We start from the raw sequence: 69,992 nt of genomic DNA on the forward strand, positions 1-69,992 counted from the left end.
GTTTCTCCTCACAGAGCGGTGACCCTCGGGCTTCCTTGAGTGCTGACGGGCGCCGGCCGCTCCCCGACCCAGAGAGAACTGGGAGACCGACGGCCGGGGAGTCGCGTCGGCAGCGGGCACTTTCAGTCAGAGCGCAGAGCTGAGTCGGCCTGCGCGCCCCGGTGCCCTTCATCAGCGCGTGTGTGTTCACGGCAGCTTTCGTCCTTTCTCCGCCGCAACGGCGTTCTGTGACGCGGTTCCGAGAGGTTCTCCTTGGGGTCGCGCCGGGCAGGGTTAATCTCAGACGCAGCGCACGATGGCCGCAGCCCCGGCACCCGCCGGACGAGGACTGCCAGTACTGAAGGCCGAAGACCGTCGCGGCGGACAGGACTGCGCCTCACACTGCACCCCTCACAGGAGGGAAGTCTTCCGGCAGCACTTCAGGAAGCTCTGCTACCGCGACGCGCCCGGGCCCCGGGAAGCCCTCACCCAGCTCTGGGAGCTCTGCCGCCAGTGGCTGCGGCCCGAGTGCCACACCAAGGAGCAGATTTTAGACCTGCTGGTGCTGGAGCAGTTCCTGAGCATCCTTCCCGGGGACCTGCAGGCCTGGGTGCAGGCGCACCACCCGAGGACGGGCGAGGAGGCCGTGACGGTGCTGGAGGACCTGGAGCGGGAGCTGGACGAGCCGCGGAAGCAGGTGGGCAGGGGACGCTCAGGGCGCGCGCACCGGGCGGGCACGAAGCCGGTGACAGGACACCCGGGGGTACTTCACGGGTCGGCCTAGGGGAGAACAAGGCTTAGGGAGGGCGCCGGGCGCCGGGGTCAGATCACTGGAGCGTGGTTGAGGACAGTCGCGGGAAACGACGCAGAGTCCGGTGCAGGGCTGGGGTCCGTGAGGAGTTACAGGAGGGCGAGTAGGTAACAGGAAAGCAAAGAATTCTCCAGCATTCATAGCTACTAAAAAATGGGCTACCTGGTGTAAAAAAAAAAAAAAAAAAAAAAACTCCCTTTCCATGGGAATAGTCAGGGCGAGTTCAAGTAGATGTCAAGGATATCGCAGAACAGCACTGTCCGAAAGAAACACAATGTGAGCCATATGCGTAGTTAAATTTTCTAGTAGCCACATTTCAGAAAATGAGATTAAATATATTTTGTTATTTTATTTAACCCAAAGTAATCATGTAATCAGTATGAAAAATGAGATACTTTACATTCCTTTTTAGCATTGTTTTTAAAATTCAGTGTATATTTTATGCTCTGCCTGTTTCCATTCCTACCAACCACATTTCAGGTGCCCAGTAAGCACACTGTGCTTGTGGCTATAGCATGGGACAATGCAGTTAGAGAAGAAATACCCCCACTTGGAGGGGGTGGTGGAGGTTGGGCTCGGTAATTTTTAAGGTTTTTACCAAGACTCAAGGCTGTGATCCTGAACCTCTGTCGATCATTGTGAGAAGACACTGAATTTCACTCTCCAGTGGCCTGAAGTGTCGAGATTAATTTCTGCCTCTTCTTTTTTTTAGTCATTATTGCCATTTGCAATTGAATGAGAATTTTTCCCATTTGTGTTCCTGGTCCCTGGTAAATGCTTCTTTTGAGCTTTTCTCTTAAGTTCTTTAAGTTCTTTCAGAAAATCTACCTTACAAACCCAGTCATACTTCATTGTTCCACAGGTCCCAGCCAATTCAGAAAGACAGGACACACTTTTGGACAAGTTGACCCCCTTGGGAAGGCCCCATGACTCACTGACTGCGCAGCTCCATCCCAAGAAGATTCAGCAGGAGCAGGAATCTGGTGAGCCCCAGAGGAATGGTAAGGAGCAGGAGTTTATGTGTGTGAGGGAAGATACGATTCCTTGTGTTAGGGAGGAGCTTTCTCACTGTGATGTTCTCCTTTTCAAGTTTTCTTGCTTATTCTCCACCTCACTGTAGAAGATTTTATTCCCTTACCTACTCTTGCCTTATCATGGAAAGAATTATATTTTAGTTTTTCATTAGACTTAAAAGCTGCTTTTTAGCTTAATGGATGGGGGTTGGGATTTAAATACTGTAGTTAATGATACCTTACATTTCTATTTGTTGATATCTGATGCGTCTAGTTCTAAATTCTCTTAAATTTACATTTTTAAATTCATATGACACCCTGTATTAGTCTGTTAGGGCTGTCAGAACAGACTAACACAAGCCACAACAAAAGTGCCACAAGCCACAACAAAAATTTATTTTCTCACAGTTGTGGAGGCTGGAAAGTCCAAGATCAAGGTATTAGTCGCCTTGGTTTCTGGTGAGGCTTCTCTCCTTGACTCACAGACTCGCTGTGTCTTCACATGGTATTTTTGCTGTGCACACATACTCTTGGGATCTCTTCCTCTTATGTAAGGATGCCAATCCTATTGGGTAAGGGCCCCACTCTTATAACCTCATTTATTCTTCATTACTTCTTAAAAACCCCTTTTCCAAATGCAATCACATTGAAGGTTAGAGCTACAACATAAATGGGCGAGGGGTGGGGAGATACAGGGCACAATTCAGTCCTTAATACAAGCTCACACTGAAAGAAATAGGGAAGAGGGAGCAAGAACTAGTATAGTAGGCTTTTTGTTTCTCCATGTTAGGTTGACTGGGTTTGGGTTGTGGTTTGCTTCACCACCCCAGTAATCAGTTCACTAATTGAAAACCAGGTGTCTAGTGTATTCCCAGGCTTCAGTAAAAAGTAAACAAACTTTAAATTCCAGTTTGCCCAAACACTGCTTTTTTCAGTGCTCCCTGTCCTTTCTCTGCAGGCTCTTGTGTCCATACTGCTTCGCCTGGCCTATTACACAATCCATTCTCACTATTTTAAATTTTACCAGTAGGGTTCCCTCATTCTCTAGGTTCCCTGCCATGTGATTTGTCTAATCTGATAAATGATTTTAAGATATTTGTAGTTCATACTTGGAAAGATGGCATTCAATTATGTATAATTTAAAGGAGTCTTTTCATGCTAAAGCATAGTGTTGGTTACTGGTTACCTTTTGAGGTGAGGTTTAGACCCCCTGTTCTGTTCATTCTTCTTTTATTAAACATTTGTTGAGCAGCAGCTACATGCTAGGCACCATGTTAGATGTCAGGAATACAAAGGAATGACTTCTTCAAAAAACAGAAGTGAGCAGTTGTGCTATGATCCCACACAAACACAGAAAAAGACAGCTATCCCTGTGGCAGGCCCACAAAAGTGTCACAGAGTAGGTTTGCTTGAGCTGAGATGGTCAGACGGGTGGGGACTAGGAAAGGAGAACATCCCAGGGGATAGGTGGGGATGAATGCTTAACACTAAGAACAGTAGTTGCTCTGAGTTGATTTTGATAAAGAGAATTTTGTGGAAGGGAAAAACCAAATGCCAGTGGTGAAGGTTGCTGAAACAGACGGAGGTCTGTTACATTATTTTATTTATTTACTTACTTATTTTTTAGTTAGTTGTGGTTTTTTTTTTAAGTTTTTTTTGGTTTTGTTTTCTTTTCTTTTCTTTTTTACACAGAGAACGGGAGAGGGAACACAGGCAGGGGGAGTGGGAGAGGGAGAAGCAGGCTTCCCGCAGAGCAGGGAGCCCAATGTGGGGCTTGATCCCAGGAGACTAGGATCATGACTTGAGCCGAAGGCAGGCGCTTAATGACTGAGCCATCTAGGTGCCCCGTAAAGTGGGAGTATCTTAATGTGTGAAAACTTAAGTGGGTTCAGTTTTTATACATGTGAATTTGCTGTATCTCAAGCATCCATCCAATGGGCAGTGCAGTTTAAAATATGGTTCTAGGGGCGTCTGCCTTCGGGTCACGATCCCAAGGTCCTGGGATTGAGTCCCACACATCAGGCTCCCTGCTCTGCCAGAAGCCTGCTTCTCCCTCGCCCGCTCCCCCTGCTTATGTTCCCTCTCACTGTGTCTCTCTCTGTCAAATAAATAAATAAAATCTTTAAAAAAAATAAAATAAGGTTCTAGATGTAGGAGAAAGATGTGGGAGGAAATAAGAAATTTGGGAATCATCCCTGGGTAGGTGATAGAAGACATGGCTATAGACGAAGTTGACCAAGAATGTATATAAAGTGAAGAGAGGCACATGCACATTTTGAAGGCATGCCACCATTTGAAGTTTGAGTGGAGGAAGATGATTCTATAAAAAAGACAGATCAGGGACTATCAGAGACGTGAGAAGCAGAAGAGGGTGGTGTCACTGAAGACACCAGGAGCCGCAGCCAGCTATAGCCCCCGCTACCAGTGGCACACACAATCAGAACTGAGAAGCAATCATTTACTGATTTTGGCATTTCGTTAGTGGTAGTCCAGAATAGTTTCAGAAGGTAGAAGCTAAAAGACGCAGGCTATTTGAATAAGCTTTAGTAACCTCGACTATGTGGGGTCTTCACCTTTTTTTTGTGAGCAGGCATATTGTAAGAAATTTCTCTCCCTGCCTTTGGAAGGAGACAAGACAAGCAGTCAGTCATAAAACAGGTCACAATAATATTTTAACATGTCAACATGCTAAATTCTATGGAGAATACAGGATTATGACTAATGGATAGTCGGTGCAAAACTTTTAAGGTCTAGATGGACTTTCCCTTTTTTTAATAGATATTTCTAGACAAGTTCCAGTATTTTGTGTTACAAATTCAGAAAAATACACAGTTCTTATACCTAAAATTGTAGGTTTACACATATGCGGCTATTAAAGTAACTTTTCAAGGAAAAATAGGAATGGTCTTTTCTTAATCTAATCTACTGAAGGGTGCTTCATGAAATCTAGCTATCCTGTGAGGCCTGAGAATTTTTAGGGAATCCCTTCTGTCTACACTTAACAGTGTGAATAGGACTTTTTCCTAAGGTGTGAGCACCAAGGGCCATGCACAGTTTTTACCTGTGTCACCACCACCACCACCATCATACCCCCTCACCAAAATAACAGATAAGCAAAAAACAAAACCCACCAAAACAATACAAAAACAAACTGCAGAAATCACAACACATTTCAGAACGTATCTCTCAACTTTATTAAAAGCATGTGATGTCCAGTCCAAATCCTCATTTTACAGTTGATGAAATATACCCACGGTGCTTGTGACGTGTCTAGGTTTCCAAAGAGTAAGAGGCAATGCTGAGAGTACAGTCAGAACCTGAGGTTCCTGCCTACTGGTCCAGAACAATTATTAAAAGCCATCAGGATAATGTACCAAAAAGTCACTGTTTTTCAAAATATAAATTTATTGTTAAATAGACTTTTATTTTTTGTTTTTAAAAAACTCATTGTGGGGCTTCTGGGTGGCTCAGTTGGTTAAGCATCTGACTTGGGCTCAGGTCATGATCCCAGGGTTCTGGGATCAAGCCCCACATCAGGCTTCCTGCTCAGCGGGGATCCTGGTTCTCCCTTTCCCTCTGCTGCTCCTCTTGCTTGTGCTTTCTTGCTCTGTCAAATAAATAAATAAAATCTTTTTTAAAAAAGCTATTGTATCCATACCAGCAAGGTATTATTATTTGTATTAGTTTTTGGCTAGGATAATAGGACTCTTCTTCATAAACATAACTGGGAATTACAATAGCAATAATCACTTAATAGAAAACTACATTTGTAGATGAAAAAAGAACTCGGAGAGCTGAGTATCTAGAAGTTCTTTGTAGCACATTTTAAAGTATTTCAAAGGGAACTAAGTAACCCACAACACTGTCTCTCCATTAGCAAATAAATGACAGTCTCCTTAACTCCATTCCAGTTTCATTTCACTCAGCATTTAACCTTGTCCTTGCTCCCCTAGATTGCCAAGCAAGTGCATACAGATGATCTTTGTGGACCTGGACTTCTCTCAAATTCTCGCTGATAAGGACTCTTAGTATTATATATGCCAAAATAACATTGGAAGGACAGCCCTGGCAGAAGATGTTAGATCCAAATATTTTTCACTTTGTCTGTTCTAAACAAAGGTCTCTTGGTGCACCTGGGTGGCTCAGTCAGTTAAGCATCTGACTCTTGATTTTGACTCAAGACATGAACTCAGGGTCATGACATCGGGCTCCATACTTAGTGGGGAGTCTGCTTGAGATTCTCCCTCTGCCCCTCCTCCCACCGATGCCCTCACTCTCACTCTCTCTATCTCTCACATAAGTAAATCTTTGAAAGAAGGTCTCTTGGAATCCTGCTGGCCTGGGATTAGCTGGCACTTGGAAGAGATATATAAACAAGGCTCTGAAATTCCAGTTGACCCAGAAATAGACTATAGATCCTTGAGATGAGAAAACTTCCCATTTGACACTTTCCATACAATATTATTCTGTACATTGTTCAATTACAGATCTAAGAGTTATCATTTCAGTTGCTGACCAAGAAAAACCAACTCTGTGTTTAAAAAAAAAAAAAAAAAAGCCTCTTGAAGTCCTGGTGAGATTTTTCTCTAGATTTCTCCTGAAATCATGGTAGAAGAGACTCATCCTGAGGACTAGTAGATCACACTGAAGATGGTGGACTGACCACTCAGATTTGTGTCTTTTTTTTTTTTTTTTTAATATTCATCTTCATCATTAAGCCACAGGAAAGCCAACCAGTGGTGACAGCTGTATATAAAAGAAGCAGTTGAGCCAACCGATATGCTGATGTTTGAGAACACTTTTCTTAATGGTATGAGGGTGTCTCTGATTACCATGATTTGCTTGATCATTATTACCCTACTAACTCAGCAATACTTCTGTCACACATTATACTTTCATAAATGCTTTACTATACATTCCCTCATCTAATCAAACTATAGGAAAAGAGGGCACAGAGGTGATAAGGAAACCAAAACAGCAGTCATCTGCCAAAATTTAAGCAGTTATCAGACAATTCCAAGGCTGGAATTTAGACCTCCTGGCTCTAACTTAGTCCTGTCATTTCTAGCCAAAGATAATACGGCATTTAGGTTCCAGAACAATATTCTCTAAGAGGAAGTATCCAAACTTCCAGAAAGTCTACTGCCTGATTTAAAAAAGAAAAAAGGGGATACCTGGGTGGCTCAGTCATTAAGCATCTGCCTTTGGCTTAGGTTGTGATCCCAGAATCCTGGGATCAAGCCTCGCATCAGGCTCCCTGCTCGGCAGGAAGCCTGCTTCTCCCTCTCCTACTTCCCCTCTCTCTGTGTCTCCCTCTGTCAAATAAATAAATAAAATCTTTTTTTTAAAAATGATCATTAAGGAAGAACCAATTTGAGAAAGACTAGGAGCAAGGGGACATGGTGATGACAGTGCAGAGCGGACTTCATAGAATGGCACTCAGCCATGTGAGCCAGTGTTCCGCCCCCAGCTCAGGCACTGCTTCTGTCATGCCAGGTGACTGACCACTGAAAATCGTAATAAAATGACTGTCACAGTGAAGATTCCTAGGTTTGTTGAGATGGTGGTCACAGCATGACCAAATAGGTGACACTTTCCATTCCCTCCAAATCATCAAAAGAGCTATTGTATTGTCTGATAAAATTCATCTCAACAAATATTGAGTACTTGCTATTGTGTGCTGTTCTGTACTAAGCTTGGGGTTAAGGACATGGGGAGCAGGAAGAAGGAGAGAACACATCCAATTTGTGATATTAGGGAAGACTTCTGGAGGACAGAGCATTTGAGATGGAACTTGAATAATACCTAGGAGAGTGGTTCTCAAAAGTGTGGTTCCTGGACTGTTAGTATCTGTCACACCAGGAAACTTGTTAGAAATGCAAATTCTTAAGCTCTACTCCAGCTTTATCAAATCGTAAGTTCTGGGGTCAGGAAGCATGGCATCTGTTTTAATAAGTCATCCAAGGTGATTCTGATGCACAATCAAGTTTGAGAACCACAGTGCTAGGATCTGACAGCAAGAGATGATAGTTTCAGAAAGAAGGATTCAATCCAGCACATACACCAGATCATCCATTGTCACTTCCTACTAATCTTCCTGGATTTATCTTGACCTACATGCTCTTAAGTCTGCTTTTAATTATTATCCTTCACACATTCCCCTCCTTTGATGGTTCTTATTCACTGCATTCCTCTCAGATCCCTAATCCCACTGTCCTCCACTTTTACTGAATTTTACTAGCACTTAAGCACCTGTGTTTCAGGCCCCTGCATGTTTCTCCCAAACTTACCTCCCTTCCCAGCTCTGTTCCTCGATCCCTGTCTGCTCCTCTTAATTCTCCTCAGCACATCTCCAGTCCCCATTTACCACTCACTCTGCCTTTGCACAGGGTTGCCAGGTAATCCACATCATTGGGATCCACATCACTGCCTTTTCCTCTCTTCTTAATCAGCTCCCAAGAACGTATTCTGCTGCTCTCTTCCCCACTGCCTCTTAATCTCGTCCTTACATTGCCATATATGTTTTGACGGTGCCAGATATCTAGTTTGTGCATTGTATGTGACTTTGTTTTTTATAACACATTTATAACATTTACGTGTCCGTTCTTTCATAGGCTTTGCTTCTCAAACCTAGACTAGGACATGTTTGTGTACTCTTTGTTACAGGTGATCAAACCAAAACTAAGAATCAAGCGTTGTCCCAGAAGGAAGATATGCCCAAGGACACAGAATTCCTTGGGAAGATAAATGACAGACTTAACGAAGACATTCCTCAACATCCTGAATCCAGAAATGCTACTGAAAGTGAGGGCAGATTAGAGTGGCAGCAGAGGGAAAGAAGACGCTATGCATGTGAGGACTGTGGGAAAAGTTTCAGTCACAGCTCAGACCTTAGTAAGCACAGAAGGACTCACACTGGAGAAAAGCCCTACAAATGCGATGAATGTGGAAAAGCCTTCATTCAACGCTCCCACCTCATTGGACACCACAGAGTGCACACTGGAGTGAAACCCTATAAATGTGAAGAATGTGGGAAAGATTTTAGTGGGCGCACAGGTCTTATTCAGCATCAGAGAATCCACACAGGTGAAAAACCCTATGAATGTGATGAGTGTGGGAGGCCCTTCCGTGTAAGTTCAGCCCTGATCAGACATCAAAGAATTCATACAGCACATAAGCTCTACTAAGATGGTGAAGTAACAGAAATTCTTTAACTATTCAGGTCTCCTTAGTTATCAGAGAATCTGCCTTAGGGACTCCGTATCCTGAATGCAGGCAAAGCTTTAGTCATCATGGAACATTTCTCTGGCACCAGAGAATCTATCTGAGAAGATTTCCTTTTCTTTCTAAATTAGTTCAGTTTCTTAGGAATCATTTAAAGTTATTTCAGAAACCCTTGTCTGTTGACAAGACTGCTTACTTGCAGCCCAAAATAACAATGTTTCTTGGTTGAAAGATAGTGAATTCTGCTTCTCAGTTTTCTTTTTTACTTGACTGTTCTGTGTATGACATTAGGCAAAGCATTCACATTTTCCTCTGCCCTCATTTCCCTCTCTGTCGAAGACACAGTAGAGGTCTGTCGTATTAAGTTAAAGGTCTTCTGTATTAAGTTAAAGCTGCTTCTCAAACAGTACTATATATTTGTTTCCCATCACTACTGATATAATAGTCTAACAGGGCGTGTAATCGTTTTGTGGAATTTGTTTGCCAATGCTAAAAAAGAGAAAACCATCAGAAAAGAAGCAGAGTAAGGAAAACATTCAAGTGGAAAGGAAAGCAGTGAGTGATGCGTAGAAGCTGCTGGGAAGGGAGATGACCGTAATGAGGATAAATCACTCCTCTTCTGAGTCTCAGGTCCCTGTAAACTGAGAGACATGGGGAGGGATTCGTCCAAAACTGCACTGTCCAGTTTGGTAGCCAGTGCCCACACATGGCTGTGGGGCAAATTTAAAATTAAATTCACTCAAAGAGAATTCTGTTCCTTATCACAAGCAGGTAGCAGCTACTAAACTGGACAGCACAGACTCAGATCATTTTTATCATTGCAGAGAGTTCTAAAGGACGCTGCTGTCTAACCAATCACCAGTAACATGTCTTCCAGCTTACATATTGTGTGATTCTGAGTTCAGGAAGGTAGTAAAAGAGAAGCCTAAGGAGACTATAGTAGCAACAGGAGATAAAATACACTCTAAAAAAGGACTTAATAATAACTTTATGGCACTTTTCCAGCCTTAAAAAAAGGAGTGTATTATAAGTGAATGACTGAAGATTATTAAAGTAAATATAATAACCAAATAATCTAAATTGAAAGCTTAAGTTACTACCTCATCTCTAAAACAAGAGTGTAACTACCTTTACAAAGTAGCATCCCATCAGATACCTATGCTGATAAGAAACTGAGACTCTCAGGAGTTTAATAAACAATACAATTTTTTTGTTTGGCTTGGAAATGTATTAGCAGTTCATTTACTTGCAACAGTTTTACATCCCTAGTTTGAAAATACTATAAAATGACATAAATTGTGAGCAGAGGCCCAGCACATTCAAATGTACACCACCATGGAACCGTGAATCACTGGTTCTAGGAACAGCCATCCCCAGAACAAGCAGGAAGGGATCTAATCTCTTCCTGAGGACAAGAATTACACACACTTGATTCTGCCCGAGTAGTTAAACCACCACAGTCATTGCTCTGTCTTTACTACTAATGGAAGATGAATCTTAAATCACTTCTTGAGAACCAACACCATAAACTGAACTTTTATGTATTTTGAATGTAATACTGCTTTAAAAGAAAATGTAAGTTTATTCTGAATGTCTAGATCAACTGGTAGAAAATTTTAAAACATCAAGTTTCATACTCCTACTTGTTTTTATGACTTAGAGTTATCTGAGCCATATTTCAAAGCATTTGAAACAAAAGATTTTTTAATGGTCATGAAGACAAAATTATTAAATCTTTAATATTAGAAACATCCTTATTTTAAAAATAAAGCTCGATGCTGAGGGATAGCGTTTCCCCCTTTACTTTTTGTCTTGCTGAGAAGCATAGAAGCTGTTCACAGTCTTTGTAAAAGAAAAGCTCCTATTTATGATATGATCCCTTCTTGAATTTAGAGATGCTTCTGCAATGGTAAGAAAGATCATTTTGGCTACCAAAAGATTAGGTTTCCTAAGATTGATAAAGACATGACCTACTGATTTTCCTTTACCCTCTATATGCTAGAACATTCTACTCAGATAGTTTTGAATACTGTTCTAGTCTTCAAGTTGTATACCTTCAAAGGCTAGTGAAGATTAGTTTGGAGCACTGAGACAGACCGTGCTACCCTTTTTTAGGTTTGGTGTTGATTCCAAATTGCCACCACGGTGTCCACCATCTGATAACAGAGGCAGGAACAGAAATATATGGGGCCAGACACAGCCTGGAGTGCTGCTGGCGAGAGAAACCTGGGATAAAAGCAGGTACAGGCAAGGAAGCATGAGGTTAAAGATCTGAGTTGTTGCCGGTACCAAAAGCAGCAGGTGGTGTCCTGTAAGTGTGTAGAAGCCCAAAGGAAAGACTTGGGGAGGGCGCTCAAACAGCCACGATTACCGGAAGAGAAGCTGCAATACGGTAGACACGGCAGCTACAGCCGTGTGGGTCTAGCAGAGAGCCTTCCTCAGCACACAGCACCTGCTCTAGAAGAACCCAGTTTCTCAAACAGTTGTGTCAGAAGCATATGCGTTGCTCCTTCCATCTTTTTGGAAAGATTAGGGTTTTGTGTTTTGTTTTTTGTTTTTTTTTTGAAGGAGGCAAGAAGTTGTAGTTTGAAGTTTTGTGAACTAACAAGACAGCTGTGATTGTAAGAGGCACCTAAAGGGTGTATGGGGCCCATCTCTTAGACACAGATGGGGATGCTGGTGAAGTGGTGATTCTGAATAAGGAACTAACAGCTCTGAAGGGAGAAAACAGTAAGTGCTGGGGGAGGGGGGGCTACAGGAGGTATTTGTGGGCATTGGTGAATAAGATCAGGGAAAGGGAGAAAATAAAATGAACAAGGATACAGGGAAAAGAACAAAGATAAAACGAGATGGTGATAGGGAGAGAGAAGAGAGTAACAATCTAATACTGGCATCAGTCATACTTGAGCCTAGATCACAGGATACAAGCCATACGAAGGAGAACAGATAAGCTCCTTATCCCAAGGTACACTGAATCTTATGAGCACAGTGCGTATCTATCTTTACAACAGGTCATTCTCATCCTGAGCATGACATTATTTGTTTATAACCAAAAAGTCCATTAACAGTGAAAACACAAGTAGAAATCTTGACATCAACAAAACAAGCTGTTCTCCCCTGACTGACCCCGCAAGTGAGTCATGTTGAGATTCTGAAGGATCAGCTTGCTCAGTCTTTCTTCCTCGAATCATATAAAGCAAGGTTTCTCCATCTTGCTTCTGTTGACATTTTCAGCCAGACATTTCCTTTAGTGCCCTGTCCCCTGCAGGGCAGGGCATTTAGGGGTATTCCCAGCTTCCAGCCTCTGGATGCTGCTACACCTCCTACTTGTGACAAGCATTTTTTAAATGGGAGAGCAAGTGCCCCCTTGAGGGGCAGAATCACTCCCAGTTGAGAACTGGTCTGTAGGAAAATAATCTGATTTCCATAACTGTTCCTCACCATATGCAGTAAGAGTCTATATAGAGATGGTGCTTATAATCAGCACTACTAGACCCTTCTCCTACCGCAAAAAATGATTCCCAGAGTACCTAACCTCTAAATGGTAATCATGCTGAAGAATCAGTCTGCTTTAGGAAGCCACACCTCACTGTTGAAGACCAGAGTTGCTCTTGGGCCCCTCCCCCCCCACCCCCCCGTCCGTAAGCTCTCAGATGAGCTTACACTGCATTTTTTAAGACTTTCCTCTTCCCCCCGCCCCCCATACTTGTGGTGCTACCCACTCCTTTGCCCACAGACCCAACCATGAACAGAGACTTTTTGATCAAGATTTGCACTGTCCAGTACAGTAGTCATCAGGTATATATGGCTTTGCAACTAAGAAACTACTATTTTTTTTTTTAAAGATTTTTATTGGGCGCCTGGGTGGCTCAGTGGGTTAAGCCGCTGCCTTCGGCTCAGGTCATGATCTCGGGGTCCTGGGATCGAGTCCCGCATCGGGCTCTCTGCTCAGCAGGGAACCTGCTTCCTCCTCTCTCTCTCTCTCTGCCTCTCTGCCTACTTGTGATCTCTCTCTGTCAAATAAATAAAAAAAAAAAAAGATTTTTATTTATTTGACAGAGAGAGGGGGAAGCAGGCTCCTCACTGAGCAGAGAGCCAGATGTGGGGCTTGATCCCAGGACCCTGAGATCATGACCTGAACCGAAGGCAGAGGCTTAACCCACTGAGCCACCCAGGTGCCCCATAAGAAACTACATATTTTATTTCATTTAATTTTAATTAAATTTTATAACATAATTCAGTTATTGGAAAACCTTTATGTTTGGTGTAATTTGGGTATGTGAGCCTACTTTTAACATTTTAAATTTTGTATAATCTCAATAATTAAGTATTTTCAATGAAAACTGAATTGAAATTTACAATAACTAGAAAAAAATCCGCTTTTAAAGATTTAGTATAAAAAATGAATATAAGATATTTCATTTTTATATTGATTAGATGTTAATATTTTGGATATACTGTTTTAAATAAAATATGCTATTAAAATTAGTTTCACCTGTCTTTTTACTTTTTTAATGTGGCAATTAGAAAACTTTACATAGGTAGATCACATTATATTCCTATTTATTGGACAGCCTAATCAAGGTCTCACCTCAGGGTACATCCAGTTCTCTGTGTTTCAAACCACTTTTTTTTTTCTTTATCTTTTTTTTGGTCAGAGAGAGTGCACACAAGCAGGGGGTTGTGGGAGGCAGAGGAGAAGCAGGCTCCCTGCCAAACAAGGAGGCCTGAGCAAGGAGACTGATGTTGCAAGACTAGATCCCAAGACCAAGAATCATGACCTGAGCCAAAGGCAGACACTTAACTGAGCCATCCAAGCATCCCTCAAACGACTTTAATTCTGTGAGACTAAGTTCTATAATGCCAAGGACTTTTTCCCTATTTCTTCTTATCTATTTGTTCAACAAGTATTTACTGAGCACAATGCAATGTGCTACAGAGACAAGGGCAGGCTGCCCCAAAATGGACCACGATGGCAGACTGATTATTTTAAATAAAAGTTACTTAAAAGACAGATGGTGCAAGGACACTGAGACCTCCTCTGTGTCCCCCTGAAAGCAGGAAAAAATCTCCCGTGTGAAAGGTACCTTCCCAGTACCAGGAGGTAAGGAGACATCCTTATCACCAGAGATAGGAAATTTAGACCCCATGTTACTGTTTACTAATCTACCACCCCAGCCCAAGTTCTGTTTAGAATTCCTTACTAAATGAAGCTCCCAAAGTTGTTTTCTTTGTCCTGTCAAATCCTCAGATTTATCATCTCTTTGTCTGAAAAGTTTAAAAACTGCCTGCTTTGGTCATTTCCTTAGGTCTTAAGTTCATTATTGGGCTTCCATCTGGTCTTTTCTACTGTTAATCTGTTTCCATTAAATTTATTTCTTAGTCCAACTGGGAGACCACAAAGGGTACAGGAAGAATTTTTTCTTCCCCTTTAGTGCCAAGCCCCTATTCTAGGTACTGAAGACACAGTGCAGAATGAGATAAGATCTCTGCCCTTATAAGCCTATGTTACAGTAAAGGGAGATACCCTCATAGCAGTTAGAATAGCTATTATCAAAAAGACAAGAAATAACAAGTGTTGATGAGGACGTGGAGAAAAGGAAGCCCTCATGCACTCACTGCTGGTGGGAAAGTAAAGTGGTGCCACTCTGGAAATCTGTATGAAGTTCCTCAAAAAACTAAAAATATAAGTATAGGATCCTGCAATTTTATTCGGGGTATTTATTCAAGGAAAAAAAAAAAAAACACTGATAAAGATATATGTGCCCCCATGTTCACTGCAGCATTATTTATGACAGCCAAGACAAGGAAACGACCTAAGTGTCCATGGATGGATGCATGTATAAAGAAATGGAATGTTACTCAGCTCTTTTTAAAAAAATGAAATCTCGCCATTTGTGACAATGAGGCTGAACTTGAGGGCATTATGCTAATAAGCAAAATCAGTCAGAGAAAGACAAATACTATAACATCTCTTTTGGGGTGCCTGGCTGTTTCAAAGGAGCCCGCAAATCTTCATCTCTGGGTCGTGAGTTCCAACCCCTCGTTGGCTGTAAAGATTACTTAAAACACAAGCAAACGAAAAGAACTACATGGTCTCTCTCTTATATGTGGACTCTGAAAAAATAATAATAATAACCATGTAGATGCAGAACACAGAAGAGGGAGGACAGGCATGGGTTGAAGGAGGTCAAAAACCTCAAGAAGCCAACCACACAGGTGTTCACAGAGACACATACATATTGAAGAGATCTCATGAGTCAGTATTTAACAGGAACAGTCACCCAGTAGAGTATGTTCTTCTTTAACTCCAACTAGTAAACCCAAGACACCTGGGCAGGAAACCAGGGCCAGGCTGACCGTTCCACAATCATTTCAGGGACAGAAATACAGATTCCCAGGCGCTGAGGGTGGTGCCTGGAAACGCGTTCAACAACAACAAAGACGACGTCTGTTCTTCCAAGCCCGTCCTACAGTCAAGGAATGGAAAAGAGCAAACAGGAATGGAAAAGACACCGAGGGACCGGTGAGCAGCACTCCCGGCCGTCGGCGCTCCTGGGGAGGGCCATGCCCGCGGCCAGCCCCGGTCCAGCCCGGGTCGCCCCGCAGCACGAGACCCCGCCGGGCACCAGGAACCCCGCCGGGTGGTGTCCCCCAAAGAGACTCAAGAGCCTGTTAGAAGCGTGTCGTGCCCCGCCCCGGCTGAGCGCCCTGTGGGTAACCGGCGCCACCGCGGGGTCCCGGCCCGCACTCTGCGCTCAGAGCCGCGTCCATCAGCTCAGGGGCATCCCATCTCCGCCGCTTCGAGCGCCGTGGCCGCTCTGCGTGCTCCACAGCCGCTCTCCACCCTCGCTGCTCCCCGCACACCTCCGCACGGTCCCCACCAGGCCGCAGCGCCCGCCCAGCGACGGAGACCGCCCCCGCCCCGCCCCTCCACTCACCGCCAGCCCCTCTCCCGCAGCTCCAAACGAGAGACACGCCCACCCGGCGCCCGCCCTTCCAACCAGCTGCTCCGGAACCGATAACGACCCGCAACAGGAAGAGCCTCCAGTCGTGAGAGCGCCTGGCAAGGGGTCCGGTCTTCCGCGAAGCCCGAAACATGGGGTTCCCGCCTGAAAGAGGCCGGGGGCCCCAAGAGCAAGCGGGGGAGGCGGGTTTGGGGGGCCCCCGGAGGTTCTCCCAGGGGGCAGGGCTCCTGTAAAGTCCCTCCACCGCGGGGCTGGGCAAACCTCCAGGAGTCCACAGGACGCCCGAGAGTGACTGTAAGGACAGGCCTCTGGGCCCCGCAACCTCTCATCCGGAAAAAACGTGAAGGGGAGCAAAATATATCGCCCCAAATGCGCCTCTTTGATATAAGGATAGTTTGGGCTGGTTGTTTTGTTTTGTTTTGTTTTTTAACAAACGGGACAGGAGCTCTGAAAACCATGTAAAATTTACCCCTTTTAAGAAACATTTACGTTTGCAAGGAAAATCTCCATTTGTAGCGGTGTCGCCCGGGAAGAGGACGAAGGACTCCACACTTCCAGAAGCTCCTTGTTAGTGAGAGGGTAACAACAAATCTGCATAACAACGTCATCGCCTGACAACCCCCACCCCCGCCGGCCGGGCTCCCCAAACTCAAAGATCTTCATTTGCTGATAGGCTGACATTATATTTCAGGTGGTGGCTTGGGCCATTCAAGGATCTCCCCATGTGTACAGGAGGTACACCTGTCATTAAACTGTTTTTCTCCTGTTAACCTTTTTATTGGGTGTTGGGGGGGGGGTCTCAGCCAAAAACCTAGAAGGGTAGAGGGGAAGTTATTTTGTCTCCCTCATAAGAGTAAAGTGGGGGACTGGGAGACAGACCATGAAGAAAGGAAAAGGTTGTGGTCATTGTGAGCTTCCTACAGGTGCGCATCTCAGCGCTCTCTCGGAACTCGGCACCTGGCGCAGGTAGGCTCTTGAACAGTAGTTACTTGGATGAATAAGGACAGATCTCAGTGGAAAGTATTAATAGAAAAGGAAGGGGAAAGTGAATCAGATCGACTACATTTCGCTAATTGACAAAACAAATCAAACCATTTTTTCCTGTCTGAAATATATGACACGTCTGCATATTTTAAAGGCCACTACATAATGGAAGTGGAAGAGAGATCGCAGAATAAATATTAGATGAAGAAGTTTACACTCTATTTAAAGAGCAAATGCAATAATAGTAGGTAATATAAAACAACGCAGTAGGTAGATTGATAAAATCCTGAGAAGAGAGACAAGTTATTCAAATAACAGACCAGTATCTAAAATGATTAGGAAAGAGTGAGACAAATCCTTGACTTCAGAGTACTGGGGAAATGTTACAGTGATTATGGGGTAGGGACAGGGACATTCTACAGGGCAGTAAACACAGACAGGATTGCTAATGTTAGAAAGGAAAAAATCTGCATATCTATAAATAGGGGAATAATTACATATGCTGTGTCATATTATACCATTCAGAGGTTGCCTGAGTGGCTCAGTCAGTTAATTGTTTGCCTTGAGCTCAAGTCATGAACCAGGGGTCCTGGAGGTCCTGGGGGTCCTGGGATTGAGCCCTGTGTCAGGATCCTTTCCCTGACTCTCCCTCTCCATCTCTTCCTCCCCCTGCTCAAGCTCTCTCGCACTCTCACTGTCTCTCAAATAGGTAAAATCTTTTTTTTAATAAAATAAAACATTACTCAGCATTTAAAATGACAAATTATCATTGGAAAAAAGTGTCAGAACAAAACGTATTCTATATTTCCTGGAAGAAAACTATGTGTGTATATATATGTAATTATGTGCTGTGCTTGTGAACCTAAAAGAAAAGGATGGACTCCAACCTGAACAGTAATTCCCTCATGTTAAGAATTGTAGAAACTCTGCAGTATTTGCAAGCTAACAATTTCATGTGCCAGATTCATGGATCCTGGTAGAAATCACTAGACTCCTGTGACAGAAACAAAGGATTTTATTTAATGACACAAACTCGGGCCCTTCGTGTTTCCCTTGTGCTCAGCCCACAGGGGGGACGTGGAGGGCCCAGGTGCTGCTCACATTGGGTTTGCATCCTGCAGAGGAGCCCCAAGCTTGAGAAAACCCAGTCATTGCCCAATCTTGTCCCAGAATGAGGCATTCTCTTTATTATCCTGGTCGGGAAGTAGGTCTGATCCAAAAGGAGTTACAACTTTGAAAAGATAATCTAAACGAAAATTGGTCAGAAGAATTGGTCAGAAGAATTCCTTGGAGAATTGTCTCCCAACATTCTCAGTAATGACATTTGGGGGTACAGATGTCAGCTTTTTTTTTTTTTTTTTACTTCATATACATGTAGATTCTAATTTTTATCATATTTTGTTACTTAAATATTTCAAAATATAATTTAAAAAAACAAAAGACAAAGAAGTTTAAAGTTGTTTTAGTGAGAGATAAGGAGCCACTCATGGTCAGGGATTGGGGGAATGATAATGATACTGAAGGAACATGAATCTATGACCATATCTGAGATGGACTAGAGGTATGAAGACTATCTCAGGGTTGCAGTCATTTAGATCTGAGAGAACTAGAACTGAGAATGATGATTATGGTCATGGAAAAGAGCAAACTTTCAAAGGAGAAATCTGCTGGCTCTGAAGATTTTTACTTTATACTCTGTATTTCGTCTGGGTAAATCAAGGAAGCCTCTTAAGATGGCATATATTGGGAGCATCTGGGTGGCTCAGTAGGTTAAAGCCTCTGCCTTCGGCTCAGGTCAAGATCCCAGGACTCTCTTTAAAAAAAAATTCTCTTTAAAAAAAAAATTCCCAGTTGTTCAAACTAGCATACCATTTTACATTCACACTAGCCGTGAATAAGAGTTCTGGTTGCTTCATATACTCACCAGCACTTGGTGCTGTCTGTCATTTTAACTTAATTTAATTTATTTTTTAAAAATATTTTATTTACCTATTTGACAGAGATCGCAAGTAGGCAGAGAGGCAGGCAGAGAGAGAGGAGGAAGCAGGCTCCCTGCTGAGCAGAATGCCAGATGTGGGGCTCCATTCCAGGACCCTGGGATCATGACCCAAGCTGAAGGCAGAGGCTTTAATGGAGCCACCATTAAAGTGGTGATGGGGCCACCCAGGGGCACCATCAGTCATTTTAATTTTAGTCATTCTAATGGATATGTAGTGGTTTTAATGTCTTATTGTGATTTTAATGTTATATTTCCTTATATGATATTGAGTACTTTTTCATGTGTTTTTTATGGCCATCAATGGCCATTCAAATATCTTCTTTTGTAAAGTATGTGCTCACATCTTCTGCCTACTTATGTTAGTTTACCTTCTTATGATTGAATTGTGAGTGTTCTTTACATATTCTATATACCTGTAATCAGAAATATGTATTCCATATATTTTCCAGTCTGTAGCTTCTCTTTTCACTTTCTTAAAGGTGTTTTTTATTGAGCAGAAGATTTAAATCTTGATGAAGTCAAATTTAGCAATTTTATATGTTATCATTAGTGCCTTTTGAGAAATCTTTCCTTTGGTCATGCTATTTTACTTTTAAACTACCTATGTGTATAACTTTGTTTTTTTTTTTTTTTTCAAAGATTTTATTTATGTATTTGACAGATAGAGATCACAAGTAGGCAGAGAGGCAGGCAGGCAGAGAGAGAGAGGAGGAAGCAGGCTCCCCGCTGAGCAGAGAACCCAATGCAGGGCTCCATCCCAGGACCCTCCGATCATGACCTGAGCCAAAGGCAGAGGCAGCCACCCAGGCGCCCCTATAACTTTGTTTTTTTTTTTTTTTAATTATTTTTTTAATAAAAAAAAAAGAAAGAAACTGAGGGCAGATTTCTAATCTGTTACCAGCTACATCCAGTTACCATCCCATCTGGGAAGCAAGAATTATAAAATAAGGAGCAAAAATAAGTGTTTTGAGAGAGTCTAGAAACACTGTAACTTCTCAGTGTTTAGTGTTATTTGTTTCATTGTAATGATTGGATTTAAAAACCTAAAAGCAGATCAAAACTACTGAGATTTGGTCCTGATTGGTGAACAAAATATTTTTGAGTTTGGGTTGGGAACTAGATAGAAACACTATTGATGTGAAAATGTTGGGGGTTGGGAATGAAGAGTCAATAAAGAATTCTTGAAATGTCTTTGGTCATGAGGTCATAAGGTCCCGAGGAGTGACCCATTATATACTTTCAAGTTGGAAGGGAACCGATTAGGGATAGCGTAAGTCTCTAAGGAATTTTGTTTTGTTTTGTTTTTTAAGATTTTATTTATTTATTGGAGGGGCGGCTAGGTGGCTCAATCATTAAGCATCTGCCTTCTGCTCAGGTCATGATCCCAGGGTCCTGGGATAGAGCCCCACTTTGGGCTCTCTCCTCAGTGGAAAACCTGCTTCTACCTCTCTCATTCCCCATGCTTGTGTTCCCTCTCTCACTGTCTCTGTCAAATAAATAAAATATTTTTTAAAAAGATTTTATTTAAAAATCTTTAAAAATTTTTTTTAATTTAAAAAATTTTTAAATTTTAAAAAACCTTTTTTCTAAGATTTATTTATTTATTTATTTATTTATTTATTTATTTAAAAGAGAGAGAGAGAGAGAGAGAGCATTTGCAGGGGGAAGGGGAAAAGCAGACTCCCCTGCTGGGCAGGGATCCAGAAGTGGAACTTGATCCCAGGACCCTGGATCACGACCTGAGCCAAAGGCAGACCCTTTACCAATGAGCCACCCAGGTGCCCCTCTGAGGAATTTTGGAAGCAGGGTTTCCAGGACCTGGAGGTGTTTGCTATTGTTAGGGAAGGTCATTCATTACTGTCTATCTAAATCCTTAGTCATGAGACCCTTCAGATGTGTATCAGTGGCCCCTATGCTTGGGGTATGATTGCTGACATATATTTTAGGGGACAGAGAGGAAAGAAGTTTCCAAAGGATTTTTTATAGGCTCCGAGAAGTCAGGCTAATGTCAAGCTAAAGCTGTCTTTTGCTGCTAGCCAAGTATTAACATTGTGGCAGCTAAGCTCCTAGAGGAGGGTCACTCTACCCATCTCAGGCACTTGTCAATGGGCTATAAGTTGTAAGGAAGTTTAATTTTTTTTCTTTTGCTTTTGTTTCCCACATCAGCTATCAGCAGGAACAGATAAAGAGGGGAAATTAAGGTGAAGATTGGAAGGGCATCTGAGAAAATAAGTGGGTGGCTAGGAAAGGTGGTGAAGGAATAAACATGGAGGAGGGGGCGCAAAACAGCACAAATAAGACATTTTCTTCAATCCCCACCACCAAATCCTATTTAGTCTGAAAAGTTAAAACTTTAAACGGATATACGAAGCGTGCACTAACACTGCAGCAGGAACTGTCAGCCTTGTGATCATCTCCAGTGACCTCAAGGAGATCCCCAAACAGGAAGAACGGGAAAACCAGTAACGCACAGGCCTGCAGGCGCTAGTTTTGAACAATCAAATATGCTAGAAGCATCATGCATCGTTAAGGTCGGCGTAGGCTCGGGTCCTGCAAACCCTTAGAGACCTGCCAGTTGCTTGAGGAATTCCTGACGTATACATTAAGATTTATGTCTCTGTGGAAATCAGTAAATCTTAACTTTTACAACCGAACAGATTATACATTGTGAGTCAAGAATTTAGAGTCAAGAATTTCCGGTGTTTGCACAAAATCCCCTGCCAGGGAACCAGCTCGGGAGCAGTCCTCGGAGCAGCCTGCACCACTGTCTCCCTGGCCGTAGTCCCCAGTAAGCTGCTGAGACGGGCTTCTTTCAGGCAACAAAAGAATGAACGCAGGTGTGAACGTAGATCTGTCTCCCTAACTTTGTGGTGTGAAAACTAGGGTCCACTAGCGAAGCGTCCCTCACAAACTGAGCATTTCAAACGCTCAACTGCGAAGCAGGTTTTGGGAGATTTCGGTTCAGCCAGCCAGGAAAGGGCTGAACACCTGTAAACATTCGTGGGGCATTTATACTCAATCACCATGATGTTTTTTAACATGACACTGTAAGCTGTACTCGGTGCCAAAGGGGAACCCAAAGGCTATGAACTGTGGCGGGCAGGAATTCCTCAAGCAACTGGCAGGTCTCTAAGGGTTTGCAGGTCGCGAGCTTACGGCGACCCTCACCCCCGCACCCGCGGACCCAGCGCCGCGCAGGCGCAGGCGAGCCGAAGCCCTCCGCCGGCCGACCATAGAGCTTCCAGACCTCCCGGGTTCCTAGAGAGCTTCCGGAAGTGCCTCGAGACAAGATGCGCGTTGGTCGATGTCGTGCCTCGGCGGGTTTGGAAGTTACGGGCCCGAGGGCCCTGGTCCGGTTGCAGCTTTCTCCCGGGTTCCTCCCCGCCGCTCCTCCGGGTCCGTGGGTCCTCTGCAGCCCGCCTTCCCCACCCCGGGCCGCCCCTGTTGCTCGCGGTGAGTAACGGTTCGGGCTCCAGGTGGAGGAGGGGAGCGCTCTGTGGCCAGACTAGGCCGCCGCTGGGGTCGGACCTGAGGGTCTGGAGAGGGGCCTGGACGCGGGGAGCGCCCGGGGCTGCAGGGGGCTCGGGGTCTGGTACCCCGCGGGCGCAGGCCTCGGCCGCGGCCCCAGACTCTCTGACAGGGACCCTGTCCTGGGGGGTCGCTTTCTTCATGCCGCCCCTCTTTTTGTGATGTTGTCTGTCTTGAAACGGGGAGCCGCCCGCACGTTATCTTTTATCCGGGCGCGTCCACCGTCTGAATTGGTTTTACTTCGCAGTTTCTTGCATTTCCTTCACAGTACGACCCCCACCCCACCCCCTTTTTTTTGCCTCAATATTTTGCTTTTGGAAACCGTAATTATCCTTGGAAACCTATTTTTGCTGTTCCTCTGCTCTTTGTGGTGTATTCAGGAAATGGTGGTGTGTTGCTTGGGTCATTGTACAGAAGACACGTTTTTCACACCTGGAGTTCAGCCTTACTCGAAACACGTAGCTCGTTTGTCGAGGGTCGCTGAAGTAGACGCCCGAGCTCTTCTGGAGGAGCCCCATCGGCTCACGGGTCATTCTGTCAGGCAGCATGAAGACTGCCGCTTCCGTTCTGAGAACAATCCAGATTTCGGTCGTTGGGTTCAGTTAAGAGTATTTATGCAGTAATCATTGACTTAACAGATGCCTAATTGTTTTGAATTAGTGCTGTGGGTGCTGTGAAGTGTGGTCAGTATTAAAACCGGCTTCTGCGGTTGGAGATAACTCTTTTTTTTTTTTTTAATAATTTTTTTTTTTTTTTTTTAGATTTTATTTATTTGACAGAGAGAGATCACAAGTAGGCAGAAAGGCAGGCAGAGAGAGAGGAGGAAGCAGGCTCCCTGCTGAGCAGAGAGCCCGATGTGGGTCTCGGTCCTACATCCCGGGGATCATGACCTGAGCGGAAGGCAGAGGCTTTAACCCACTGAGCCACCCAGGTGCCCCTGGAGATAACTCTTAAGAACAGTTTTTGCCCCACTTATTTTTTCTTGACCTTTAAAGCCTGAAAAATCTCTTTCTTGTTTTGTTTTATTTTATTTTCAGTTCCCATACTTCCCAAAGTAGACTGAGTTAGTCTGAAGGAAGGAAATATTCCTTCTCACCTCTTAAAAGAATAATGCCTTAAAATCTGAGTTCTGGGGCACCTGGGTGGCTCAGTAGGGTAAGCTCCAGACTTTTTTTTTTTTTTTTTAAGATTTAATTAGTTTATTTGTCAGAGAGAGAGAGAGCCCACAAGTAGGGGGAGCAGCAGGCAGAGGGAGAAGCAGGCTCCCCACTGAGCAGGGAGCTGAAGGCAGGTCTGGATCCCAGCATCCTGGGATCATGACCTGAGCTGAAGGCAGACGTTTAACTGACTGAGCCACCCAGGTGTCCCAAGCTTCTGACTCTTGATTTGGGCTCAGGTCATCTCAGGGTCCTGAGATGGAGCCCCACGATTGAGCTCAGCAGGGAGACTGCTTGAGATTCTCTCCCTCTGCCCCTGCTTTCTCTCTCTCTGAAGTAACTAAATCTTCTCCACCCCCCACAAAATGCTGACAAATGTTTAAAAAAATAATAAATAAAATCTGAGTTGTACCTTTGACAGTTGACAGGAGTATAGCATTTGAGATTAGAAGAGTCTTTATAGATTGACTAGTTTAACTTCCTAAATAAACAAACTTGACTAGGTATTTTTAAAAAGAGATTTGCTTATTTATACAGATTTTATTTATTTATTTATTTATTTATTTATTTGAGAGAGAGTGTGCATGTGCTCACATACAAGCAGAGGGGAGGGATGGAGGGAGAGAGAGAAAGGGACTCCTGTGATCACAGGATCCTGGGACCATGACCTGAGCTGAAGGCAAATGTTTAACTGATTGGGCCACCCAGGTGACCTGTTTATTTATTTGAGAGAGAGAGATGGAGCTCAGGGAGGAGGGACAGAGGGAGAGAGTCTCAGGCAGACTCCATTCTGAGTGCAGAGCCCTCCCCAGGCTCCATCTCACCACCCAGAGTTTAAGACCTGAGCCAAAACCAAGAGTCCCATGCTTAACTGATTGAGCCACCCAGGCGCCCCTTGACCCGGTATTCTTAAAAGAGGATGTAAGAGGGGCCCCTGGGTGGCTCAGTGAGTTAAGCCTCTGCCTTCAGCTCGGTCATGATCCCAGGGTCCTGGGATCCAGCCCCGTATTGGGCTCTCTGCTCAGCAGGGAGCCTGCTTCCCCACCCTCCACCCCTGCCTGCTTCTCTGGCTACTTGTGATCTCTCTGTCAAATAAATAAATAAAATCTTAAGAAAAAAAGAAAGCCACATTTGGAAAAACCTATGTGAAGGTAAGCTTATAGTAGATAAAGGTAGGCAGGTATACATACCATAATGGGCCTTGGGTATTGGGCTGAAGAGTTGGGTTCTTTGTTGAAAGATTTTAAAGTCATGAGTTGTATTACATATTTGTTAAAACATTCTCTCTAGCACATTATTAATTTCATAGGGTAACATAACTATAACAAAGTATCACAAGTTGGGTGGCTTAACACAGCAGAAATCTATTCTCTCACAGTTATGGATGCCAAAAGTCCAAAGTCAAGGGGTTGGTAGGGCTATGCTCTTCTAGCTTCTGGTTGTTACTGGCATTCCTTGGCTTGTGGCTGCCTAACTCCTGATCTCTGCCTCTGTAGTCACATAGTTTTCTTCTGTGTCTGTGTTCACATGGCCCTGTCTTCATATGTCTCAATCTCTGTCTCTTCTCTTAAAAGTATACCAGTCATACTGTCTAAAGCCCTTCTCTACTCTAGTATAACCTCATCTTAACCTGATTACATCTGCAAGGACCCTACTTCTTTTATTTTATTTTATTTTATTTATTTGACAGAGAGAGAGCACAAGTAAGCAGAGTGTCAGGAAGAGGGGGAGAGAGAGAAGCAGGCTCTCCGCTGAGCAGGGAGCCTGATGTGGGGCTCGATCCCAGGACCCCGGAATCATGACCCAAGCTGAAGGCAGCTGCTTAACCAACTGAGCCACCTGGGCGCCCCAAGGACCCTACTTCTAAATAAGGTGACATTCACAGGGATCAGGGGTTAGGACCTCAGCATAATCTTTTTGGGAGCACACAGTTCAACTCGCAGCAGGCAGCAGTGTGGAGCACAAATGGGATAAAAGAATAACCAAAAGGCAGGAAGACCACTTACCCACTTTAAGTGCCAGTGAGAGGTGATGTCTGTTACCAAAGATAAAGGCCATAGGACATATCCCACAAAGAAATAGGACCCTATTAGTGAACTCTTTGGACCTCCAGGTTCATATCCAAACCTTGCTTTTCAGCAAATATAGATATATTCTGTGTTAGGTATTATAAATAATAGCTTTTGCATGTTCTTCAATTCGATCAATAAAATAAAAGATATAGATCTGTACTCATTGGGAATATACAATTTCTTGCAACTAATAATATATAACTACAAGAAAAGTAAAAAAAAAAAGTTTAAAAAAAACAGGTTATGGGACACCTGGGTGGCTCAGGGGGTTAAAGCCTCTACCTTTAAAAATAAATAAATAAATAAATAAGCTCTACCTTTGGCTCAGGTCATGATCTCAGGGTCCTGGGATTGAGCCCTGCATTAGGCTCTCTGCTCAGCAGGGAGCCTGCTTCCTCTTCTCTCTCTGCCTGCCTCTCTGCCTACTTGTGATCTCTCTCTGTCAAATAAATAAATAAAACCTTAAAAAAAACAAGTTATGCATCTTTTCTATGAATATGATGAGTGAGAGAATACATTTTCCAATTTTGTATTAGCATATTCCTAAAATAAAAATCACTTGACCGTCACAAATAAAGTAAAATGATAAACATTTATGCAACAAGTATAAGGAAAAGGGCAGTCACTTCCAAATGGAATCATCAAGAAAGGATTTTACTTGATTTTTTTTTTTTTTTTTTTTTTAAAGTAAGCTCTACGCCCAGTGTGGTGCATGAACTCACGGACCTGTCATCAAGAGTCACTGCGGAAGTCAATGCTCTTCCGACTGAGCCAGCCAGGCACTCCAGGAAAGGATTTTAAAGAAGAAAACATTTTATTTTGTCCTTTAAGAATATGTAGTTTGGACACTAACAAAAGCAATCAGGGAAGACTTAAATAAATGGAGAGACAGACTGTGTTTACAGAATGGAGATTAAAATGTCAGTGAGCTATAGATGCAGCGCAAATCCTAGTCCAGGATTTCTTTTTGTAGGAATTTATATCAGAAGTCAATGGAATTAGAAAAATTAAAACAGGGCGCCTGGGTGGCTCAGTCGTTGTGTGGCTGCCTTTAGCTTGGGTCATGACCCCAGGGTCCTGGGATCTAACCTGGAGTTGAGCTCTCTTCTCAGTGAGAGGCCTGCTTCTCTCTCTCCCACTCCCCCTCCTTGTGTTCCGTCTCTAGCCATGTCTCTCTCTGTGTCAAATAAATAAAATCTTAAAATTTTTTTAAACAATTTAAAAGATTCACAATAAAGTTGCAGAACTTTAGTACTTGATTTCAAGATTTTGAAAGCCACAGTAATCAGGACAGCTTGGTTTGGTGAAAGGATAAAGGTGTAGGTCAGTGGAACAGAACAGAGATTCCAGAAATAGATCCACGCATACATGGCCAATTGATTTTAGACAAAGACGAGCAAAGATAATTCAGTGGGTAAGAGTAATCTTTTCTGCAAATGGCGCTGGAACAATTTGGTATCTGTGTGCTGTTCACCCTTCAAACTCTAAGAATTAACTCGGAATTTGGGGCGCCTGCCTGGCTCATACTCTGCGGGTGGAGTGTACAACTCTTGATCTTGGGATCGTGAGTTTGAGCCTCAGGCTGGGTGTAGATTTTACTTAAAAAAGCAAACCTCCCCCAAAACCCTTCAAAATGGATCATAGACCTAAGATAAAACAAACTATAAAACTTTTAGAAGGAAACAGGAGGAAATCTTTGTGACTGTGGGTTAAGCAAAGGTTTCTTAGATGTGACCCCAAAAGGACAATCCCTAAAAGAAAAAAAGTTGACCAGTTTGACTTCAAAAAGTTACGATTTCTTTTCTTCGAAAGACACTGTTGAAGGTATGAAAAGGAGGAAATACTTGCAAATCATATATCTTATAAAGGCCTTGTATCCAGAATATGTAAGGAATCCTCAAACTCAAAAGAGAACTAATTTTGAAAACAGACAAAAGTTTTTGAGCAGACACTTCACCAAAGATCTACGGATGGCAAATAAGCATGTGAAAGGATGCTTGACATTATTGGTCAGAAGGAAAATGCAAATCATAGTGAGATACCATTACACACTCAGATATCTAAAATTAAAAATAAAACAATATCTATTGTTTGTCAGGATATGAAGCAATAGCTGTTCTCACATACTGATGGTGAATTGCAAAGTGTTACAGTCACTTTAGAAAACAGTTTTGCAGTTTCTTATAAAGTTATACATATGCCTACTATATGACCCAGCGGTTTTACTTTTAGATATTTACCCAGGTGAAATGAAAACATGTTCACACAAAAACTCATAGTAGATACTCATAGTGGCTTTGCTTGTAATCATCAAAAATTGAAAATGCCTTGAGATTATCTCTCAATTCAGAATGGATAAACATACATCCATATAAGGAATAAACTGCTGGTACATTCTATAGCATTGATGACCTCATATGTATTATGCTAAGTGAAAGATGTCAGACTCAAAAGACTACCTACTGTGTGCTTTTATTTATAAAAGGTCATTAGTGTGTGGGACTAGACTTGGGTCACAGGTGTGTTAGGGCATTTAGGTTCCTTGGAGAGGCAGGACCAGTGCTCCAAAGAGAGTTGTAGAGGGAGATAAGGTCCCCAGCGGAAGTGGTTAGCCTTGAGACGGGGGAGGATGGAGAGCACAGTAGGATAATGACTCCGGTGGAAAAGAGCCTATGATGTTAGGACGGTTCTAGACAATACCCTGAGCTAGATTATACAGAGATTCATCTACTGAGTGTGAGGGCTAAGTTGAGAGCTGAAATGGGTAGAAATGGTATCGCTGGGGTAGCAAATGCTGAAAGTTCATCAGCATCACTTGAGGACCAGCTGAGGTTAAGTGCAAATCTTCAGTTAGACCCAGTCTGCATGGTTTCCTGACTTTGCTGTATACCACATCCCCAGAGAGAGGAAGCAGAAGGAAGGGAGTATTGCCCCGATGGGTGTTCAGTGTGGCAGAAAGCTAAGGAGGTAAGGAGTTACTTCCGGAACGGTGGAGAGGATCACTTAAATGACTGAGCCACGAGGGACATGCTGTGGTAAGAAGCTGGTTAAGGTGTCTTAGTAAACTTGTCTTGCTTTAATATTGTTTGGCAGTTTCTCTACCCCCAAGTATTGCCCTGACTGAAGAGCTCCTTGAAAGGTTCTTGAGAAGATAAAGAAGGTAGTGGGGACGAGCCTCCGGAGCTGCTCCAGCCCTAAATGGCAGCAGAATCAAGAAAGTTGTTAGCCCCGTCCCCATCTGACCAAGCTCCTGAGGAAGACCTTGTCATCGTCAAGGTAGAGGAAGATCATGGCTGGGACCAGGAATCCAGTCTGCATGAAAATAACCCTCCCGGCCAAGAGCTGTTCCGCCTGCGCTTCAGAAAGTTATGCTACCAGGAGACGTTAGGGCCCCGAGAAGCTCTGATCCAACTTCGCGCACTTTGCCATCAGTGGCTAAGGCCGGATTTGAACACCAAGGAGCAGATCTTGGAGCTGCTGGTGCTGGAGCAGTTCCTGACCATCCTGCCCGAGGAGCTGCAGACGCTGGTGAAGGAACATCAGCTGGAGAACGGAGAGGAGGTGGTGACCCTGCTGGAGGACTTGGAAAGGCAGATTGACATACTAGGGCGACCGGTAAGCAGAAGGAGGTGTGCGCACTGGGACTGGGAGGTCTGGAAGCGGCTTGGAGGGACATGAGCTCCGCAGCAGGAGAATAAATGCCAGTCGTCCCGTTTCTGTTGTAGGAGGATGGACGCGGCTCTAGCGCAGCGTGGCTTGTATCTGTAGAGTTCTTTTTATTTCTGCGAAGGCTGTGTGTACATTTTTTATCCTCATAACATCCTTGCGACTATGATTGTTCCTGTTTGCCAGGTGGGAAACTGCTACGCAGAGAGCTTCAGTTACTTGAATTTCTCTGGGCGCTCATAAAGGGAGATCTTAGACCAGAACTCAGGTTTCGTTGGTGTTACCAAAAGTTTTTTCTGTCTAATAGCCCTGCTTTAAGTTTCCGTTTATCACTCTTCCCAGGTCTTGCAAGTGCAAAAGGCAGGAAGAACGTCAGCAGAAATGATGCCTTTCGGTGCTAATTGATACGTTTGTGTTCTCACTGCCCTTAGGAAGTAGATGAAATTCTTCTTCCTTTTAACAAGCACATAGCCCTATAGTTGTGCTCTTGGTCCTCGTAATGTTGTTCGCTTCCTTGCATGAAGGAATTTCTTGTAATGCAGCTGTCCCGTTGTCCTCAGGTCCCAGCCCGTGCACATGGACATGGACTCTGGGAGGAGGTGGTGCATTCAGAGTCTGCACCAGAGCTTCCAGATGCTCCGCTCCGATCTGTGACAACCCAGCACAAACCTCCAGTGCCCCAAGGGCCGCAAGAGAGAGGTGAGGGGCCAGATTTCATTGACAAGGAGGGAGGAGTAGAAAAGAAAGTGCCTGTTGAGTTCCTAGAAAACCAGGAAGTGGAATTTTTGTTTACAGACCAGTCCTAGGATCTGGGTTTGAATGTTTATCTAGACTTCAAAGACAGACTGTCGGTCCCGTTGGTAAATTCATGAACAAATGAAAGAACTCGGGGATTTTTATATCTTCACACATTTCTTTATCCCAGTGTAGTAACAACAGAGGTGTTTTGGGTTTTTTGCTGGAATCATGCCACTTTCCTTGTAACTGTTTCAGTCTATAACTCCTCACACTAAAACATTGTCTTGGATAGCCACAATAAACGCATCACAGTTAGGAGATGTCATGCTGATCCAGTACTAATCAGGTCCACAGCTCATATTTCTGTTGCCAGTTGTCCCAGTAATGTTCTCTGGAGTCCAGGCCAAGAGTACCCTTTGCAGGCAGTTACCGTGTCTCTTTAGACTCCTTTAATTTGGAGTAGTTCCTCAGCCTTTCTTTGCCTTTCATGACTTTGACATTCTTGATGAATACAGGTCGGTTATTTCACAGAGTGGCTGCAGTTTGGGTTTGTGTGACGTTTCCTTAACACATAAATTCCAGTTATATGTGTGTGGCTGGAGCACCCCGGCAGGGCCGTTGCCTCCTTTGCCACCACACCACAGGAATTTGTCCTGTTACTTGTGTTGGCATCTTTGATGACTTGGTTAAAATTATTCTTGCTAGGTTAATCACTGTAAAGTTACTATTTTTCCCTTTATAATTAGTAAGTAATTTGTGGAGAGATACTCTTGAGTGTGTTTAAGTATCTGGTCCTCATCAAACTTTTGTTGCTAAAACACGAGTTTAATTTTCATTGATGCTGCTTGAATGAATCAGTGATGACTAAGACTTACCAAATGATGATTTTCTGTGTCATGCCTTCTACATTTATGTGTTGTGATAGAGAGTGTTCCCTCTTCCCTATTTTATTTTATTTGTTAATTTGTTAGTATGGACTCATAAGGTCTTATTTTATTCCAGAAATAAAATACCTATATCTGTCTTTATTTAGTCACAGTCTTTATTTTGATGCTTAAATTGTCTCAGATTTGGTCAGAGGAGGCCCCTTCAGTCTGGCTCCTCCAACCTTTTGGATTTCCCCATCATTTTTTGAGAACTTCTTACGTTCTTGCAGAACAAGATGTTCTAGTCTCCTCTCATACTTGCTCCACATTCCTTTTTTTTTTCATTTATGTGATTTATAGTAGTTTGTTCCATGTAAACTGATTTTTAATATTTGAGTTAGTAATATGGTTGTTGTCTAAAGTTCTAAAGCCTATTGCCCAAGATGCAGTGGTCTGTTAATTTTGGTATTGCAATGTGTGACATCTGTAGGAAGCAGATAGTGGCAGTCATGGTAGACATTTCAGAGAGGTAATAGAGTTAACAGAGATAAATTGGTTCTCATATTCCATTTGCCAATGAGATGAGGACTTAAAAGAAACACCATACAGAGGCACAAGGATAGAAAGTAGCTTTGGTGAGAAAGAAGAAACTGTAAAGCAGTTCCTATTAGGAAACCAGTAGTCAGGGTCACCTGGGCGGCTCAGTCATTTAAGCATCTGCCTTCAGCTCAGGTCATGATCTCAGGGTCCTGGGATCGGCTCTCTGTTCAGCAGGGAGTCTGCTTCTCCCTCTTCCCCCTGCTCTTGCTCTCTGCCTCTCACAAATAAAATAAATTTTAAAAATAATAAAAATTTAAAAAAGTAAATCAGTACTCTATTTTTGACATGTAACTTCAGGCTGAGTAGGACATCAAAGTGCTGTCTTGTGTGCAGCCATAGGTATAGACCCAGAGCCCAAGATATAAGCATTCTATTTTATACTTTTTATTTTTTAAAGATTTTTTTTTTAAAGTTTATTTAAGGAACCTCTGTACCTAGCGTGGGATTTCAGCTTACGACCCTGAGATGCAGACCTGCATGCTCCTACTGAGCCAGCCCGGGGTCCTTCAGCATTTTATGTGCAAAATCTGTGGCAAGCACATGTTCTGAAATACAAGCATCTTTGGAATGGGTTAGCGCTGGCTGCTGCAGCTGTGGGACAGCACTGGTCTCACTCAGCTCCTTTCTCCTCTCTTAGCCATCTCTACTTCTCAGAGTCCTACCCCTTCCCAGAAGGGAAGTCCTGGAGACCAGGAGATGACAGCAACACTTCTCACAGCAGGGTTCCAGGTGAGTTGTACCCCTTCTCCCTGAAACCCGGTAGCTCCGCTTGACAGCGTGGGTGGCATCTACCTTCTGTCTGCACTCTGTACCCATACTGACAAGGAATTGCCCCAGATTCTTTTTGCTTGTTTCTTGATTTTCCCTAACCCCAGTAAAGCTGGTGCATTTCTCTCCTCTTCCAAGCTTCTTGAGATCCCTTTACACAGTACGTTCCCACCTCTTGATCCTCTCCAAGCCTGGCGGACCTCCGATGCTCTGGGCTGGGGCTATGGAACAGTGCCAGTCCCACATGGGGATTTTGTTTTCTTTCAGACTTTAGAGAAGATCGAAGACATGGCTGTGTCCCTAATTCGAGAGGAGTGGCTTCTTGATCCATCCCAGAAGGATCCCAGTAGAGATAATAGGCCAGAGAATTACCGAAACATGTTCTCCCTGGGTAAGGAGAGCTCTGGTTATTGTTATCAGTTAAGGTGTTTTGTTTCGTTGTTATGTGATGGTAGCTGTGAACTTTCTGAAAGACATTGTTGAGTTCAAACTCAGGAACTAACAGAGAGAAACGTGCTATAAAGTGGACTTAAGCTCTCCAAGCCAGGACGTACCTTGGCTACTGTTACGTGCTGTGGGACTCATTTTTTCTGCTCCCAGTCCCATGAAATCTTTACCTGGATTTCACCCTGTTAAGCTCGTTGTGCTCCACCCTTTCAGTGACTGTGGCTTTTTTCCATTTCTGCCCCCCCCACCTCACAAACCCCACTTCGTTCCTGGCACTTCTTTGGCCTGTGGTACTTGTGTTTGACCCTGCTTTCTTCTCCTTCTGTATTGTGACAGCATTTGGAGGCAGGTGGCAGCTTTGTGTGTCCTGCCAGTTTTCCATGTATATTTCCCTGATGTTCGATTCCTTTTTTTTTTTTTAAAGATTTTATTTATTTATTTGACAGAGAGAAATTACAAGTAGATGGAGAGGCAGGCAGAGAGAGAGAGAGGAAAGCAGGCTCCCTGCTGAGCAGAGAGCCCGATGCGGGACCCGATCCCAGGACCCTGAGATCATGACCTGAGCCGAAGGCAGCGGCTTAAACCACTGAGCCACCCAGGCGCCCCTCGATTCCTTTTTAACATAGAGAATAGAAAGTGACATTGGCTTGATGTTTCCCCCATTTTAATTTCAGGTGGTGAGACCAGGAATGAGAACAGGGAATTATCTTCGAAACAGGTAATATCTACTGGACTCCAACCACATGGAGAGACAGCTGCCAAATGCAACGGGGATGTTATCGGGGGTCTTGAGCATGGAGAAGCCCGAGATCTTCTGGGCAGATTAGAGAGGCAGCGGGGAAATCCCACCCAGGAGAGACGACATAAATGTGATGAATGTGGGAAGAGCTTTGCTCAGAGCTCGGGCCTTGTTCGCCACTGGAGAATCCACACTGGGGAGAAACCCTATCAGTGTAATGTGTGCGGTAAAGCCTTCAGTTACAGGTCAGCCCTTCTTTCCCATCAGGATATCCACAACAAAGTAAAGCGCTATCACTGTAAGGAGTGTGGTAAAGCCTTCAGTCAAAACACAGGCCTGATCCTGCATCAGAGAATCCATACTGGGGAGAAGCCGTATCAGTGCAATCAGTGTGGGAAGGCTTTCAGTCAGAGTGCGGGCCTTATTCTGCACCAGAGAATCCACAGTGGGGAGAGACCCTATGAATGTAATGAGTGTGGGAAGGCTTTCAGTCATAGCTCTCACCTCATTGGACATCAGAGAATCCACACCGGGGAGAAGCCCTATGAGTGTGATGAGTGTGGGAAAACCTTCAGGCGGAGCTCACATCTTATTGGCCATCAGAGAAGCCACACTGGGGAAAAACCCTACAAATGCAATGAGTGTGGGAGGGCCTTCAGTCAGAAGTCAGGCCTTATTGAACATCAGAGAATCCACACTGGAGAAAGACCCTATAAATGTAAAGAATGTGGGAAAGCTTTCAATGGGAACACGGGCCTCATACAGCATCTGAGAATTCACACAGGGGAGAAGCCCTATCAATGTAATGAGTGTGGGAAAGCCTTTATTCAGAGGTCAAGTCTCATTCGGCATCAGAGAATCCACAGTGGAGAAAAATCTGAATCCATAGGAGTTTAGGAACAAAGCACAGTCGTAGTTTGGGCATTATTCCACATTAGAGAAACCACATGCTGGTGAGGGCTCTTTCAGTGTAGTAAAAAGAAAGTGTGTCATCACTGCAACCTCACCAGAGTCAGAACGGATCGTGGTGGCGGATTAGAGTAGCTCTTCAGTAGTCTGGGCCAGTGCCTTGGTGAGGTGGGTTAGCTTGACTGTCCAGGGAGGTGTCTGAGGGAGTGGAGCTCCTGATGGCCTGATGTATCCTTTAGAAACAAAATAGCATTAGAGCAAGTTGCTTGTCATGGAGGCACTTAATTTTGTCTTTGGAGGAGTAGTTGTAGGTTTTGAGAGAGGCTACTCCTGGTTCCTCCGCTTCCTCCCGTCTCCTGTGATCCCCTTCCCCCGTTTACCTCCCTGAGGTGCACTTGTGCTGCAAATCTGATCTGAGAAGCCACTTTAGAGTTTGAAGCAGCCTCTGTGTGAAATTTATTTTGTACTTAGCTTCCTAAGAACCTAGTTCTAGGGAAAATTTTTACAGACACTTAATGTATTTTTTGCTTAAGTGTGTGTTTTGTTTTATTCTGATGTTCCTGATAGTCAGTGGAAACCCATATTCCCACGCAAACTCAGAATGCTATATTTTTAACAGCACTGCAGCATTTTTCTTCATATCTCACCTTCCCTGACTCCAATGAGTCACTGAGCGTCCATACGTATCCTTCACCACCCCCAGCCCCCGTACGTGTGTCCGCAAAGGAGGTGATGGTTGTGGGAATGAAGCAGAGAAAGAGGTGAGTGGAGACTCAGCCTGGCTGCTCTTGAGCTCGGGTGGTTGTACCTTGTGGTGACTTGTGGCTCTCCTTTCCACCTTCCCACGGTACACTGTGGTGCACAGAGGTGGTGACACTGTCCTAGTTACTGCATCACATGGGAGAAAGGGGAGACAGAGGTGCTTGAAGAAGACCTAAAAATCCTTACAAAGAATGTACACACAGCTCGCCTGGCGCATTACAGCACTGCCCTCTCAGGTTCTTACCAGTCTGCACAAACCCCTGACAGGACGGTCTGTCACTCCTGTCGTCCCCCTGCTCCCACCTCGTCAGATGGCCTTAGCCCCTCACCCTTCATTCTCCATCTGTTTCTTGCCATTAGCTCTGTGTGTCTCCGTGGCAATCTGTCGAATACTTCCCTCACAGCTCCTCATCTTCTAAATTCTGTTGTACTCCATGATGTAATCCAGCAGACACAGTATCTTAACTCATCATCACCAGGCACTATCTTTCTTGGAGGCTTTCAGTGTACCAAAGGATATTCGGTAAAGTGACAAGGTTGGGTTAAATAACATACCAGACTCTCTGCATCCAAACATGGTTTGTCCTTTAAATTTGGCACTTGATCCATCTTTATGACTTGGACCTCTGAGTAACATCTCATTTTTGACCACTGCCCACTTGTTCATCACATTTGGACTGGAGTTACTTTTGTCTCTTTTCCAAAATCAGCTTTCAGAATTGGAATTGATTCCACTAATCCTATTCAGGAGACTAGGACGCACGCCAGGAGAAGTTACACAACTTCACACTGACTGTACTCAACGGGAAGAACACTTACTAACATGTATTGATGTTTTTCAAAAGGTCATAAAATCTTTCATCATAAAGGTCTGCCTTTTGGGTCATGAATTCCTTCTCTATAAAATCCCTTCTCTGACCCACTGTGGCCCACCCTGATCACTAACAACATCACCCCTGTTTCACTGAGTGAGTGATACCCGTCTGTCATTTGTCATCGTGGCTTCCTTGGTTAACTTTCAAGAACAGTGCTTTCCATTATCCTTTGTTTTCTTATCCTATTTTTTTTTTTCTTTTGGCCTATAGGTTCCTTTGCACTTGAAGGGAATTCCATTCCTCATTCCCTTGTACTTGAAAATTCAAGAAACCAGAAATAAATCTGGTAGTTTCTAGATCCTTGCTGTCTGCTTCAGTTGTGCCTTTACCCTCTGTAAGATACCAGTTCTGCCAGTGCTGCCTGTGTGCAGATACCGTTTAGGACGGGTACACCGTCAGAGGGATAATATGTGCACACATCCACACAGTCCTCCCACGTAGTTCCGAGGAGCACTTGTCTTCTATTCTGGTAAAAGCTCTCAGAACAACATACTGAAATGCCTGTAAGAGTACCAGCTAACATCTCTCTACTCACAGTAATGTGTAGTCATGCTACTTAAATCTATAATTACTAAGCATCTGGCAGGAATTCAGAGAAAATAAAATATGCCTAGAAAGATTAGTGTGATGCTGGGAAGAATAAGGAAAGACTGTGACGGGCACCTGGGTGGCTCAGTGGGTTAAGCCTCTGCCTTAGGCTCAGGTCCTGATCTCAGGGTCCTGGGATGGAGCCTCATGTCAGGCGCTCTACTCAGCGGGGAGCCTGCTTCCCCCCCCCCCCCCCCCGCCTGCCTCTCTGCCTACTTGTGATCCCTCTCTCTCTCTCTTTGTCAAATAAATAAATAAAATCTTTAAAAAATAAAAAAAAGGAAAGACTGTGACTTGAAGGAACTATCAAGGTTGGTTTAGCCCACATACAAAAATGGCCGCATAGTGTAAGAAGGTAGAAAAGGCTGTTGTTTCTTTGGGGGCACATGTAGAAGTCCATTCTTGGTCTCCACTTCTCACTCTTTGTACTAGAATGTTGTTGATCCATCTTTATGACCTTATCTTGATCTCCTGACTAAGTGATGTGTGCTAATAAGTTCCTTTATATCCTGCAGATTCTATTTTTATGCTCTTCATCTGAGATGAGCTATTCACCAATACTTTCTTCTCCCATCATGATCTCATTTTAGGGCCTAGCATGATAAAGTGGTTCTTCTGTAACTCTGCGGCCATTCAACTTAGTCCTAGAAGACGTGTCTTAGGTTTCAAAGATTTCTGCCATTGAGCAAGATGGCAGCACTAGAATGTGGTGGGTGATTCCCATACAGAGCAGTTAGCTTTACTCTCAGTCCTGAGCCTCTAAATACTAATAGCTGACATTTATTAAGCACTTACTGTGTGCCAAGCCATATGCTAAGCATTTCTCATGGTTCTTATATCCCACATTTTACAGATGATGAAATAGGCTTTAGAAGGGTGAGTGAAAAAGGCTTACAAGATTATAGAGCTGTGAAGTGACAGAGCAGGGACTCTGCCCTACAGTGCCAGGTTCTCAAGCCTGTGCTGTTGCCCACTGTGCTATAATGAACATGTCTATAATGAACACCCTGACCCTGGCCAGCCATCTGAAAATTTGGTATCCCTGGACATAAGAGCTACTGGGGAAGGGAACCTAGAGTATCGTATAGTACAGATCCATTGCAATTACTGGAAAATTGGTTGAAAAATGTTGTTTTGATAGATACTTTTGACATTTGTAGTACTAGAAAGTTACGTGGTACACATAAAACATGTTTAAAAGAGTAACTTAAAAAAAAAAAAGTAACTCAGAGGATTAAGCAGTAATGTACAGATTCAAGTATATTTCTCCCTAAACTGCCCCAGGGAACTAGAATTGTGGAGGGAAATGTGATATCCATGTGCCATGCCAGGCCAGGCATATGGTCATTTGGGATGACAGTAAAATTTACCTACAGCATGAAGGGTAGAAAACCTTCCACTTCACTGCCATGTCCAACTGCCATTCTCTTTTTCTTCTGTCACTCAACAGTTTTTCAAATGTACCATCCATCACTCAACCCCATTTTCTCATTACTATACTCTTGAAACTTCTTACTGGCATTTGCACTCAGTATTCCACTTAAGTGTCCTGTGGATAAATCTCAATGCCTTTTCTGAGTTCTTGTCCTTCTCGATCTATATTTCACACTCCTGAGTTTACCCTGCAACCCAGGAATTCTCTTCTTTGGCTTGTGGGGTCCTTCTTGATCATTTTCCCCAATTTCTAGCTTTTCTTTATTGGTCTTGTTTCTCCTCTCCACAGGAAATAACCCTCATGTCTTGATTTTATCCAGTACTTTTCTGTATTTACTCGTACTTACTATTTCGATTGTTTACACTTAATCTTGTGTATTTCATTTCAGTAACTTAATATTTCCCACCCTGTGGATCAGATACCTACAGAACTTGGTATTTGAAAACAGACCTCATCGTGCTTATCCCCCAGCTCCCATTTTCCTTTTAAATAGGCATTATTGCTTATCTTCTTTATCCTGAATAGACTTACTGCCCTTCATGTATGTTTGTTTGTTCTTTTTAAGTGGGCTCCATACCCAATGTGGGGCTCAAACTCATGACTGCGATATTGAGTCCTGTGCTCTACTGACTGAGCCAGCCAGGTGCCCTGTCTTTCCTATTTCTTATCGCCATCTCAGTGTTGTCTTTGTCTTTTTCTGCTCTCCACTCTACATTCCATTTCTAAGTTTTCTCCATGAGGCTGGATCTTTCACATTTCTCCCATCCCCTTTTAGCCTTCTGCAGATCCATACATTCTGATGCCCAGGTGATTATAATCTCATTCTTCCAAGATTTCAAGAAATTTCAAGATTTCATTGCTTTCAGGATTCCTCTCCCCATACTTCTAAGGTGATTCTCTTCAGAATCCATTTTTAGTCCAGAACACTTGGCAGATAATTCTTATCAGAGCACTAGTGTTCCAAGTTCTACCATTATTTTGCCCTTCATGCTTAATCTGCCTCTGCCTCATTTTCTGGCATATTCAGCTCAACTCCTCTTGTTCACACTGTTGTCTTACAAGCCCTTGCCTCTGTGCCTTTCTCATGCAGTGTCTTTTGTTGAGATTGTTTTTGGCCCCAGCTCTTGTTCATCACTCCCTTCAAGCCTAGCTTCTTTGTATCTTCTGAGTGAGCGTTCCCTGACTTCTCACACTGAGACCTCCCTTGTTCTGTGCTGCCTCAGCACTTATCCTTTGAGTTTGTACTGTGGTCCATGCACTACTAATATGTTGCTTTGTAATTATTTTCTAGCACTCTGTATTGTAGTTCACATTTGTATTTATTTCCAAAATTAAATTGTAAGCTCCTTGAGGGCAGGAATGATGAATTTTACATTTGTATCTCTGCACCCCCCAGTGCCTAGTACAGTGCTGAGCACACAGTAGGTGTTTAATAAATGCTTGTCAAATCATTGTGTGGATTATTTATGGAGTTCTCTACAGAAATTTTTAAGCTGTTTTCAAGGTTATATGTCTCTCTTACCACTTTGCACATACATCTATAACTGCCTATTCCTCAGACTAAGATTAAAAAATCCAACTTCCGGGGCACCTGGGTGGCTCAGTTGGTTAAATATCTGACTTTGACCAGATCATGATCTCCGCGTCCATGGGATCAAGCTCCACATCCATTGCAGCATCATCAGTGCTCTTCGCTCAGTGGGGAGTCTGCATCTCCCTTTCCCTCTCCCTTTTGCCCCTCCCCTGCCTCAGGCTCTCTCCCACCAATAAATAAAACCTTTAAAAAAAAATCTCAGCTTTAGGAGAATATATGCAAAAACTGAAATATGAAGCTCTCCATTTGTTTAGCCAAACTTATTTGTTCATTGAGGGAGAAAATAATAAGAAACTAGAGATTTCTGTGTTAAAGCTATCATTGCAAAAGTGCCTGAGAATAGGCTTTTATATCTGAGGTTATATCCAGTGGTTCTCAAGTGGAGAAAATTGGCAATGTCTGGAGATATTTTGGGTTGTACCATCAGTGGACAGTTGTGATGCTACTGGCATCCAGCAGATAGAGGCTAGGGATACTGCTTAACATCCTGCATGCCCAAACAGCCCCCACAACAAAAGAAGTGACCTAGCTGTGTATGTTTAATAGTGCCATGAGAAGCCCTGGTCTAGATATATTTAAGATATATAGGAGAAAGAAGAGATGAATACCAGCACTGCAGTTAGAAAAATTAACTATGGCAAGCTTTAAAAGAATCTTATGTAGATACTTCATAGTATGTAAGATTAGAAAAGAAAAAAACTTTAAATGATGGGAGTTCACAGCATTATACATGTTGGGGTGATGGTAAACCATAAAATGATTGAGGATGGTGTTCCAAGGTTGCTTTCAGCATCAGATCTGCATCCATCATTCTACCAAATAGGTGTTCTAGGACTACAAATCTAGTGCTAGCCTTCCCTATCTTGGCTCATTATGTAGAATCAAAGATAAAACTTCGGCAGGGGGCCTCTAACTTATAACCGACTTACCTTTGGGGACAACACATAATCTTCAACGGTCTCTCTGGCAATCCCTCTAAACAGAATTAACTACAAAGAAGCTGCAAGCCAGAATGTTAAAGAGTTTGCCAAGTAAAACACATACCCACTTGTATAAAGTTTTTAACAGACCATCTTACATAGGAAGGCAGATACGAAGGAGAAAATGTGATTTCCTATAGTTAAAAGTGTTTTTTTTTAAATTTTTATTTATTTTTTGACAGAGATCACAAGTAGGCAGAGAGGGGGAAGCAGGCTCTCTGCCTAGAAGAGAGCCTGATGTGGGGCTGGATCCCAGGACCCTGGGTTCATGACCTGAGCAGAAGGCAGAGGCTTTAACCCACTGAGCCACCCAGACACCCCTAAAAAGGTTTTTTAAAGAACATTAATCTTTTGCAGCCCTTTGGCACCTAAACAGATTTGAAAAGGATCAGCTTAAGTTAGACAATTGGTTTCAGTGTGTAAACACACCGAAAAAATGACTGCATTTCTCTGGTGTTTAATTATTCAAAGTCCGTAGAATGCTAGTCTGGGAAGTGATGTTCGAGATCATTTTCTAACCCATTCTGTAAGTGGAGGTCCAGAGGGGCCATGTGGTTTGCATTGGGTCAACCGTTAAAGTTGGTGGTACAGGTAGAAAGAGATCTGCTACTTTGCCCATTTCTTTTCCAGCTGGATATACCCTCAAGTCTGAACCTTGCAGTATGTTCTTAGTTTGTACTCTGCCATGGGATGGATTCATATTTAGTACCTACAACTGTAATGTTTCACTTTAGGAACTCCTTTTATCAGCTTGTATGTCCATACAAGTATACGGACTGGTGTCTTGAGTTAAATTCTTACGGAAATAGTTTGAGGGCGTTTGCTGTATTATCACAGTCAAGTTTTAAAAGCCCTGCTCTCCTGGACCTGGTCCCTAATTTAAAACCACAGAGAATCTGCAGCTCTGGTTTTCCGAGCTCCTACAGTCCCGCGTGTCGGTTTTAGGGATCCTGTAGGGCCCACCTGGAGATGTTTCAAAATTCAAGAGTCGTCCGTGCTATACTTTCAAAATCAGGAGCAGAAGCACCTTCGCGAGAAATGCGGCACAGGCGCTCCGGGTCTCTAGAGGGCCCGCCGGAGTTTTCGGTGGGGGGGCCGGAAGTGCCGGGACTTCCGGTCCGCGTGCGGCGAAATGGCGGACGTTGCTCGGCGGCACCTGCAGGTGTAGCCTACCTCTCCCGGGCGGAGTCAGCTGGGGCCAGAACGTCTGTCCCTCCGGCCGCGAGGCGACGCCCAGGTGCGGCCTGGCCAGAGGGGTTTTCTCGCGTTTCGGGGCTGCTCCCTCTTGGGGTAAGCCTGGGCTTTCCTATGACCTCCCGAGGTTTATTGAGTCCCAACACCGTGCCCTCTTTGTAGACCCTCAGCTCGCCTTTCCAAAGGAAAGGGGGACACGGCGGACGACTCGAAAGTTTTTAAGAGAGGCTTCGCTTGCCACTTCTGCCAGGACGTTTCTCTTGAAAGCAGAGCACACCTCTACTTTGGCTTGGCGGGAGATAATCGCCCGTGCCCGAAAGCAGCCACTTTTCCATCCACTCCCGCGCAGAACCGCCTCGCAGCCACCATGCTGCTGTTCTCTCCGGGCCCGGGAGTGCTCTGCGACGACGGCGGGGGAAGAGTCCGTGGCACAGGCCACGCGGGCTACCCCAGCAGGCGATGTGACAGCCTTTCTTTGCCAATTAGCCTCCTATTTGCGTTCTTTTCTCCCATCCCCTCGGTAGTTAGTGTAGCAGCTATGGCAGTCTTTGCTTTTTCTGTGAGTAAAATAGTGTTTCTTTTACAGAAGAAGGGCCTTAAGAGGAATCTTACCAGGGGCACCTGAGTGGCTGGCTGAGATGGTTAAGCTTCTGCCTTTGGCCCAGGTCATGATCCCATCGTCCTGGGATCGAGCCCACAAGGGAGCTCCCTCTGCCCAGTGGGGAGCCTGCTTCTCCCTCTCCCTCTGCCGCTCCCGCGCCCCGCCCCACTTGTGCTCTCCTATTCTGTCAAATAAATAAAATCTTAAATTAAAAAAAAAAAAAGAGGACTATTACCAAATTGCAGACTCCAAAACTGTGTGGCATAAGTAGAGTTGTTTTTGCTGGTTTCAAGAATTCTGTTACCAGAAAACTCTTGTCTCTGAGCTGGTTCCAGCAGCTTGGTTGACAGTGGCTGAAGCCAGTTTCTGACCGTCCTCAGGACTGAGGAGTGCCAGGCCGGTGTGGGAGAGGAACCAGCAGAAGGGCAAAGGGTGGTTGGGAAAGTGGCTGTGTTGGATGAACCCAGACAGCAGCAGGGGAAGGGAGAGGTATTCGTTAAGTCCTCATAAAACTCTTAGTCTCTGAGGCATGTCTTTTTTATTTTTCTTCTATTTTTGAGCATGTAGGTCTAAACCCGTGTTTGTGGCCAAATCACTTAATCTCTCTGTGCCTCCATTTGCTCAAATGTAAATGAGGATGATAAAAGCACCTGCCTAGAATTGTTATCAAGATTATAGGGACAGAAGTAGTATCTAGATATTGGTTGTCATTATTTTTCTCTGTAACTCCCTGGAATGAGCCTGCTCTCTTTATTCAATTGTTTATACAATGATTCATTCAAATTTCTTGTGTTTAATTTTTTTCCAGGTCCCAGGTCTTGCACACATTTAAGAAGTAATGTTGCAAGAAATACCAGCTCTAGGAGCAAAGGAAGAATCACTGTCTCTTGAGCTCCTTCCCAAGAATACGCCATTGAAATATCAACCATAGGGACCCTTTACCCCACAGGAGAGTTGTAAGTGTTAAAAGTTTGACATTCTGTGGTCTTCTGAAGGCTCTGGAAGTGAGGGACCTGGGGAGATTTTTTTTTAACTTATTTAACAAGATCAGGATAAGTGTATTGTTATGAATTCTCAGCAGAATCTGATTCAAAGTGAGGGTGGAGCGAGAAGTAGGGCATCCAGCTCACAGCTGCCATTTCCACAGTATGTTATTGTTCAAGAGTTCCATGTTTGCTGCCTGTTGTCTGAGCCATAAGTTGTATATATGTTTTCCATTTTTTACTTATTTTTCTTTGAGTCTGCCTTAGGTGGTTTTGTTTCTTTTACCTTGCAGAAATTTTGGTTCTCTGTATGGAAGAGATATATACCAGGTGCCCCATTTTCCTATGGTACTTTTTATAGTTTACGTTTGTAACACAACTTCAATTTATTTGGAATATTTACCTGTGTATAGACCAAGGAAGGAATCCAGTTTAACATATTTCCAGTTGATTACATTGTTCTTACCATACATTTATGGAGGATTCTACTCATTTTTTCTTACTGATTTAGTACCTTTGTTCAGTGCTAAATTTCTGCCTCTGATTCCGTCTATTTCTGGACTTTCTATTCTGTGCCATTTGTCTCACTCGCCAGTATGACACTCTCCCACTGAGGCTTTATCATCTGTTTAAGATAATTTAGAACAAGTGTTCCTTCATTGCCCTTTTTTTTTTTTTTAAGATTTTATTTATTTACTTGACAGACAGAGATCACAAGTCGGCAGAGAGGCAGGCAGAGGGAGAGGAGGAAGCAGGCTCCCCACAGAGCAAAGATCTGGATGTGGGGCTCAATTCCAGGACCGTGGGATCCTGACATGAGGCGAAGGCAGAGGCTTTAACCCACTGAGCCACCCAGGTGCCCCCCATTGCCCTCCTTTTTCACAGTTTCTCCAGGGAGTCTTGCTTGTTTACTTATCTATGTGAATGTTAAAATCTACTTCTAAAAAAGTTGGTATTTTTATCGGAATAGTGTTTATAATTTAAGAAGTAGTTTCTGAGTGCTAAGTAGAAGGATTTGGGACTGCAGTGGATATGGGTTCAAATTTCATCTCTGCTGTTTGACTAGTTGTCCAACCTCGAAAAATCTGTCTGCTTCTAAGTTTTCTTATATATGAGAGAAAGACTGTAACGTCATCTTTGCGGAATTAAAGGAGATAAGAGGTGTGTACTAGGGAGCTGTTACTTAGAGGAACATGATACAACAGTGTCAGTGAGAGATGGTTCAGCTCCTAAGCCATGAAGGGTAGTGTCCACGTGACAACAAACCTGTGTCAGACTTGTGTGGAAACCTCCATAACCCACTGCACAAGAGGAGCAAGGCAGCCAGATACTTTAAAAAATACACATTTGGGGGCACCTGGGTGGCTCAGTTGTTGAGCGTCTGCCTTCACCTCAGGTCATGATCCCAGGGTCCGGGGATGGAGCCCCAAATTGGACTCCCTGCTCAGTAGGGAGCCTGCTTCTCCCTCTCCCGCTCCCCCTTCTTGTGTTCCCTCTCTCTCTGTGTCTCTCTCTGTCAAATAAATAAATAAAATCTTTTTAAAAAATACATGTTTATATAAAGAAACATTCAAAGTCACAACAAACTAATAAAAATGCTTACTTCTTGGGTGGTAAACTGAGGAGGATCGTGGTGGAAACAAGACTTTCTAATTGTCTTTTTAGAGCATTTTGACTTTTCAATGGGTATATTAGCCTATTCAAAAACACTCATTTTTAAAATTTTTATCTTTTTTAATTCCAGCTAGTTAACCTACAGTATTATACTCGTTTCAGGTGTATAAGAGTGAATCCTCGATTCTGTACACCGTCAGGTGCTCATCATGGCAAATGCACTCTTTGATCCCCATCACCTGTTTAACCCATCTCCCCACCCCCTCCTCCGGTAGCCATCATTGTGTTCTCTGTGATAAAGAGTCTGTTTCTCGATTTGTCTCTTTCTCTTATCTTCTCTTTGTTTTATATTTCTTAACTTCCACATATGAGTAAAATCATGCTGTATTTGTCTTTCTCTCCACTTAGAATAGTATACTCTCTAGTTCCATCCATGAAGTTGCAATTGGCGAGGTTTTGTTCATCTTCTGGCTGAGTAATATTCCATTGTGTATATATACAGACCATTTCTTCTTTACCCATTCATCAGTCAGTGGCCATTTGGGCTCCATACTCTGGCTGTTGGAGACGATGCTGCTGTAAACATCGGGGTGCCTGTATCTCTTTGACTCAGTGTTTTTGTATTCTCCAGGTAAATACCCAGCAGTGCGATTGCTGGGTCGTAGGGGAGCTCTGTTTTCTACTTTGTGAGGAACCTCCATACTGTTTTCCAGAGTGGCTGCACCAGCTTGCATTCCCACCAGTAGTGTAGGAGGGTTCCCCTTTCTCTGTTTCCTCACTAACCTTTGTTGTTTCCTGACTTGTTAGTTTTAGCCGTTCTGACTGGTATGAGGTGGTATCTCATTGTGGTTTTGATTTGCATTTCCCTGATGATGAGTGATGTTGAGCATCTTTTTTTTTCTTTTTTAAGATTTATTTGTTTATTTTAGAATGAGAGCACAAGGAGGAGGGGCAGCAGGAGAGAGAATCTCAAGCAAAATCCACACTGAGCCAGGAGCCCAACCCAGGGCTCAATATTATGACACTGAGATCAGGACCTGAATCAAAACCAAGAGTCAGACCCTTAACTGACTGCGCCACCCCAGAGCCCTTGAGCATCTTTTCATGTGTCTGTTGGCCACATATGTATCTTTTTTTTTTCAGTTCTAATTTTTTTTTTTTTTTAAGATTTTATGTTTTCAAGGGAGACAGCAGGAACTGGGCAGGGGAGGCAAAGGGAGAGGGAGAAGGTGACTTCCCACTGAGCAGGGGGCCCGATGCAGGGCTTAACCCCAGGACCCTGAGATCATGACCTGAGCCAAAGGCAGATGCTTAACCCACTGAGCCACCCAAGCACCCCAAGGCCACATGCATATCTTTGGACAAATGTCTGTTCATGTCTTCTGTCCAATTTTTAATTGGATTATTTTGTTGCTGTTGTGTAAGTTCTCTAAAGATTGTGGTTACTAGCTGTTTATCTGATACAGCATTTGCAAATATATTCTCCTATTCCATAGCTTGCCTTTTAGCTTTGTAGATTGCTTCCTTTGCTGTGCAGAAGCTTTTTGTTGTGATGTAGTCCCAATAGTTCATTTTTGCTTTTGTTTCCCTTGCCTCAGGAGACATATCAAGTAAGAAGTTGTTACCGCCAATGTCAAAGAAGTTACTGCCTGTGTTCTCCTGTAGGCTTTTGATGGTTTTCTATCTCACATTTAGGGCTTTCGTCCACTTTGAATTTATTTTTGTGTGCAGTGTAAGAAAGTGGTCCAGTTTCATTCTTTTGCATGTGGCTATCCAATTTTCCCAACATCATTTGTTGAAGAGATTGTCTTTTTCCCACTGGATATTCTTTCCTGCTGTGTCAAAGATTAGTTGTCCATATAGGTATGGGTCCATTTCTGGGTTTTCTGTTCTGTTTCATTGACTTTGTGTCTATTTTCTTGATGACTACAGCTCTGTGATATAACTTGAAGCCTGGAATTATGACGCCTCCCGCTTTGCTTTTCTTTTCAAGATTGCTTTTAATGTTGGGGGTCTTTTGTGCTCCCATACAAACTTAAGAACAGTTTGTTCTATTTCTGTGGAAATGCTGTTGGTTTTTTGATAGGGATTGCATTAAATGTGTAGATTGGGGGCGCCCGGGTGGCTCAGTGGGTTAAGCCTCTGTCTTTGGCTCAGGTCATGATCCCAGGGTTCTGGGATCGAGCCCTATATCGGGCTCTCTGCTCAGCAGGGAGCCTGCTTCCCCCCCATCCCACCCCCTTGCCTGTCTCCCTGCCTACTTGTGAGCTCTCTCTGTCAAATAAATAGATACTTTAAAAAAAAAAAAAAGTGTAGATTGCTTTGGGCAGTATAGACGTGTGTGTGTTTTTTTTTTTAAGATTTTATTTATTTGACAGAAAGAGCCAGAGAACACAAGCTGGGGGTGGGGTGGCAGGGCAGGTAGGTAATGGCAGAGGGAGAGGGAGAAGCAGGCTGCCCTCCAAACAGGGAGCCCGATGTGGGGCTCAGTTCCAGGCCCCTGGTATCATGACCTGAGCCAGAGGCAGATGCTTAACCGACTGAGCTACCCAGGCGCCCCTGTAGTCTAGACATTTTACAATATTTGTTCTTCTAATCCGTGGACAGGGAATATCTTTCCATTTCTTTGTGTTGCATAGACAATTTTTTTAAAAGATTTTATTTATTTATTTGACAGAGAGAAAGAGAGAGGGAGACAGCAAGCACAAACAGGAGGAGCTGCAGGCAGGGGAGAAGCAGTTTCCCTATAGAGCAAGGAGCCTGATAGGGGGCTGAATCCCAGGACTCTGGGATCATGACCTGAGCCAAAGGCAGATACTAGTGACTGGACCCAGGTGCCCCATAGACAAATATTTTTTAAATTTAATTTAATTTTTTTCATTGTTCCAAGATTCATTGTTTATGCACCACACCCAGTGCTCCATGCAATCCGTGCCCTCGTTAATACCCACCACCAGACTCACCCATCCCCCACTCCCCTCCCCTCCAAAACCCTCGGTTTGTTTCTCAGAGTCCACAGTCTCTTGTGGTTCATTTCCACTCTGATTTCCCCTAGTTCACTTATCCTTTCCTTCTCCTGATGTCCTCCGTGTTATTCCTTATGCATAGACAAATTTTTTGAAGTTTATTTTTATTTTTTTAAAGATTTTACTTATTTGAGAGAGATAGAAAGAGAGAGCACAAGCAGGGGGCAGAGGGAGAAGCAGACTCCCCGCTGGGCAGGGACCTGATGCATGAATCAATCCTGGGACCCTGAGATCATGACCCAACCCAAAGGCAGATGCTTAACCCACTTAGACACTCAGGTGCCCCTTAAGGTTATTTATTTATTTTAAGTAATCTCTGCACTCAACATGACCCCAAGATCAAGTCTCATGCTCTTGTGACTGAGCCAGCCAGGCTTCCGGCATAGACAGATTTTTAAATAAAATTTTCAGAATAGTTTCTGGACACTCTAGACATTTTAGACTTACAGAAAGATTGTGAAGATAGTACAGAGGGTTCCTATATACACCACACTCAGTTTCCCCTATTATTAATGCTTTACATTAATAATAGGGGAAATATTGAACCATTGTTGATTATTATTAAAATCCATACTTTATTCACATTTTAGTCATTTTTTACCTACTGTCCTTTTTCTGTTCCAGGATCCCATGTAGGATCTATATTATTTCTTTTTTTTTTTTTTTTAAGATTTTATTTATTTATTTATTTGTCAGAGAGAGAGAGAGGAGCAAGAGTGAGCACAGGCAGACAGAGTGGCAGGTAGAGGCAGAGGGAGAAGCAGGCTCCCTGCCAAGCAAGGAGCCCGATGTGGGACTCGATCCCAGGATGCTGGGATTATGACCTGGGCTGAAGGCAGCTGCTTAACCAACTGAGCCACCCAGGCATCCCAGGATCTATATTATTTCTAATTGTCACACCTCACATCTCCTCAGGCTCTTCTTGGGTGTGACAGTTTCTCAGACTTGACTTGTCTTTGAGGATCTTGACAGTTTTGAGGAGTCCACTTTTTTTGTAGAATGCCACTCATTTGGGATTTGACTGGTGTTTCTCATTATTTTACTGATGTTAGAGGTTTGGGAGAGGAAGACCCCAAAGATGAAGTATCATTCTCATCATATCAAGGGTATCTGCTGTCCACTTATTACTGTTGAGACGTGAAACAATTTGTAAAATGGAAAGGAGCAAAGAGGATATAGTATGTGTAATTTGAGTTTGCAGCAAAACTTCTACCAAGTTTGGAGACAGAATTGGGTTTGGTCCCAGGGGATAAGAGAATGGTGACAATCCACCAGGCTTCTGCACCTTGGTCTGAGCTGTCAAGATGGAAAGGGCTGAAGGAGCCCCATTCTGGGGAGAGATGAGGGGTCTGTTCTGTCACAATTCCATGGGAGACGGAGCGTCCCTGGTGCCAGGTGCTGTCCCAGCAGCAGCAGCCACAGCAGTAGCGTAGCAAGAGGCAGAGCTGCTTTTACCCCATGTTTCTCTTACAGCCCGAATCACGTGGACTTCATGAATGGTAAAAACACAGCTGTCAGTGATGGTACTGTCACTTTCCCAGACTTACTATCAGTTGAATTTCCGTTTCTTTTGCCTTCTCTATTTGAATACTTCTTCATCTGCTCTACTGTCCACAAATCTCTTCAATTCCTGTCCTGTGTCCCAATTTAGTTAAATATGATAGAAAGTCTCTGTAAGTGGGAAGTATGTATTATTTTTATATTCACTTATATTCCAGATTCTGTGCTTTAGGTACCTTTATAAAGAATAGAATTTAAATAGATGTTTGAGTCAGATGTTCATTCTGTTAGTTTTGTGATATGTTACGACGTACAGACTAAATAAAACATCTGACCTGACTGTAATACAAGTAGTGTGTCCTGGGTTTATCAAACATGTTTGAGAGTTCTAGGTAAGTCTATATCCTGTCTTACTGCTTTAGCAGCAGGGAATAAATACAATTTGAAAGTCTGTTTGTTACTATTTCAGGAATCAAGGCCAGTGGTATGAATAAGGTGGCAATTCTGAAGGGAAGATTTTTGTAAGAATGGACCCACACCAGCAGATCGCCAGCATATATAATAGGGATACATTACGGATTCCCGAGTATGAAAAAACTTCCCAGTGTACGAACCAGGTACAAAAGCATGAGGATAGGCCCAGAGAAGGAAGACGGCACACATGTAGTGAATGTGGAAAGAAGTTTGCTCAGAGCTCAGGCCTTGTTCGACATCGGAGAATCCACACTGGAGAGAAACCCTATGAGTGTGATCACTGCGGAAAAGCCTTCAGTGTGCGCTCAACCCTCACAGTGCATGAAAGAACCCACACCGGCGAGAAGCCCTATACTTGTAACGAGTGCAGGAAAGGCTTCAGCGTGAGGGCACACCTGATCATCCACCAGAGAATCCACAATGGGGAGAAACCCTATGAGTGTAATGAGTGCGGCAAAGCCTTTAGTGTGAGCTCAGACCTTATCAAGCATCAGAGAATACACTCTGGTGAAAAGCCCTATGAGTGTGTCGAGTGTGGGAAAGCCTTCAGCGTGAGCTCAGCCCTCATCAAACATCAGAGAATCCACACAGGAGAGAAGCCGTATGAGTGTAAGGAGTGTGGGAAGGCCTTCTATGTGAACTCCGCCCTTATCAATCATCAGAGGATTCACTCTGGAGAAAAGCCCTATGAGTGTGGAGAATGCAGGAAAGCCTTCAGCCAAATCTCCACCCTCATCCATCACCAGAGAATCCACACTGGAGAGAAGCCGTATGAGTGTGAGGAGTGTGGGAAAGCCTTCCGTGGGAGTTCTAATCTTACTAAACACCAGAAAATACATGCCAAAGGAAAGTGTCCACAGTGATTTATATGGTGAAGATATTCCAAAGGCCTTTTTTTTTTTTTTTTTTTAAAATCAGAAGTTAACACCAAAAGAAGGGTATGGTAAAAATTTAATTGATACTTGGTCCCTCAGAATATTGGAGAAGTGAGAAGTCAGTGGAAATAACTCCAGAATGGTAACTAAAGTTCTAAAATCACATCTACTTCTGAGATTGCCACTTTGCAATAAGGTAAAGCCAGTTAAACATATACCATAATGTAGTTTACTTCGGCTTAGTAAGAGCAGACGTCAGTAATTCAACCACTGTCTTTGTTTTTCTCATGTACAAGCCTTTGTTATTGTTGCTACTAGTATCATGGGTAAAACTGATTAAGTTTTGAAATTGGAAGTTGTGTTGATTGGTGAGACAGGAACCACATATTCTCGTTGTATCTGGAAATACTAAGCAATTGATTTTCCTTCCTTTGCCTTGGATGTATCTCTGTTCTCAGGAGTAATTAGATAGCTGTGTTAGTAACTTCCTCGGCAGAAGATAAGACTGCCTCTTTTTAGGTAGGAATCCAGTCGATAATTCTTCAGGGTCATTCTTTCTTCACCAACGAAGTCCCAGGCCTTTCGACTTACTGATCCTATAAGCCCCCTAAACTTGACAGAGCTTCCTGAACCAAAACAAACAAAACAAAAACAAAAAGCTTCTAGAAGCATCAGGTGCTCCAAACCCTTATATTTGGTATTTCTCAGAGTACGGTATGGCATCTGCAGATTCAGGAGGTGTGAGGATGGACAGACTTGGGAACTGTTGTTGAGCCGAGTTGGCATAGGTTGTAGGATGACTTTCAAGGGTCTGTTTGAGTGACTCCTTGAAGCTTGATGCCTGCTAACAACGCGGAGTATGGTGGACTCGAGAAGTGGTAGGAAGTGATTTCTAACTCCTGGGTAACAGGCCTGAAATTCTTTTGATCCTTGAAGCTAAATCACGTGTGGTTGAAGATGAACACCAAATTAATAGAAGTTGCAGGTTGCTTTGGTCCACAGTGTAGACAGGCAGAAGGAAACATTCTCTGGGAAGGTGAAATGGTGTTCACTCCTCAGAGTAGGATGACTGTGCTGTACAGGAATGCGCAGTTTCCAGAATTTCTCATCGGCCCTTCCGACCAGTTAGCCCATAGACACACTGGGTTCCATGAAGCTTTGTACCAGCTTGTGCCACCAAGCACTGAAGTCTGAGATGCATATGGAAAAGCATGTCACGGAGTCTCCGATACTGAGGTAGTGCTTACCCCTCTGCTCAGGTAGCTGTAGGCATGGACCCGGGGGCTGAACACAGAGAAGGTCATGGTTATGGTGCTCAAACTGAGGAGACAGGACCCCACCTGGGGCATGGGGCACATAAGAGGGAGTAAGGTACTTACTTAGGCAGAAATTGAGGGCCTCGGCAAAACCCTAGGAAATTGTCTTTGCTATGCTGGATTGAGAGTGTGAATTCCTCTGCCCTTCTTCTTGCTGCCTTTTTTTTTTTTTTTTTAAGATTTTATTTGTTTATTTGAGAGAGAGGCAGTGAGAGAGAATATGAGAGGCGAGAAGGTCAGAGGGAGAAGCAGACTCCCCATGGAGCTGGGAGCCCGATGCGGGACTCGATCCCGGGACTCCAGAACCATGACCTGAGCCGAAGGCAGTTCCTCAACCAACTGAGCCACCCAGGCGCCCTTCTTGCTGCCTTTTGACAGTTGAAGGAGACTGGTTGCTCCTTGCTGTGCTCTAGAGAGAGTTCCCTGCCACCCAATTTCTGTATTGTTATCCGTGTTTTTAGTGTTTACCTCTTTGGCCCCAGCTGTCTTGGTTTGTCCCTAGGATGGAGCTTTGCAGGCAGACTCTTCTTCTGGGATCAGCACTGAAGAGATGCCATATCCCATCCCAAACCAGCACAGCTGAATCCCAAGCACTAAGTGGTGAGTATTCTGAAGACTTTGAAGGGGCAGACATTCTGGAGGGGGAAAAAAAGTTGTTTTACTGACGAGCATAGTGTTAGGAGATCAGGATTCATGTAACATGGTTACTTCTTATGAGCTCAAATTAAGGTATTAATGATCATCTCTTGTGGGCTGGGCCTTTTGCCAGGCACTAGGAATACAAAGATAAATGAAAAAAGCTCCCTACCCTCCTGGGGCTTAAAGTCTGATTGGGGACAGGGAGAAGAGAGCGGATGAAAACAGCAATTGCAGTGATAAAGCCACTAGGTTTGTACAAAGGGCTTGGCACTGAAGATGTAACAGCCACTTGTGGAAGGGCTGGTAAGGTCTCAGAGAAGGAAGAAATGTTGGAGGAAGAGTGAGTTCTTCAGCCACAGGAAAAGGGATGAAGGAAGGTATCCTGGGAATCACATGCTAAAAGGTATGTGTCTGGGGGTGCCTGAGTGGCTCAGTCCGTTGAGCATCTGCCTTCAGCTCAGGTCGTGATCCTGGGGCCCTGGGACCAAGTCCCCCGCGTCGGTCTCCCTGATCAACAGGGAGCCTGCTTCTCCCTCTCCCTCTGCTCCTCCCCCACTCATGTGCTCTCTCTCTCTCTCTCAAATAAATAAATATAATCTTTAAAAAAAAGAAAAAGTATGTGTCTGGGGGAAATGAGGGAGGTTTTCCCTGGTTGTAGAATACCATAGGGAAATAGTAACAGATCACACTGGAGACAGCTGGGGGCCAGACCATGAGATTCCTTGTTATGTATGCTTCAAACTGTGAAACAGCCTCTCTGGGCTAGTGTTGAAATATAGTGAGAAGTGCATTTTACCTTGTAACTCTGCCGTTGTTGAGAGAGAGCCCTCATTGGGCCTCTCGCACTCCTGCATGTCCTGCTCTACCCGGGCCACACTCTGATGCACGCCACTTGTTTGTGGTGTTTATACCCCTGAAAGTCTTGGGAGATGAGCTCCCATCTCTTGGACACAGAATAGACAAGCTCACTGTGTGCCTGTTGGTCGTTTGGGGTTCTTTATGGAAAGTTCATGTATAGATTCCTGCGCATGTTGTAGGAATTATTTACATATTGTTAATATGAGTCCCTTTCACAGAAAATGCAAATACCCTATCCAACTCTATGGCTTGCCTTTCAGTTTTCTTAATAATCATGCCTTTTGATGAGCATTAGTTTCTTAAATTAAGGATAGTCCCATTTACCTATCTTTTTCTTTGTGTCTTTTTGTTTGGTATGTCTTTTGAAGAATTCTTTCTCTGCCTTGAGTTCATGAGGTTAATCTATATTTATGCCCTTTTTTTTTTAAGATTTTATTTTATTTATTTGACAGAGAGAGATCACAAGTAGGCAGAAAGTCAGGCAGAGAGGGGGGGAAGCAGGCTCCCCGCTGAGCAGAGAGCCCGATGCGGGGCCCAATCCCAGGACCCCGAGATCATGACCCGAGCCGAAGGCAGAGGCTTAACCCACTAAGCTACCCAGTGCCCCTACTCTTTAAAAGTCTTTCAGTTTTGGGGCACCTGGGTGGCTCAGCCAAATAAGCGCCTGCCTTTGGCTCAGGTCATGATCTCAGGGTCCTGGGATGTAGTCCTGCATCAGGCTCCCTGGTCAGTGGGGAGTCTGATTCTTCCTCTGCCCCTCCCCCCAACTTGTGCTCTCTCTCTTTTGCTCTCTTCCCCTCAAAAAAATAAAATCTTTTTTTAAAAAAAGTCATACAGGGTGCCAGTATGGCTCAGTGGGTTAAGCCTCTGCCTTTGGGTCATGTCATGATCTCAGGGTCCTGGGTCCGAGGCCCACATCAGGCTCTCTGCTCAGCAGGGAGATGCTTCCCCCTCTCTCTCTGCCTGCTGCTCTGCCTGCTTGTGATCTCTCTCTCTGTGTCAAATAAATAAATAAAATTTTTTTAAAAAGCCATACAGTTTTGCCTTTCCATTTATATCTATAATCCATTTAAAATTGATTTTTAAAAATTTTAATCACATTGTATTTAACATACAGTGTTATATTTGTTCCAGGTATAAAGCATAGTGATTCAGCTGAAATTGATTTTATGTATGAATGAGGTAGTTAAATTTTATTCTTTTTCCATGTGAATATCCGGTTTATCTTGCATCACTTATAGGAAAGACTGTCTTTTCCCCATTGTTGTACAGTGCTCATTTGTCATCTATCAATAGTCTGTATACACATAGATCTGTTTCTGGTTCTCTGTTATGTTCCATTGGTTTATTTGCCTTTCCTTGTATGAGTACCACTTTTTCCTAATTACTGTACCTTTACATTATGCTTAGGTATTCGGTGGAACCAATCATCTTACCTGAGGAGTCTGGCTCCATTTCTGTGTGTGATTTTTTTAGACCTCATTATAGGCGATTAGAAATGCTTTGCCCCTCTTAGGGGTAAGCCACTGTCTCATGCTAGACTCGGAGGCACAGCTCGTGCATGCAGTCTGAGTTGCACGCAAGGATTCAAGACTGCCTGGACAGTGGTGCTTTTAGGCATCTCTGTCCCGTTAGCCCAGGCAGCTCCATCAGGCCCGTCCCTGGGGCCTTGCCCAAGCAGCTCTGCCAAGACTCCCTTGCTTGGGGTAGAAGGAACTTGAATACACTTTCCCAGCTCTAACTCAGTACTCAGTACTTTTCCACTCCCAGCCTTTCCCCCTCTTCTTCTCCTGGCCACCAGGTCCATAAAATGACTGGACCCTTTTGTTTAGTGCTCTCTTGGCAATCACAGGTCCCACACGTGTGCTGATCCACCTAACCCTCACCTAGCACTGTTGGTGGGTAGACGGGAACACTGCAGCCACCGGCACTTTCTCTTGTCGAACATCTTGCTGACGCCAGTGTATACGCGATGAAAGGCTTAGCTGTTACGTTCCTGTTTGCCTGTGTTAACGGACCATGGCCACACCCGGTGGCTGGCACGCTGAAGGGCTGTGAGATTGTACAAGTTGGCTTGGCCTATTTACGACCAACTAGATTTGTATTATGTAACCAACACTGCCTTCCTCCCCTGCCCTGCTCTGCTACTGCCCCAAATCTCGGTTACTTACAGTACGAAATTTACTCTTGTTTATGTTATGCATCAGCTGTGGGTCAGTGGCAGCTCCATGATACATTCTCTCCACTTCAGGATCCAGGCTTGAGGATGAAAAGAAAAGCAATAGTAGGGCCACACAACGGCTTCTACAGCATATACTCAGGAGGAGGGTATGTGGTTTCCACTTAGAGTTCATTAGCCAAAGCGGGTCAGATGACCAGCCTTCTTAACTATATGGTGGGGAGAAACTCCTTACAAAGATGGCAATGAGTAACTAAGAAGAAATTAATGTAATTTACCTGGAGATAGGATATCCACCATGATGGCCAATATTTATGGAATGCTGTCTATGCCAGGGCTTTTTCTTAGTGCCTTATGTATATTTTTTCCTCAACAAAACAATGATATGAGATACATACTACTATACTCCCATTTTACAGCTGAAGAAAATGAGGAACAGAGACATTAAAAAACTTGGTCATTCAGCTAGGAAATGATAAAACCAGGAATTGAAACCAGAAGTCTAACCTGACAATCTGTTCTCTTAACAGCTATCTGTAATATGAGCTTTAATATGAAGGTGTTTATGTACCACAGTGGCCTCTAAGAGCCAGTGTAGTACACTTGTAAAATCTTTAAAGGTGAGATCCAAGAGCCCCATGAGTCCAGGAGCTCTTGGTTTCAACCTGTTTTTAGCCTCTAAGTAACTCTGTTAGACGAGACTCATACCACCTAGCTGGGCCTCAGTGTCTGCATCCTTAAAAATAAAGGAGACAGGCCAAATATTCTCCAATACTCCTTGCAGTTTTGAGACTTTTATAATCTCTCCAGAGAGAGAGTAAAATGCTTCGTAGATGTGATGGCCCCTTTAATCTGTTTTACGTGTTACGTTCACAGGAGATCTTGAATAAATATGTCTCCTTCGCAGTACCTTCCTCCTATTCTACTTCTCCTGCATTACACAAGTGATGTACTCCTAGTAGTAGCTTCCATTTATTGAGACCTAGTCTGTGCCAGATGCTTTTTCAAGTTCCTTAGATTAATTATTTCATTTAAAAATACAGATGCCAGGGCACCTGGGTGGCTCAGTGGGTTAAAGCCTTTGCCTTCGGCTCAGGTCATGATCCCAGGGTTCTGGGATCGAGCCCCACATCGCGCTCTCTGCTCAGCAGGGAGCCTGCTTCCTCCTCTCTCTCTCTCTGTCTGCTGCTCAGCCTACTTGTAATCTCTATCAAATAAATAAATAAAATCTTTAAAAAAAAAATACAGATACCAGTTGGACGCCTGGGTGGCTCAGTTGGTTAAGCAACGGCCTTTGGCTCAGATCATCATCCTGGAGTCCCGGGATCAAGTTCCGCATCAGGCTCCCAGCTCCGCGGGGAGTCTGCTTCTCTCTCTGATCTTCTCCCCTCTCATGCTCTCTCTCACTGTCTCTCTCTCTCAAATAAATAAATAAAATCTTTAAAAAAAATACAGATGCTGGGATGCCTAGGTGGCTCAATTGTTGGTTGTCTGCCTTCAGCTCAGATCATAATCCCAGGGTCCTGGGATCGAGCCCCACGTCTGGCTCCCTGCTCAGCGGGAGGCCTGCTTCTCCCTCTCCCACTCCCCCTGTTTGTGTTCACTCTCTCGCTGTGTCTCTCTCTGTCAAGTAAATAAATATAATCTTTTTTTAAAAAATGCAGATGCTACAGAAAAGAAGAAAAGCTGAAGAAAATGTTCTAAACATCCATTTTTGAGAGCTTTTAAAACATGGAAAAAGGGACTTCTAGCCTCCAGAACTGTGAGAGAATAACTATCTTTTGTTGGAAGCCAAAAACAAACAAACAAAACACGGGAAAAGGAGCTCCTGGTGCCTCAGAGGAGCATGTGACCCTTGATCTTGGAGCCCCATCTTGGGTGTACAGATTACTTTTTTTTTTTTTTAAGATTTTATTTATTTATTTGACAGACAGAGATCACAAGTAGGCAGAGAGAGAAGGAAGCAGGCTCCCTGCTGAGCAGAGAGCCCGATGGAGGGCTCTGTCCCAGTACTCTGGGATCATGACCTGAGCCGAAGGCAGAGGCTTTAACCCACTAACTTTAAAAAATAAAACACACACAGGAAAATTACCCAAAGGAAAAAGAAGAAAATACTTAAGAGTAGAAATTAATGAAAAAGCAAGTATATATCCTTACTTGGAACTTCCACATATAAAAAGCCACGTTTTAGGTGATTTCTCTCTGTAGGCTACTCTCATTTGTTATGTTTGACTTCTTTCTGCCTCTAGGGGAAAAGATGCTAATTTCATGATCAACCTGTTCTTTCAGATGGTGACTCCTGGCTGTAAACAAGGTTCCATTTCAAAGCAGAGTTTTGCAGAAGTTCATCATCAAGTGAGGGGGGAGCCTCTTTGAAGAATCACAGGTTATATTGCTTCAAGCCAAGCAGAGACTCTCTCTGAGAAAGAGACCTAAGGCACTTGGGAGAACTTGCCCTGAAGTTCACTTCTGTCCCTGCTCTGGGAGTGGGAAATTCTCCCTTCACCTTGCGCACAGTTTCAACGTGTAATAAACTAATAAGAGAAGCAGCTGCTCCGTAAAATGAGTGATCTCAAATGTCTTTCCCTAATAGTACAAACCCTGGAACACCAGCAGTCTGCATGCAAGCACCAGTGTATCCAGATCTGAGGAGACCCTACAAGTCATCACAGTCTGGAAGGACCTTCAGTGTAAAACCAAATCCCATTTCACTACACAACAGAGAAGCCATCCCGGAGAAGAGTCCCAGCGGAGTAAAGAGTGTGGCAAACACCTCACGTACCGGACTGGTCTTGTCAGATGCCAGAGAACTGTTGGGAACACCTTCAGTTTGTAAACGTTCCATGTGAGCTCAAGTCTCATTAAATATAAGTTGACTTTGGACAGGAGTGAGTAGGGAGGTCTTCATTTGGAAAGAGTGCTTGTTACCACAAAACCCATAAATATAAAAATGTGGGAAGGCCTTCACTAAAAGCAGTCTTCTGTATTGGTAAATCCACACCAGAGCAAAATCCTGATGTACGACTGCTCTGGGGACACTTTAGCATTAGCTCAATTCTTAAAGTGTATCAACGATGCCACACAGAGAAAAGTTCTGTGAGTGTAAGTGATATGGAAAAGCCTTCATAGTTCGGATCTTACCAAACACTGGTCTGCATTAGAGAGGAGCCTTATGTGTGGGACAAGTGTGGGAAAACCTTTCAATGAACTTGTCTCTTACCAGACATCAGAGAATACAAAACAAATACAAACGTCAATTATGAAATAATGTGGTAAAGGCCCAGGATTTTTTTAAACATAAAACATCACCATTAAGAAAAAACCCAACTGGGGCACCTGGCTGGCTCAGTTGGAAGAGCGTTTGACTCTTGATCTCAGGGTTGTGAGTTCAAGTTCCACATTGGGTGTAGAGATCACTAAAAAAAAAAAGAGAGAGAGAGAGAGAGAATTGACCCAATTGCATCAGTAACTTTAGCAGTATTTTATAGAATTGAAGACAAGTGTTATTAGAGACTTCGTCAGGTCACTGCATGGGCAAAGTTGAACTGATACAAATCTATGGCAGATCTCCATGGGTATTTAACTCTTTTTGGCACAGTTAGCTTTCATTTTCTGTAGTAAAGGTAGAGAATGGGAAGAAGTCTTTATAACTATTCATAATTTTTGGTGATTGAATCATTTATTACATTTTTTAGTTTGGAATTCATGATGCTAATTAAAATAGTTTTTCTATGAGTGATTTTGACATTGATTCCTCTGATGCAACAAGTATACCATTTCTACCATACTTACTCCCTTTTATTTTTATAGTGTTGATAGATCTGGGAAATGCTGCAAATACCTGTGGTTAGGTAAATCATTTCGCAGAATTTTCTGTCCCTTTGGGAAGAGAAAAATAAAAGTGTCGGTGGGCCATGTGAACTTGTGATTTGCTAAACGACCATATTTACCTTATTTGCTTTTATGTGTCTGATATGTTGAATAGTGACTGATAGAAGGCTTGGAACGGATTCTCATTGGAGGACTACTTTAAGGCTTCTGTGTGTGGGTTGTTATCAAGTCAGCCTGAAGAGGGAGCTCTAATAGTTTGTCCCAGGATGTGCCCCCTTCTCAGGCCTGGTCCACAAATAAGCTTGGGTACTCACTGTGGATTTGTTATGAACTCAGTTCATGGTGCATCATAATCATTGGTCTGTGTGTGGCCTTACTTTTGTTTTTATACATTTTACTTTTATCTCCACCCCCATCCCAATCTCCTGCAGGCACACTTACTTTAAAAACTGGTGTGTTCTATCTCATTTTATGCCATTCTGCTTTTTGAAATCACTTAATTATGAATCCATTAATATATGCAGGTCCAATCCTTTAACTGCTTAGTGCTTACTTAGTCATTTGTTCATCCTTTTAATGAAAGCTATTTAGGGTTTTAACCAACTTTTGCGTTGAACACCTTTTGGGAGTGTTTTTCTGGGGAACATAGGAGCGAAACTGCTGGGCCACAGGTTATGCACAGTGTAAATCTCACTAGCATGTAATGGTTCCTGTTCCTTATGAACTAAGGGACCTATCGGCATCTTTTATTTATTTATTTATTTATTTAAGATTTTATTTATTTGACAGACACAGCGAGAGAGGGAACACAAGGAGGGTGAGTGGGAGAGGGAGAAGCAGGCTTCCCACAGAGCAGGGAGCCTAATGTGGGACTCGATCTCAGGACCCTGGGATCATGATCTGAGCCAAAGGTAGATGCTTAATGCCTGAGCCACCGAGGTGCCCCCCTACCTGGCATCTTAATCTGATTGTGATGTCACCTTTTCCACATGGGTTTTCAAGAGCTGCAGACTTCCAAACTAGGTAGGCACCTTCTTCTTCTTTTTTTTTTTTTAATATTTTATTTATTTATTTGTCAGAGAGAGAGAGAGAGAAATTGAGCATGCTAGCACAGACAGAGTGGTAGGCAGAGGCAGAGGGAGAAGCAGGCTCCCTGCCGAGCAAGGAGCCTGATGTGGGACTCGATCCCAGGACGCTAGGATCATGACCTGAGCCGAAGGCAGCCGCTTAACCAACTGAGCCACCCAGGCGTCCCAGGTAGGCACCTTCTTATCTGGTGATAGCTTAGGGTGAGCAGAGCTCTAAGATAGGAGTAAAATGAAACTTCAACTTCAAAAATAAGACTTGACTTACCAGGATCTGGTGGTGCAAAACTTGATTCTGCTGCTTAAAATGCAGTGTAATCATAAGAGCTACATACTAGACCATGCTATGGGTAAAGGGGAAATAAAATATTTTCTAAGAACATCCCAGACAGGGAGTGTAGCAGATGCAAAGGTGCTGACATTGGAGGAACAGCTCAGCCGATGAGAAAGAACAGGAGACAAGGGCAGAGATAAAGGGAGATTCCTATGGCAATGAGCTTGTAGGCCAATTCAGAGACCTTGGTTTTTACCCTGAGTGAAATGGAAAGCTTATTGCAAGATTTTGAGCAAAGATGTGGCATGATCTGTCTTGGGCTTTGAAAGGATTCTTCCAGCTGCCTTGTGAAGAGTATACAGGGACAAGAGTGGAAATTGGAGCAGTTAGGAGCTATCAAGGTAATCTAGGCAGAAACTTACAGTGACTTGGACAAAGGTGACAAGCAGAGGTGATGAGAAGTGATGGGTCCTGGTTACACATTGAGAAGAGGAACATTCTTGGCACAGTCTGCCTCTCAGCCTAGAGCATCCTTCAGCCACACCTGGCTGAGCCCCAGATGAAGGCCTTTTATGATAGGCAGTTCCCCTCTCCCTCCACGCAGATACTCCTAAAGAGCAAGGACTTAGAGCAGTACCCACATTTTAGGAAAGATGTAGATTTAAATTGCTGAATGACATGCTGAAGTTGTCTGACTTAAACCTACAGCATGAGATAAACTACCAGCCTCTGAGGATTATGACAGATCAGTTCTAACCTCCAAGTCCATGGTTTCTTAGGAAACAGTACCTGCGGTATATTCCCATCTTTTTGAAGAACATTTAATCAAATCAGTTATATGTAAATGTCCTCTTAAGTTAGAATGTTAAAATAGGAGTTGGAACAGAAATCACCTAATAACTATTCACCCTGCAAAAACATGCATCCAGAATTCTGCTTCCAATAATGGCAGCAAAGTAATATAGACCTATTCTCCCACTGAGAAGCGGGAATGCTGGGCAAACACCAAAGAACTAATTCAAGAGTAAAATTATGGGCAAGAAGAAAATGTGTATTGAAGGAGATTATCTGTTCTTTGGTCATCTTTTGATTCTGGAAGGGGTACCTAAGAGGGTGAGTCGTAATTTTGATAGATTCACAGAGGGAAAAAAAAATGGATTCTGGAGACTGCCAAGGTAGGGGTTAGTGCTGGTAAATGTGCTCACTCTTGTGTGCGCGACCCCAGATACTGCACTTAAATTATAACCACACACGGGGCTGCTGCTCTGCTCTACTCTGAATCTTAATCTGTACGGAGTGATTCCACAGTGCCAGTGGCCTCAGGTACCAGGAAATCCTCTCTAAAAGGACATGATACTCTCTTAGCTCTCAAATTATTTTTACAAGCAATTTTTAAAAACCGATTTAAAAACTAGGTAAATGAGAAAACAAATGACACAAAGAAAATCCAAGAAAAGCAATTGCTAGTAGAAACACATCTGGGGGCCGCCTGGGTGGCTCAGTTGGTTAAGCATCTGCCTTCGGCTCAGGTCAGGATCCCAGGGTCCAGGACAGAGTCCTGCATTGGGCTCCCTGCTCAGCGGGAAGCCTGCTTCTCCCTCTCCTGCTGCTGCTCCTGCGTGTGATCTCTCTCTCTGTCAAATAAATAAATAAAAATTAAATATATATATATATATATAGAGAGAGAGAGAGAGAGAGATGCCCAGATCTACCACAGATTTACTCCAATGGATCCTACTATTATATTTTTAAATTAGTTATTAAAAGTGCTATTATTATAGAACAATACTAGTAGTTTATATTTTAAAAAAATTCTATTAATAGAGAAGAACATAAAATGAAAATAAAAGTTCCATTTCCATGAGTTAACCACTGTTAACTCTTTAATATATACTTTTTTAAAAAGATTTTTATTTATTTGACAGAGATCACAAGTAGGCAGAGATGGGGGGGTAGGGGAAGCAGGCTCCCCGCCTAGCAGAGAGCCCGATGCGGGGCTCAATCCCAGGACCCTGAGAGCATGACCTGAGCTGAAGGCAGAGGCTTAACCCACTGAGCCACCCAGGCACCTCTAATATATACTTCTAAAATCTATGTGTTTTCAAGCCCATGTCCCTCTTTTAGGTCATATGGTATTATGCTGTGTTGACTTTGTTTTCTTATTTTCTATATTCTTGATGCTCTGGTATTTGGGGCCTTCGTCCTGGTGACATTGCCCCTCCCAGGGCTAGATGAGTCCTAGAGACAGCAGAGAACCCCCCCTGCAAGCAACCCTTTCATATACAAACCAAACAATCCAGAGACCATCCCCAGCCATCTCCCTAATCAAACTCTCACATACCAAGTCCCTATTTCTCCTGCTGTAAACCACCCTCCCCAGGGTCAGGTAGTGGACCATTAGAGAACATCCCTATAGCCCAGAACCTGCCAAAATTATTCAAACCATCCAATCCTAAACTTACCCGGCACACCAACCCTACTTTGCCCATTCCTTCTTGGGGGGTGGGGGGACTCAAGTAAGGCTCTAGACCATGCTCTCCCCTCCCATTCTCCCCTTCTGTCTCCTGACTGACCTGCATGCTTTCCTGCATGGCCTGCATGACGTGTCACAGCTGTTGCGAGGGGTCTGTGAGAGTAAAGATTCTTTCTTCAGAATAGTGCACTCCATGCCTCCCTGATTAACACAGATCCTGGGTAAATTTTAACACACACGTGCATCACTTTGTATTTTCCTTTTTTTAACCTAATGAGAATATTCAAGACATTATTCATTCTTGCAACCAACATCCGCTGAGCATTGACTGTGTGTCCAGCCCACGGTGAGCCCCGCGGCGACAGTGGTGAGCAAGGTGACCTGTCTCTGCTGTTCTGTCCTCACATTGTAGTTAAATCAGTGGACGCCATGGTCCTAGTTCCTTTGCTCAGTTGCGGTGGGTGTGTGTGGCCTGGACACCACCTGAAGAAATAATACTGCTCTTATCCAAGAATACTTTATCTTTTAATGGGTCTTGAGTTTTGTGTTGCATACATACATCCTAACTTCCTAGTCTTCTCCTGATGTAGATTAAAGTAGTTGCGAGTATTTTTGTTAGAATAAATGATGCTTCCATGCGTGTCTCTATGTGAAAATCTTTGGCACTTATGTGAAAATACTGGGAGAGGAAAGTGTGTATAAATGCAGTTGCAGATTGACAGCTGCTGACCGAAGAGCAGGAGATGCATCGTCACACAGGCTGCGAGGCCACCGTGATTACGACTGAGGGAAGGGGGAGGGGGACACGGGGTGACAGAGACAGGTGAATGAGGATTTGGACTTTTTAGTTTCATACCTTTTGTACTGTTGACATTTTTACCAGGAGCATCTGTTCCTTTGTAGTAAACAACGCAAGCTTGGGATTCCCCCAGAGTTGTGCTCCAGGCCACATCTGACTGCTTATGTACCACGTGATCAGAGGCCACGCATTTAAGTCTTTAGTTTCGATTTCTATACTATGACCCCGCTCATGATGTTGCCCTGTCACCAAAAGCTGGCTGAAGGGAACAACCAGTATATTCTCTCCCACACCCCCAGGGGTGGTTTCTCTGCTGCGTGGGATCCCAGTGTGAGCTGCCGTCAGCCGGGGCTTCCTGGACTGTGAGCCCCTAAATACTTCACCCCTTGGCTCATACCATAGCAGGAGACGGCCAGAAAACTGGGCTTAGCGAGACTCTGGGGCGGCTAGGCCTCAGGTTCTCGTTCGCTCCTCCACCGTCTCTCAGGGGTCGCAGAGATGCATTTGCACCTGTGTAAAGCCTCTGTCCTTGAGCTGACATGGGTTTTCTTCCACCACGTTCTGTTGAATGAGGTAGGTCAGAGGCCAGCCTAGATCCCCTACACCGGGGATGAATACTGGAAGGGACCTTTTGAAGATTCTCAGGAAATTCTCATTTCTTTCCTGCCATTTTGAGTTTTTAGATCCTACTGAGGGCCCAGAAGGCTTTTATTTTTTTATTTATTTGTATTCTCTGTGACTCATGGGTGCAGTGAGTGTCAAAAACCATTAGGATGATTGTTCTTGATTATTTACCCTAATCTTCTATCAAAACCCTTATACGGGGCATGTGGCATTTAAGTAATTAACTTGCTCTTCCAGCAGGAGGTGAAACCAGGACTATATGACTAGGGAATCAGCTCCAAAGCGGATTTCTGCAGAAATGAATCCACTAGGTGTTTTCCAGGATGCAAGGGGTGGAGAAACTTTTCAATATGAGGATAAATCAGCACAGCAAAAGGTCAACCCCACAAGAGTAAAACAACACAAATGTAAGGAGTATGGGACGACCTTTGGTCAGAGCTCAGGGTTTGTTCAATACTGGAGAATGCACACTGGGAAGAAGCCTTATCAATGTAACATGTGGGAAAGCTGTGAGTTATAAATCAGCCCTTCTTTCACACCAGGAAATTCACAATGAAATATGCTATCGACGTAACAAATGTGAGAAAGCCTTCCGTCAAAACATAGGCCTGGTTTTTCATCAGAGAATTCATACTGGGAAGAGACCCTATGGGTATAAAGAGTGCGGTAAGTTCCTTAGCCAAAGCTCACACCCTATTGGACTCGTGAGGATCCACACTGGGGAGAAGCCCTCCAAGTGTAATGTGTGTGGGAGGGCCTTCAGTCAGAGGTCAGGACTCATGGAATGTCAGAGAAGCCACACTGGGGAGAAGCATGGAAGGAATTTGAGAAGGCTTTCTGAGCGAGCCAGCCTTACTCAGCACCTGAGGATCCACACTGGGGAGAAGCCCCACCAGTGTGAGGAGTGTGGACGAACCTTCATTCAGAGGTCAAGCCTTGTCACTGGAGAATCCACAGAGGGCAGAAGTCTGTGCGTATATCCTAATTGTAACAGAGCCTTTAATCATAAATCAGGGCTCACGGAACACTTTAGAGATCTGTGAGGAATACAGACTGTCGCTCTCGACCCGCAAGAACGACCCGTAGGCGAGGTGAGTGGCAAACTTCTTTATTCACCATCTTCAGCCGGGGACCCCTCACCCAGTCTAAGACCCCCAAGTATATATCCACCAAGTGCGAACTATATCCAATCAGAGTATACCACGACTAACAAAACTACCAATCAGAAGGACTATCTATGTGCATGCATCGTGCTCGTGAGCACGTACGTGACTCCATAGGTTTTCTTTGTTCTACAGATCATGCGCCTTTCCCTTGACTCCTGGTATCTATCAAACGTCACCCGCGAATGCACTCACAGTCCTTGGGTTAATCTCTCACTCCTCCCACCCCTCATGCCTTGCTTAGTACGTGACTCCTTGCTCCTGCTGCATGGCTCTCCACAACAGACCCTATCACTCTGTAGTAAATTCAAGAAATCAGGAATGTGGTAAATCCATTCCATTCTTATTCTAGTCAGTCATATCGCAATAGAGTGATATCATATCATTGTGATATCATTGAAAGAAGTTGATAACATCACGGGGAGCAGACTGCTGCATCGTGCTGGTGTCTGCTATGAATGCTTCTCTTTCTCCTGGTCTTCCAGGCTCCTCCTTTGTGGTCCCTGGGCTCTTCTCGAAGTCGCTGTCTGTAAGGGCCTAATTGGCCAGAGGGAGCCATTTTGTGGCAGTAAACGTAGATTGACTCTATCCAGTGAACTTAGATTGACCCTGCCCCTCCCAGAGGAACTTACTTGCAAAGCCTAGATACAAGGGTGGGTCAGGCCAGGTGAAGACATCCAATCAGTGGGGCGCACATATATTTACTGAGGTGAGTTTAAATCCCATTGGCCACCTGTGTGTGGGCGGGGCTCAACCACCCCTATAAAGGTTAGTTCGCGAGGGTGAGCCGCCAGAGCCGCCAGGCTCTAAGAGCTGTCAGAGTCGTAAGAGCCGCCAGAGCCGCCAGAGCCGCCAGAGCCGTCAGAGCGGCCAGAGCTCTAAGAGCCGTCAGAGCCGTCAGAGCCGTCAGAGCCGTCAGAGCCGCCAGAGCCGCCAGAGCCGCCAGAGCCGCCAGAGCTGCCGGAGCTGCCGGAGCTGCCAGAGCCGCCAGAGCTGTAAGAGTCGTCAGAGCTGTCAGAGCCGCCAGAGCCGACCGCGCGCTGTCAGAGCCGTGAGAGCCGCCAGCAGCCTCGCCACCACCAAGCCGCAGCCCCGCTGTGAACGGCCTTGCAGCCCCGAGCTGCGAGCAGCCTCGCCACCCTGAGCCGCCAGCCCCGCCCTGAGGGGCCTTGCAGCCCCGAGCCTCGGCCCCGTCTCGAGCAGCCTCGCCACCCAGAGCCGTGGCCCTGCCGCGAGGGACTTCGCAGGAGCGGAGCGGCGTCATTCCAGGGAGGGGTCTCGTGGGCGTGCGGCCTCGTCGTTGAGTGGCCTCGTCAGGAGCAGCCTCATCCAGAGCGGCCTCCTCCAGGGAGCAGCCTCCTTGGTGAGCGGCCACGTCTGGAATGGTGGCCTCTGGGGAGCAGCCTTGTCAGAGTGGCGTCATGGGGAGCAGAATCTGTGTCATCAGGGTTGTCTTTGTCATCGTCGCTGTCGTCATCGCCTCTTTGTCGTTGGGAGCGGCCGCCTCTGGGGAGCAGCCTTGTCCAGAACGGCCTCTTGGGAGCGATCCTGACCGGGGAGCAGCTCCTGTTCACGGCGTGGCCCTGTCTGGGAAGCGACCTGGTCAGCGGCTTTGTCCTGGGAGCAGCCTCATCCAGAGTGGCCTCTTCTTGGGAGCGGCTCCAACCAGGGAGTGGCCTCATCTGCAGAGGGGCCTCCTCTGGAGTGGCCGCCTCTGCGGAGCAGCCTTGTCCAGAGTGGCCTCATCTGGAGCGGCCTTGGGAGTGACTTTGTCGGGGTCATCATTGTCCTCTCTTGGTAAGAGATGGCCCCTACCAGTCAGTTTGATTTTTGAAGCTGGGCGTGAAATAAAGCTTTGTTTGATTTTCGCTTTGTGTCGGTCTCATTCCTTTGATCACAGACCCTAACACTGTCACACCCTGAGTATCTTGATACAGTGGCTCCCATGATTTGGGCAGAGGACCACTGAGACCGTTGGTAAGCATGCTCTGCAAAGGAGAACTTAGCAGGATGAGTGGGGCATGTGATGTTTATAAAGTCTTGTAAGTAAGGGTTAGGTAGGAAGCTAGATTTTTGGTTTTTGGTTTTTGTTTAGTTTTTATTAAAGCACTCTCTAAACCCAACATGAGACTCAAACTCATGATCCAAAATCAAGAGTTGCCTATTCTGACTGAGCCAGCCATGTGCCCCAGGAATAGGTTTTTAAATGACTATTGGGCACCTCAGTTGGTTATCATTGGACTCTTAATTTTGGCGCAGGTCGTGATCTCGGGGTTGTGGGACTGAGCCCCATGTTGGACTCTGCTCACCACACAGTCCGCTTGTCCCTCTCCCTCTGCTCCTTCCCCCACATGTGCTCTCCCTTTCTCTAAAATAAAATCTTTAAAAAGAATTACAAAACAAAATGACTATAGCTTGCCCTTTTTGTTTGTCTCTCCTTCACCCTGGTGATGAGGGGGATAGCTCACCCCAGTATTCTGGGGTATCCACCAGTATTCTGGGGTATCCAAACAAGGATACCTGACCGCTGGAGAGATGGGTTTGACAGCGGTTTATCAATCACACTCACAGCCCAGGGCAGGAGGACAGCACACCATATGGGGGCCACTTGGGAGCCCAGTGAATGAACAGGGGCTTTGGGATTCAGGGTTTGTAGAAACAAGAAGATGAGGTGACCCCTGGTCTTGGGAGGATGTCGTTTGAATGATTTTCTGTGCAGGTAAGGAGATGAAATCTCTTGGGTTGAGGACGGGGTGGGTTACAGCTACTCTAGTTGATGTGGAACTAGTCAGGTGGAGGGAGCACTTCCTGCTGGATGGGCACATCTAGCAAGAGCAGGAGAACCCATGGTTAAGCCTTTGGGTCCCCACAAGGCTTGAAGATATCAAAGCAGCACACACAATTGTAGTCCTTGCTGTGCACTTTGTCAGCTTAGGAGAAAGGCCCAGGTTTTGGCAAAGAGTTATGTATATTTGTATCCTCAACTCTATTTTATTCATGTGTCCTCTTTCTGTCTTTTTAAATCTCAGTGATACATATTTCTCCTCTAGTTTATCTCTGGGGAGAAAAAAAAATCCCAGAATTACCTTTGGCCACCCAGCACTCCAGCTGGAGAGGATCACTAGTAGTGGGATTGAAGAGACATCAGGTGCCACAATCTGTAATGCTTCTCCTGCATCCCTGTGACTTTCTTATGCTAAAAACCAACAGATGTTTCAAGCTTAGCTCCTGCGCTCTCCACTCCAATCATCTGGATGCTTATGTCCTCATTATGCTTTAATTTGTCTCTTTAGCCTTGGATAAACAGTCTGAGAAGCATTGCTGTTGTCTTCTACTTTGAATGAAATATGCTTTTCACTATTAGGACTTGAGAAATTAGAAAGCTTATAAATTAGAAAATATATAAGAATTGGGTATTTCTCGGGGCGCCTGGGTGGCTCAGTGGGTTAAGCCGCTGCCTTCGGCTCAGGTCATGATCTCAGGGTCCTGGGATCGAGTCCCGCATCGGGCTCTCTGCTCAGCAGGGAGCCTGCTTCCTCCTCTCTCTCTCTGCCTGCCTCTCTGCCTACTGTGATCTCTCTATGTCAAATAAATAAATAAAATCTTTAAAAAAAAAAAAAAAAAGAATTGGGTATTTCTCTATATTGCTATTGGGGGGATGGTGTGAATAAATACCAAACAAGGAAACTCTGGAGGTGCTAATTGTTCATACTTACTGCCATCAGAGTACTTTCTTTTCTTTTCTTTTCTTTTCATCAAAATACTTTCATTGTTAAGCTCTG

The 69,992-nt window shown here is 44.1% G+C and overlaps 4 protein-coding genes across 12 annotated transcripts in view; all 4 read left to right on the forward strand.

Moving 5' to 3' along the window:
• Positions 1–11,858, forward strand: part of ZSCAN16 (zinc finger and SCAN domain containing 16) — a 12,048-nt gene extending 190 nt beyond the window's left edge. The window contains exons 1-4 of one of the 4 annotated variants that reach the window (XR_004284535.1): positions 1–676; positions 1,653–1,791; positions 6,522–6,613; positions 8,470–8,540. The exon at positions 1–676 is cut by the window's left edge and continues 190 nt beyond it. Coding sequence is in view for 3 of the 4 variants with exons in the window: in XM_032338206.1 (XP_032194097.1) it covers positions 296–676; positions 1,653–1,791; positions 8,470–8,990 (1,041 nt within the window). In the remaining variant the exon portion in view is untranslated. Of the gene's footprint in view, positions 677–1,652; positions 1,792–5,756; positions 6,009–6,521; positions 7,022–8,469 lie in introns of those variants that run through there. The other 3 variants (XM_032338207.1, XM_032338208.1, XM_032338206.1) reach the window with 3 other exon arrangements.
• Positions 11,859–22,254: 10,396 nt separating this feature from the next.
• On the forward strand, positions 22,255–34,520 carry ZKSCAN8 (zinc finger with KRAB and SCAN domains 8). Its single transcript, XM_032338170.1, has 6 exons — positions 22,255–22,431; positions 28,829–29,350; positions 29,962–30,100; positions 32,243–32,334; positions 32,641–32,764; positions 33,495–34,520. Exons 2-6 carry the CDS (start codon positions 28,934–28,936, stop codon positions 34,454–34,456), a joined length of 1,734 nt encoding a protein of 577 aa, XP_032194061.1. The 5' UTR covers positions 22,255–22,431; positions 28,829–28,933; the 3' UTR covers positions 34,457–34,520.
• Positions 34,521–43,340: 8,820 nt separating this feature from the next.
• Positions 43,341–60,589, forward strand: LOC116587608 (zinc finger protein with KRAB and SCAN domains 8-like). Of its 6 annotated transcripts, XR_004284538.1 has the most exons (7): positions 43,341–43,453; positions 50,090–50,950; positions 51,074–51,165; positions 52,052–52,205; positions 52,788–52,885; positions 54,917–54,964; positions 58,251–60,589. XR_004284538.1 is itself a non-coding variant. In XM_032338232.1 (2 exons), the coding sequence occupies exon 2, from the start codon at positions 50,148–50,150 to the stop codon at positions 50,955–50,957; it is 810 nt and encodes a 269-aa protein (XP_032194123.1). In that variant the 5' UTR covers positions 43,341–43,453; positions 50,090–50,147. The 6 variants fall into 6 exon arrangements, 1 of the variants encoding a protein (XP_032194123.1); XR_004284539.1 differs by lacking the exon at positions 54,917–54,964 and having other exon boundaries at positions 51,074–51,111; positions 58,251–60,588; XR_004284536.1 differs by lacking the exon at positions 54,917–54,964 and having other exon boundaries at positions 58,251–60,587.
• Positions 60,590–64,921: 4,332 nt separating this feature from the next.
• LOC116589459 lies at positions 64,922–68,056 on the forward strand. Its single transcript, XM_032341395.1, has 4 exons — positions 64,922–64,996; positions 65,590–65,713; positions 66,984–67,265; positions 67,328–68,056. The coding sequence occupies exons 1-4, from the start codon at positions 64,922–64,924 to the stop codon at positions 67,975–67,977; spliced, it is 1,131 nt and encodes a 376-aa protein (XP_032197286.1). The 3' UTR covers positions 67,978–68,056.
• The last annotated feature ends 1,936 nt before the right edge of the window (positions 68,057–69,992 follow it).

Source organism: Mustela erminea, chromosome 4, assembly GCF_009829155.1.
Source record: "Mustela erminea isolate mMusErm1 chromosome 4, mMusErm1.Pri, whole genome shotgun sequence".
In the NCBI taxonomy this organism is placed as follows: Eukaryota; Metazoa; Chordata; class Mammalia; order Carnivora; family Mustelidae; genus Mustela; species Mustela erminea.

What these genes read in the sequence shown, in the direction of transcription:
- ZKSCAN8 (XM_032338170.1), top strand. Translation starts at nt 28,934, where the DNA reads ATGGCAGCAGAATCAAGAAAGTTGTTAGCCCCGTCCCCATCTGACCAA. An exon ending in TTGACATACTAGGGCGACCG is followed by an intron (nt 29,351 to 29,961) that starts GTAAGCAGAAGG and finishes CGTTGTCCTCAG; the next exon opens with GTCCCAGCCCGTGCACATGG. An exon ending in CCAAGGGCCGCAAGAGAGAG is followed by an intron (nt 30,101 to 32,242) that starts GTGAGGGGCCAG and finishes CTCCTCTCTTAG; the next exon opens with CCATCTCTACTTCTCAGAGT.
- LOC116587608 (XM_032338232.1), top strand. Translation starts at nt 50,148, where the DNA reads ATGGACCCACACCAGCAGATCGCCAGCATATATAATAGGGATACATTA.
- LOC116589459 (XM_032341395.1), top strand. Translation starts at nt 64,922, where the DNA reads ATGCATTTGCACCTGTGTAAAGCCTCTGTCCTTGAGCTGACATGGGTT. An exon ending in ACCACGTTCTGTTGAATGAG is followed by an intron (nt 64,997 to 65,589) that starts GTAGGTCAGAGG and finishes CTTTCACACCAG; the next exon opens with GAAATTCACAATGAAATATG. An exon ending in GCGCGCTGTCAGAGCCGTGA is followed by an intron (nt 67,266 to 67,327) that starts GAGCCGCCAGCA and finishes CCTTGCAGCCCC; the next exon opens with GAGCTGCGAGCAGCCTCGCC.